The sequence below is a fragment of the Micromys minutus genome (assembly GCF_963924665.1).
Source record: "Micromys minutus genome assembly, chromosome: 16".
Lineage (NCBI taxonomy): Eukaryota > Metazoa > Chordata > Mammalia > Rodentia > Muridae > Micromys > Micromys minutus.
The window spans coordinates 17,035,930-17,086,497 of record NC_137985.1 but is presented as its reverse complement, the minus strand read 5'-3'; the positions used below and the strand labels follow the sequence as shown (position 1 = coordinate 17,086,497).

General features: G+C 50.4%; 4 protein-coding genes across 4 annotated transcripts; all 4 read right to left on the bottom strand.

The window, feature by feature from the left end:
- Positions 1 to 5,955: 5,955 nt before the first annotated feature.
- ICAM5 (intercellular adhesion molecule 5) lies at positions 5,956 to 12,488 on the bottom strand (the record flags this gene model as incomplete). Its single annotated transcript, XM_080930253.1, has 11 exons — positions 5,956 to 6,218; positions 6,981 to 7,244; positions 7,737 to 7,976; positions 8,067 to 8,345; positions 8,422 to 8,664; positions 9,201 to 9,449; positions 9,546 to 9,800; positions 10,011 to 10,298; positions 10,806 to 11,126; positions 11,265 to 11,534; positions 12,407 to 12,488. 11 exons carry the CDS (start codon positions 12,486 to 12,488, stop codon positions 5,956 to 5,958), a joined length of 2,754 nt encoding a protein of 917 aa, XP_080786379.1.
- A 1,686-nt stretch (positions 12,489 to 14,174) lies between these two features.
- Positions 14,175 to 15,233, bottom strand: ICAM4 (intercellular adhesion molecule 4 (Landsteiner-Wiener blood group); the record flags this gene model as incomplete). Its single annotated transcript, XM_080930186.1, has 3 exons — positions 14,175 to 14,293; positions 14,446 to 14,751; positions 14,864 to 15,233. 3 exons carry the CDS (start codon positions 15,231 to 15,233, stop codon positions 14,175 to 14,177), a joined length of 795 nt encoding a protein of 264 aa, XP_080786312.1.
- A 667-nt stretch (positions 15,234 to 15,900) lies between these two features.
- ICAM1 (intercellular adhesion molecule 1) lies at positions 15,901 to 27,258 on the bottom strand. Its single transcript, XM_080930256.1, has 7 exons — positions 27,156 to 27,258; positions 24,538 to 24,804; positions 18,815 to 19,129; positions 18,041 to 18,328; positions 17,380 to 17,637; positions 17,048 to 17,296; positions 15,901 to 16,957 (listed from the first exon to the last, which is right to left on the bottom strand). Exons 1-7 carry the CDS (start codon positions 27,220 to 27,222, stop codon positions 16,776 to 16,778), a joined length of 1,626 nt encoding a protein of 541 aa, XP_080786382.1. The 5' UTR covers positions 27,223 to 27,258; the 3' UTR covers positions 15,901 to 16,775.
- Positions 27,259 to 33,724: 6,466 nt separating this feature from the next.
- Positions 33,725 to 38,097, bottom strand: MRPL4 (mitochondrial ribosomal protein L4). The gene is made up of 9 exons (XM_080930268.1): positions 37,951 to 38,097; positions 37,807 to 37,873; positions 37,521 to 37,671; positions 36,463 to 36,514; positions 35,599 to 35,716; positions 34,920 to 35,026; positions 34,719 to 34,828; positions 34,558 to 34,634; positions 33,725 to 34,055 (listed from the first exon to the last, which is right to left on the bottom strand). The coding sequence occupies exons 1-9, from the start codon at positions 38,005 to 38,007 to the stop codon at positions 33,910 to 33,912; spliced, it is 885 nt and encodes a 294-aa protein (XP_080786394.1). The 5' UTR covers positions 38,008 to 38,097; the 3' UTR covers positions 33,725 to 33,909.
- Between the last annotated feature and the right edge of the window lie 12,471 nt (positions 38,098 to 50,568).

Sequence of the window (50,568 nt, the reverse complement as noted above, 5' to 3'; positions counted from 1 at the left end):
AAGGCAACGGTGGTGCATGCTTTCCTGTGGACCAGGAGCCCTAGCCTTGTCTTTCCCTTGATGATACAGTAGGGCACCTCCATCTTTCCACACAGGGCAGGTAGGAAAACCACCAGCTCAATGGCGTCTACATCATGGGCAATCACCACCAGCTGAGCCTTCTTGTTCTCCACCAAGGTGGTGACTGTATTGACTCCTGCTCGGAGGACAGGTGGTCCCTTAGTTGGGACATCACCTTTGCCAGCAGCTTTTTTCTCAACACGAGCCAGTAGCCTTTGCTTCTACTCTTGCTTTGCCTCTGGCCCGTATTGTGGGCTGAGTAGCTGTTTGTCCAGGGCCTGGGTAAACAGGTTAATGTCAGGAGATACTTTGAGCCGCTTATAGAGGATGGCTTCTTGCTTCTGCAGCCTGATGTACCGTGGCCATTTGATGACGCGTGTGCAATCTCTTTGGGGCTGGATGTCCTGCCCAATGAGGCAGTTCTTGGGCCTTTTTTCAAACAAAGGATTGGCCACTTTTGTGGCCTCCTGTTTCTTGATGAGGACAGGGCCCAGGGCCACCCTCTTCCCCTTGGCCTTCTTTCCTTTGGACATCTTGCTCGGCTGGAGGAGAAAACTTAAGAATGATTTATTTATTTTATATTATTTATTTACTGGATATGAGTGCACTGTAGCTGTCTTCAGACACACCAGAATATGGAATCATCTTATTACAGATGGTTGTGAGCCACCATGTGGTTGCTGGGAACGGAACTCAGGACCTCTGGAAGAGCAGTCAGTGCTCTTAATCATTGAACCATCTTTCCAGCCCAGAACACTCAGTTTTTTAAACATAATACTTTTATTGATTATTTGGGAATTTTACATAATGCACCCAGATCACCTTTACTTTCCAGTCCTCCCAGATCCATTCTCCACCCCAACTCTTATGCCCCCTTCCAAAAAAAGATTTTAAAACCTAAAGACAAAACAAAAACCAGTCCAAGTTGTGTTGTTCATATTGTAATTGAGCATGGCCCGACTCCCAGTGGCCAGCCCTTAACAAAGTGTGGGGAACCCAGTAGCCTGCTTTCGTGAGAGCTCTGCGTCAGCATCCTTATCACAGTTGTAAAGAGTTCCCTTTGATCGCTTCCTTTCTAGGTTGTTACTTTGTTGGGGTCGGAGGAGGCTGTCACAGACGCCTTCTATGTTCCTCTTTCTCAGCTGAGTCCACCCAGCCTCTGGCATCAGCACGTGCCACAAGCCTCAGCATGGTCTGTGGTGGCAGCATAAGCCACAGACCCCACCATGGTCCCTGGCAGCAGCACAGGCCACAGCCATCAGTACGGCCTCAGGGGGCAGCACAGGCCACACACACGTCAACATAACCTCTTGGTTGTAGCTCAGGCCTCAGACATCGACACGACTCAGCCTCTCTTCCCCTTGGATGCACTGCTTGCTCTGTTCCTCCATCCTTCCCACCTCTCCGTAGCAAAGTAGCATTGGAAACTGCAGACTGTCACTTGGGGAGTACACACACACACACACATGTATGTATGTATATATTTGCCCACACAGCTCTACATGCAAATATTTAATGCTACAAGTCACTGGTCTGGCTTGGAAGCACCATAAATACCAAACCATTGCCAAGACTTCTTCAATCATAAGCATGCTTCAGGTTTGGTGGTAATGACATGCTCTCAGATGTGGTTTTGCAACACAAGCTCCTCTTAAAGGTCCAGCAGCCTATAGATGGAGTGTGGGTTGAGGTTAGCTGACTTGAAGGGCTAGCTCTGGGCCCAGACAGCTGCTGAGTTGGTCAGGCTCTTCCAGGCCCCCTCAGTGACAGGCAGAAGACCCTCCTTTAACCTGGGCTACACCTTCTACCGACTCTAGAAAGGATATGGAAGTTCTCTTTTTCTGGCTTGTCCTTGTTCTTGTTAGCGAGTCCTTTTCTTCACTGGCATTAGAGCCTCCTTCTTCTGAAACATACTGCAGATCAGAGGAGACATGCAGACTGGTAGACTGAACAACTCCTAGATTCTTGTATCTTCTGTTGTTAGACAGACATTGTTGGACCATCTAGACCATAGCCTGTGAACCATTCTAATAATCTTTATAAGTGTGTGTTGTAATATGTCATATTTAGGTATATATACTTCATATATACAATATATCATTTATAAGTATACATACATACACGCATATAAGTTATAAGTTAGTTAGTTACAAGGTGACATTCCAAGCCACCGTCCCACAACAAATGGTGGGTTACAAAGAGGCCCTTGAGGAAGCTCTCTGAACGTCTGTTGTTACCTGTCCTCAGCAAGCCTCAGGTGATACCAGAGGTTCACAACTAAGATGGTACTAAAGTGAAATGTCAGCGAGCTCTGGTACTGCGCTTGCTCCACAGAGCAAGGTTGGCTACAAAGCGAGACGGGAGGCGCCAACTTAACCAGCTCCTGTAACCCTCAGTCCTTCTCTCTGAGATGTTACGGTTCCATATCCCAGAGCTCTTCCCTGCTTGACCTACTCGGGGACAAAAGTGACCCTGCTTTCACCCCGCGCACCCGGCCTGCTGGCTCCGTGGGTCAGACAGGCCCTGGGCTGACACTATGGCTGTAGCCTCTCTACTCACCACAGCCTGCTGTTCTGGAGTTTGTGGCTGGGCAAACCACCTCCACCTCTAACATAACCCTTGCTGGAGAGGAATGTACCCTCCCTGGTCTGGGGGATAATCACCAGCCCTGCGACAGGCTGGATTGTTTCCCCCAGTATTGTTCTATCACAGGTCTTCTGGGAACAGTTCCCTAGGCTTTACAGCGTTCTAGAAGCTCCTCAGCACACAGTTTTTGGCTTCCATGTATTTTTCCCCAGAAGTTCCAGTTGGATGGGCATGGTGGCACAGGCCTTTAATCCCAGCACTGTGAAAGCAGAGAGGCACTTGGAGTTCAAAGTCAGCCTGGTCTATACAGCAAGTTCCAGGACAGCCAGGATTACACAGAGAAACCTGTCTCAAAAAAAAAAAAAAAAAAAAAACCAAACAAGCAAACAAGCCAACAGAAACTGCCATGGACAGTGGGACTTTGTGAGGAAGTTTGCAGTGGTAGATGGGGTGGGGGAGGGCCCAGCAGAGGCTCACACTTTGCCTGTGCTGTCTTGCTTCTGTCCCTGGCATAGCTTTGCTGTCTCCTGCTCTGCTTCCTGTTCTCATCTTTGCTCATTAAATGTTTGCATCTGAACAACCAATGGAGGTAGGAGCTGCCTAGACCCAGTTCCCTCGCCGGGGCTGTGTGTTCCTGCTTTTCAGGGAGCAGAAAATGAGGAGGAGGCTTCAGGGAGAAGGCCCAGCTGTTCTCTCCTTCTGCCTCTGCTCTCAGAGGGTGAGGGGGATGGTGCTGCACTGTGGGGGTTGCAGCTGATCCCCTTGTTTATCTACAGTGACTTGTGAGAGGCAGTGTGGAAAGGCAAGTGGGGGGGATAGGTGAGACACTGTGGACACAGGAAGGAGAAAGTGTTTACACTGGAGCAGAGGCTCACTCTTCAAGTGGGGGAACACCCCCAAAGCTAAAACCCATTGCTGTGTCTGTGTGCATGTGTGTGTGCATGTGTGTGCATGTGTGTGTGCATGTGTGTGCATGTGTGTGTGCATGTGTGTGTGCATGTGTGTGCATGTGTGTGCATGTGTGTGTGCATGTGTGTGCATGTGTGTGCATGTGTGTGTGCATGTGTGTGCATGTGTGTGTTTCTGTGAGTGTGAAAGCCAGAAACTAACTTCAGGTGTTCTTCCTTGACTTTCTACCATGTTATACAAATTGTGGCCATTTTTTTAATTAAACTGTTTTGAGGGAGGTGTGTGCAGTTACAACATTTAATTGAGGATGGCTTCCGAGGGCGGGAGCATGGCAGCGTTCAGGCAGACATAGTTCAGGAGCAGCTGAGAGTTCTACAACTTCATCCAAGGGCAGACAGGAGAAGACTGGCTTCCAGGCAGCTAGGACAAGGGTCTTAAAGCCCACACCCCAAAGTGACACATTTCCTCCAACAAGGCCACCCCTCCTAATAGTGCCATTCTGTGGGCCATTAGAATTTAGAGGACAATCTTCAGAGTCAGTTTTCTCTTTCCACCATGGAGGTCCTGGGACTGAACTTTCATCATTGGGCTGTTGTCCAGCACTTTTCCCTCCATCCCCACCAGGATCTCCAGTGATCTGGACCTTAGACTGGCAGGACAGTAAAGCCACAGGAATCTTTTGTCTTCACCTCCTAAGGCTGCGACATCCTTTGGGGGGGTGTGAGTTTTGCAGTATGTGGGGGGGGGGGTCAAAGCACACCTCTGTGCCCTGTGCTCTCTCCACTCTCCTCTGGTTTCTAGGGACCAATCTGAAGTTGGCAGACTTTTTTTTTTTTTTTAAAGATTTATTTATTTTATTTATGTGAGTACACTGTCGCTGTCTTCAGACACACCAGAAGGGGGCATCAGATCCCATTACAGATGGTTGTGAGCCACCATGTGGTTGCTGGGAATTGAACTCAGGACCTTTGAAAGTGCAGTCAGTGCTCTAACCACTGAGCCATCTCTCCAGCCTGAAGTTGGCACACTTGAACAGCAAGTACCTCTACCCTCGGAGCTCTATTTTTATGTCAGCGTGGGGGGCTGAAGTCAGATCCTATGGTGATCACTTTGCCAACTGAGCTCCTATAACAATCTGTTGGTTCACTTTTCAGGTAGAGAGCTCTTATCTCAGACTGGCCCCAACTGAACACTCACCCAAGGATTAGTTTCAATGTTTGAGCCTCCCTTCTCTGTCTAGAGTGCCAGAAAAGCAAGGTTTCTTTATCCCAGAAACCCACTGACTACTAGGAAAGGGGAGAAGATGGCTGTGCTCATGCTGGCTAAGGGACCTTGCTCTTGCTCTGTCTATAACCAGGCCACAGAGAACCACCTTTATTCCCACCTTGGAGGATTAAGCATAAAGGGCAGTCACTGGGCAGAAGAAATGAGTGGTAGGGAGGTGTGGTGGTTTGAATATGCTTGGCCTATGGAGTGATACGATTAGGAGGTGTGGCCTTGTTGGAGTGGGTGTGTCACTCTGGTGTGGGACCCTTCTCCTGGCTGTCTGGAAGCCAGTCTTCTGTCTGCCTTTGGATGAAGATGTGGAACTCTCAGCTCCTCCTGCACCATGCCTTTCTGGATGCTGCCATGCTCCTGCCTTGAGGATAATGGACTGAACCGCTGAACCTGTCAGCCAGCCCCAATTCAATGTTGTTCTTATAAGAGTTGCCTTGGTCATGGTGTCTGTTCACAGCAGTGGAACCCTAGATAACACAGAAAGGAAAAGAAGCTAGTCTCCACCCTGCCCAAGGGTCCTCTAATTGCAGGAAGCTGTATAGTACCAGGAGGTTCCACCCCAGCTCCCGCCCTCCTATATCCTGGCATATAGATGGCTTGGAGCACATGGGAAACACGGGAGTTCACAATACTAGAAGAAAGGAAGTGCTTTGAATGAAGAACATTTGTTTTCATGACAGGGTTTCTCTGTGTAGTCCTGACTGTTCTGGGCTCGTGCTGTAGTCTAGGCTGTACAGGGACTCAGACATCTGCCTGCCTCTGCCTCCTGAGCTACACAAAGAAACCCTGCTTTGGGGAAAAGAAAGAAAGAAAGAAAGAAAGAGATACAGGCATCTTTATTCCACCGAAGATGATGACCCTTGCTCTCAGCAGATCTGCTGTAGAGCTATATGTAAATCTCCAGGAGAAACACACACACACACACACACACACACTACCTTGAGATTGAGATTCAACCCCCATCACTGCATATTACAGAGACCTAGACTCCTTTATAAAAACTTTATTGAAGGGAATGGGTAGAAAATGGGGACGATGCCCCTGGAGTTGAATAAATAGAGAGCGAACAATACATACGTCCACCCCTGTGCTTTCGAGGCCCCGGGGGAGCTGGGTACAGGCTCAGGAAGATGTCAGCTGGATGGCAAAAACCTCACCATCTGCAGGTGACTCGGCAGTGCCGGGGGTCTCCGCTCCGCCTTCTGCACCCGGTGTCCCGCCCGCGCCATTGAGACACACCGCCTCGCCTGAGCTCTCAGCCTCCTGGACGTTGTACTCGCCTTTCTTGCAAGCGGTGGATTGCACGTAGAAGGCCAGGCCGGCCCCTGCGGCCAGCAGCGCCGCGCCCCCTGCCGCACCGCCCACAGCGACCCACAGCCATGGACCTGTAGGCGCAGACCCTCGCCAGCTTGGGCAAGCCTCCTCCTGTCTCCCTTGAGCCCTCCATGCGCCTGTTATTGCAGCCCAATGGAAGAAGAGGCCCCAGAAAAGCCTCTCCCTCCTCAGGGGACCCCCAAAATACCAATATATACCCCCATTTGGCCATGCGATTATTATGAGCCCTTCACGACCCCCCATTATACCCTCTAATGGGAGGAAGTTCCTCCTATCTTCCTAAGGAGACAGCTTGGAGGGACCAGCTCTGCCCTCCTCTAGCTCTGACAAACCCCAGCCCCAGGACAGTCATGAATTGGGGCCAACATCAGTATCTCTGACCCCAGCTCCCCACAGTAACATGGTTAAGAGTGAACTGGATCAAGTGTTTCTTAAATCCTAGCACCCACTCTAAACACACACACACACACACACACACACACGCACGCGCACGCACGCATGCGCACACACGCGCAAACACACACACAGTCTATCCTAAGAGGTCCTTTCTCCCTTCTTAAGTTCAGGATCAACTCCATCTCCCAGGTGCTGGGACAAAAGATGAGCAGCATTGCCCTGGTTTATGCCCATCCTGGAAGCCTCCACTTCTCTAATCTGTCCCAAACAACCCTACCCATCAGGCCCTTCTTGGCCTCTACATTTGGCCCCCTTTAGTCTTGCATACAGAGAGGCTTAGTGGGGGGGTGTCAGTCACCCCAAGGCCTAGGTGCATGTCCCTCGCCCCACCTCTACCCCAGGAGCCCGTCACTCACCGGCCACGCGCACCGTGATGCGCCGTGCGTGGCGCCCATGCGCGTTGGTGGCTGCACACTCATACTCGCCGCCATGGCTGCCCATGGCGCCCGCCACGCTCAGCGTGCTGTTGTTGCTGGAGAGGCCGAGGTTGAGAGCCCCCGGCGGCGCGCGCCAGCTGATCTGGGCTGGAGGCCAGGCCTCTGCACGGCAGGTCAGAGTGAAGTTACCGCCTGGCCTCACGCTTGGGGGCGAGGCTGCGAGCTCAGCCACCACGGGCCGGTCTGCAGGGAGATGAAGATGAAGATGCTGCTTAGCTCTGGGGCGTTAATCAAACACCCAAGAAGGCTTGAGAACAGTTCTCTAGGGATTGGTGGGCAAAGCTGCTGCCTCCCAAGACACCACCTACCCGCTGTGAAAACAAAAGTGTTTGTTTCTTACTGGGGGTTGGGGGATAGACAGAGAAACCTTTGAATTTCCATAGGTTTGCGTTTGCTTCCCTCTCCCACGGCTGAGGTGGGACAGAGAGACAGGGAACCTATGTAATCTTGGGGGGCCTGTAGCCCCTTGGTTTGCCAAGCTGTCCTGGACAGAGAGAAGGCTATCCTGGAACAGAGATCTGCCTGTCTCTGCCTCCCAAAGTGTTAAAATTAAAGAGTATTGGGAATAGAATAATCAGCCTAGTGAGTGCTGATTGAGCACTACCCACTGGACGACCAGCCCTCAAGGCACTTTTCTAGCGGCCTGAGTCTTCATTCAATGCTGTCCTCACTCACATTCTACACCCACAGTGACCGTCCGTGAATCCGTGCCATGCGCGTTGGTGGCCACACAGCGGTAGGTCCCCGCATCCTCTCGGGACACCTGTAGCCTCTCCAGCCTGGCCGCACCTTCCCTAGAGCAGCGTACTCGTGGAGAGGGGCGGCCCCTGGCACTGCAGGCCAGCGCTGTAGTCTCTGCTCCTTCCAGCCATGTCTGGTGACTCGGGCAACTGGATTCATCCATCTGTGGCGGCGCTGCAGATCAGCCACCATAAGGAGGGGCGTCAGAGAAGGAAAGGATCCTGGGACACCCGGTACTTTCCGCCCACCTGGGCCCCTGCTCACACTCCGCGCTCACGACGACTGTTTTGACCGTGGAGCCGTGCCTGTTGGTGGCGTTGCAGAGGTAAATACCCGGTGGCAGGTTATCAGGGATCACAGAGTTTCTGGGACCAGAGTGTGAGGACACCAGGGGCAACACTACCCCTTCGCTTGCCCCTTCCGAGCCCACGCACTCCACACGTGGTTCTGGCTTCCCATCAACTTCACAGGAAAACAGCTTTCCGGATCCCTCTACCCAGGTCCAGTTGCTGGGGCAGCCCAACTCCTCAAAACTGGGACCATCTAGGAAGCAGGGAAATAGGAGTTCACACTGAGGACAGAGGAGTGAACCTCTCCCTCCGTAGTCACCCCTACTCACATTCCACCGTGACAGCCACATTTTTGGCCGCTGATCCTCTGGCGTTGATGGCTTCGCAACGGTAAGTGCCAGCATGCTCCCGGGCCACGTGCAGCGGCCCTTCCATGACTTCCTCCTTTCCAGAGCGCACACAGCTCACATTAGGTGGTGGGACCCCATGTGCCACACAGCCAAGAGATGCTTCTGTTCCCTCCAGCCAAGTAATTTGTTCTGGGCAGCCTACACTGTCCAGCGCTGGGGCATCTGGAATGGATTCTGGTTTAGTTTGTTTGCTTGCTTGCTTGTTTATTTTGAGACAGGATTTCTCTGTGTAGACCAGGCTGGCCTCGAACTCACAGAGATCTCCCTGCCTTTGCCTACGGAGTGTTGAGATTAAAGCCATGCAGTACCGCTGTTCTGAGCCTGCAGGAGACTTCTCACTCCGGAGCAAACCATTTTATTTATTTATTTGTTTGTTTGTTTGTTTGTTTACTCTGTGATATGTGTGTGGGCATTCTCTCCTCCCTCCTCCACATGGGTTCTAGAGATAATTGCAGGTGGTCAGGCCCCTTTCCTGAGGTCTCAAGCACAAAGCACTCATTGCACTTCCCAGGCACACTCTTGACTGCCTGCTTTTGCCAAACTGCCCAGACACCACCACCATGTTTCGGACCACCATACCACTTCCCTTCCATGTCTTCCCGATCCCTGCAGAACCCAGGCTTCCTTCCCTTTACAGGCCAGTCTCCCCGAACTCTGTGAACGGAAAGAGATGAGCATGCACACCTCTCCCTACTCACATTCCACGGTCAGGATCACATCCTTGACCGCCTGGCCTTGCCCATTGACTGCTGTACATCGGTAAGTGCCTGAGAGGGCGCGGGTCACTGGACCCAACAGGCCCAGCGCTAGCACCGCCCCACCGTCAGGCCTTGCACAGTGCACGGAGGGCTCAGGGTTTCCACGGGCCTCGCAGTGGAGGGTCTGCTCTGGACCCTCTGGCCAGGTCCAGCTCCTGGGGCAATCCAAGTCATCCAGCTGAGGTGCGTCTGCGGGCATGAGGCAGAGGAGATACGATAAGGCTAAAGATGGGGCCGGTAATAGGGTCCTTGGAGGTCACAGAGATAGGGTAAATATCCACTCACACAGGACACGAAGCTCGGAGCTCTGGTTCTTTCTTAGAGTTTCCCCGTCCACATCGAGGGCAGCGTCGCAGAAGAAGCCCCGCTTGTCGTCATTCTTTGTGACATTTAACTGGAGCTCAGCGGGCTGTCCTGGGACTGCAGCAGGAATTCCCTCTAAGGTGACAAGGGCTCGAGTCCCTGCCCAGCAGCTTACGGTCACCATCTGTCCCTCAGGGGCTTCTGGCTCACTCAGCGTCAGAAGAGGAGCCGGGAAGCCTGGGGGGCGGAGAATTGGGTGGAGTTCACTCCCCACTCAGGAAGCTCAACCCAATCTATTCCTTCCCAGCTTCTGTCCGCCCCTCCCTGGAGCTCTCCCGCTCTGCTAGCTCTGGTGTGGAGGTCCCGCCCACTATGTAGGTTCCGCCTCTGTGAGACTCTGGTCTCAGCCCCAGCCATTCATTGAAGGCCCTCCTGAATTCCCCTTACTGTAGACAGTCAGGTTTTCCTGGGTCTCCCTGCTTTCGCCCCCGAGGGTCACGATGCATATCAGCTGTTTGGTGCCTTCCTGTTCTGCGCTTGCTGTAGCTGTGGCTGTGGCCACAAGGCTGTCCCCATCGAGGGTCACATTAGGATGAAGCTTCTGATCTCCCAGAGAGAGGTAAACCCCGGCTTCTGGAGCAGGAAACAGTCCGTCCAAAGTGCAAGTCACTGGCCTTTCTGAGCCCACTTCTAAGAATCGGGGAGCAATGAGGCTCGGTGGAAGTTGAGGCATGACTGGGGTAGATAAAGAACAGAGCTTGAGTTTATGAACTAAGCATTCAGTGTTGACCAACAAATCTGCATGCATTGTTTGGTTTCATCCTAAAAATACAGAAGGGTGGGCGAGATGGCTCCGCAAGTATAGGCGCTTGTCGCTAAGCCTGATGACTTGATTCGACCCTCAGGACCCACATGATGAAAAGAACGCCTATTTAATCCTTTAACTTCCACACGTGTGTGGTATGTGCATTAAAGCACATACACACATTCTTTTTCTCTCAATAAGTAAACTCGTAAAGAAAAAAAAAAACCTACAGAAGAAAGCACTTAAGCTACGACTTGTGTTGAAGTAAGGACGAGTTGCTAAACCTTTAGGGATTTAACTATGCAGCCCTGGCTATGTAGACCAGGCTGGACTTTAAATTCCGCCTTAGTTCCGCTTGGGCTGAGACTTAGGGCCTACACCACTACGCCTGGCTTCCCTAAACTTCTTTAAACCTGTCAGTTAGGGTCCACACTCACCAAACGTGCGGAGCTGTCTGGGGGCCGAGCTGTTTGCAAACAGTCCCAAGCCGTGTGGCCGCAGGTCAAGCTCCGCGAGGCATGAAAAATTGACCCTGTGGTCCTCCCTGCGCGCCAGGACCGTGGCAGTGAGCATCGCACCCCGCGCTCGGGGTGGCTCGCCTACGAAACTACGGCGAATCAGCTCCTGGGCACCTCGCAGCAGGGTCAATGTGAGGCTCGCTCGGGGTCCTGCTCCCGGGACCCTGCAGCTCAAGGTGAAGTTCTCGCCAACGGGCTGCCAAGGAGGTAGTGGCATCAGCTCTACCCGATCAGGTCGCTCTGCAAGGGACCAAAACCTCGGCTCTAGAGAGCAGTAGAACTTTCAGGACAAGCCTTGGAAGGAGGATCAGAGGACGGGCGGGCGGAGCTTAATGGGGAGGTCCAGAGACCCAAGGGGCGTGCCCACCCAGAACTCACGGAAAGTTCGGATGAGCCCACGCGCTTGGAGTGTACGGCGCGCGCAGCGGAAGAAGCAGACCGGCTGGGTCTCGGGCTCTCGGATGTCCACCAGCTGCCGAGCCAGCCAACGCAGACCCCTCTGGGTCCCGTTTCGGCGTAGCGAGGTCTCCAGGCCACCGCGCTCCGGCCGCGGACAGTTAGTGCTGCAGTTGAGCCACAGCGAGCCCCCGCGCTCCACGAGCGCCACGCGGGGCTGAAGGTCCGCCCAGAAAGGTTCTAGCGCGACCGCTGCCCGGGAAAACGCGGGCTCAGCCTAAGGATCCCATCTCTGAAATCTTAGCGACCCCCATATCCCAAACCAGGGGTGTCTGTAAGGACGAGGAGAGACCTCCGCCAAGAAACAGCACGGAAGTCCCGCATCCCACTCAAGATTCGGGACTGACGCACTCTTAGAGTGGCGTCTCTGGAAGCCTTGCTCTCTAAGGCAGAGATGGTAAACGGTGCTGGGATGGGGTCTCAGATGCACACGTCAATAGTAAGGAGGAGGAGACTCCAGTTGGGTGGGGGGGATGGGGAACCAAGTCACGCTTAAGACCCTGACAGGTTGTCAGGAAATGGGGGAGAGACACCGAGGCTTGGGGAGAAAGCAAAGTAGAAATGAGACTGAGTCAAAGGCTTAAAGGAGATTGTCCCCAAACTTGAGTAACTTGGACGAAAAGACACAAAGCTGGACTCCGGGAAGGAACTGCAGGGAAAGCCCTAGAAAGCCGGTTGCCAGGGCTCCAGGTGGAGGGGGAACAGAGCCTCTGAGTTATGACAGTTGAGGAGATGGGGTCTTTGAGGATCATGAATAGGGATGATGCCAGTCTGTGAACCATAGGGCACGACAGAGCAGGAGAGGACAGGAGAGCCACAGCGTCTCCTGAGCCAGGTTAGGTGCAAAACCCCGAATCCAGAAAAGGTGCTGGGTTCAGATCTGAAAGATCGAGGTGTGTTGGGGTGGAGGAAGGACGGGGAGAAGCCCCGAGCTCCAGGTGGTGGCAGAAGCGTGGGAAGCTAGAAGAGGGCGGAGCCTGGAGGGGACACCCGGGCCGCCCTCTCTGGTCCTTCAATTCCGCCCCCGCCTTATCCACCTGGCTCCGCGGGCGGGCTCTTCTTACCTGAGATGCCTAGGATCCCCAGGCCCAGGGCAGCCCAGAGGCCGAAGAGCGCTCGGCGCAGCCCTGGCGAAGGCCCCGGCATTGCCGCCGCTGCCAGGGAGGGGAGAACGCAGAAGGCGAGGGGAACGCGAGTGATGGAAAGCCGGGCTGGGAGGACCGCGCAGCGCAGCGGGTGGAGTGTGGGGGTGGCAGAATTGCGCCCAGGGATTGGTTTAAACGTTGGTAACTTGGTTTCCAAGGAGGGGGCGGTGACAGAGGCGGTGGTGGGGGGCGAGCTGACAGGAGGCGAGCGCTCACTGGGCTGCTCCCGGCCTTAGTGCAGGCGGGCTAGCCAGGCAAGAGCGGTCCCCCTTGGGGGAGGGGTCTACGTAGAGGTCGGCCTAATGGTCTAAGGCCTTCAGGGGGCGACCACGCTCTCCCGCGTCATCACTGGCGAAGGAAGGGAGGGATGCTGAGAGGCCCTGCCCAAACACCCACCAACCTAGGTATAGAGTCTGAGATAACGCGCTAATCAACGCCACGCCTATCCTCGGCCCCTCCCACCAGCGCCCCTTGAGCAAGGGTGGATGGTGGGGTTTCTTGTATTAGCTTGGGGAGTCGTAGTATGCAGGAAAGGTGGTTCTAAGAGGAGAATGTGAGGATGCCTTCCTTAACTGGTGTTTCGCTTTGACCTCCAGCTGGCTGAGTATGCGAGCCACGCCCCTAAGACCTCCTCCGCGCACGCGGCGAAGGAAGAGGGGATCTAGTGCCAGCGAGACTCGGACACGTGTGCGTGTGCGCAGCGTTCGCAGGCGTCTAAATTAGAGTCGTCTCCGGCACCCGATCTTTATTTACCCAGAGTGCAGCGGGAATGTGTCTACAACGATATCTGCTGTGAGCCTATTCTCTCTCTCAGCAGAGCATCTGCTCGCTCCTCGCCAGGAGCGCCGCCGCCTCTGCTGGGTAACCAGTGAGAGATTTTGCAATTCAAGCTGGACCAAAAGATCAACTGGGGACACTTTTTACCTCGCATTTGACCTCAAGCTTTGACACCTCTCCCCACATGTATACCTCACTCGGAGGCAACAAACACGAAGACAGGATGCAAGTCTGTGACAGCTCACGTGTCCTGAGCAATCATTTCTAACTTGTTGCTAGGCTAGATTTCCTATCTGGGTACCTGATCTGCTTCCTCTACTACTTGTAGGAAGCCCCGCCCACTACAGTGTTGTCCCCTCCCCCCACTAATGATAACCCTGGAGAACTAGGTCTAGCTCCACCCGCTGGCCTCCGCTAGTAATGCACCGGATCTGTAGTGGAAAAGAAGGTAGGAGAAGGGAAACTTAGCTTCCAATCAGAGCTCCGGCCTGTATCAGCGGAGCCAATCAGGAAAAGCCATACCAAGAGTTAGCCCTCTCCTAATCGAGAGCTGGAGGGGAGGTCAGTTGGTCTTTCTGCCCGCACAGATAAACCTAACAAAACTCTACGCAGAAGAACTCGAGTTCTAAGACCTCATGCCGGCCTTGAAAGACAAACTTCAGGTGCCTTGAGACACACGAGGTGTTATTGCCTCCAGTACCGGAGTTTTAAAACAAAGGCCAGGCAAACGTACAAATTCACCCCTACATAAGGAATTTGGAAAAAGTAGAGTACCTTAAAAAGAAAAACCACTTCCTTCAAGAACCATAAGGCAGAGACCGAGGAGGAAGACTTTATTGTTCCAGCAAAAGTCTCTGAATTCATTACTCTGGGGTTCTTTTCTTCTCTCTGTCAGGCATCGAAAACCGATTTATAATTGAGTCTGCAAGGCCAGGTACTTGCGCAGGTAGACAACCCCCACAGCCAGGAGGATCCCCACCAGGGTTGCGATGGAGGTAGAGGCCAAGGCTATGGAGGCGGGACTTAAAGCTGTGGGCAGGAGTGAAAATCAGGAACGAGAAGGTCTGAGGACCGCCAAGCAGGACCGCCAAGCGCGGAGCCCACGTCTGGTCTGCAGGTCCTCTTGGCGTGGCCACATCCCCTCTCCCGCACCAATCCCCCGGGGTTGCAGGGTGCCTCACCGAGGACCGTCAACATAACAGGTGCAGAGCTGCTGCGCACCACGAGCCCGTCGAGATTGAGGCGCGCGTGGCAGGTGAGTGGTTGCCAGAGGTCGTTGAGTCCGGCCCGCATCACGTAGGTCAACGTGACATTAGCCAAATCTGAGCCGGTGAAGCGCTCCAGACTTTCATGATAAACCACCCGGCCACCTTTCCTCAGGCTCACCACCATGAACCCCACTGGGAACACGTGTGTCACATAGCATCGCAGAGTGTACTTGTGGCCCACTAAGACCGGAGGCTCCAAGATCACGCTTCTGGGCCGTTCTAAGGCAAAGGGATAAGGCCTACAGGCATCCTCTAAAGCAACTGCCAACTACCCGCTTCCTCCACCCCTCTCCCCTCACCCCAGCCCGTCCTGAGCCCCAGTCTCCCTCACTGTAAGCAGTGATCCTGGCGGTGGCCTCTCGGGTTTCTCCTGCGCAGGTGACGACGCAGCGCACCTCGGAATTCCAGGCCCTCACATCCAGTAGCTGGTAAGATACCCAGCCGGATCCATTGATTATATTTCCCTGCCGCAGTTGAGTGCGCAGGCTGGAATGCACCGGCAGGGGGCAGTTGTGGCTGCAGTTAAGCCACACTGAGCCCCCGGGAGGGACGGCCAACAGCTCCGGACTAAGACGCACCAAGAAAGGTGTTGAGGTCACGGAAGGCGTGGGAGGGCTTTGCATCCACTCATGCTGAGGGCTCCCACCCCTCGAATAGGCAGCCACCAGCAACAGCGACAGGAGCAGAAGGGCAGACTCCATGGCACAAAGACCGCGCTGAAGTGCGGGCTGTACGCCAGGGAGCTTAGGCTGACTCCAGGAGATAAGAAGGCACCCTGGCCACACCCCAGAAAGGCCCTGATGAAGATACCAGCCTTCCCTCCCATCAGACCCTACAATCAACCAAAAGCCATTGCACCGTTCTGAACCTGCTTTTTCGTTTTTACTTAAGTCCCAAGAGGTCATTAAAGATTTTAAAAATAAAATGACCCGTTGGTGGTAGAGCATGCCTTTAATCCCAGCACTACCAGGCAGGCAGATCTCTGTGAGTTCGAGGCCATTCTGACCCACACAGGGAAACCCTATCTTGAAAAACAAATCGAAACTAGGTTTTACTAAGCGTAGTAGTGGCTTAGTCGTTTAATCCCAGCATTCAGGAGACAGGCTGGCTATCTCTGTGAAGTCAAGGCCAGCCCATTCCACATGGCAGGCTTCAGGGCAGCCAGGACTACACAGGGAGCCTAACTTAAAAAAAAAATAAAAACGAATGGGGGAGAAACAACCTGGTCCACAGACTCAGTTAGGGTTAACAGGCAACCCTTTGAGGAAGCGTGGGAGTCATGAATGCTTTGGGCTTTGGCTAACTCATATGATGTCTGTATTCAAACTCACAAGACACTCGGGCCAACATAACACTTTATTGATTCAAAGGAAAGGCGTCTGTACTGGGAGGGGTGCCTACCCTTCCACAACAGTTTGCAGGACCCTTCTAAGTGGTTGGAACATTTTCTTGCAGGCTTTCTCTCTGAGGTGGAACCGGGTGGGGACATGCAGGGATTGTCCATAATGTCATGAGCATGAGACTCCATTGTTCAGCTGCTAAGGATGAGCATTCATATTTAGGCATGGTGGCTGACTTTGGGAACAAAGGTAGGAATGTATGTGGGTGGGGAGGGTTGGTGCTGGGAGACCCCAGGGTGTGGAAGAGGCAGAGATCCCCAGAGGTCCCCCAGCAGAGAACTGCTGCTAGTCCACATAGTATTTTTGTGACTCGTAGGGAAAAAAGAAAAAAGTGGCCCTTTTGAGAAAAGCATCCTGACCAGTGGAGAAACCCCAGACCCACATGATCTTTCCCCAGACTCCTCAGGCAATAACTTACATGTTCACCTGCTCCCTGCTCTAGTACCTGTACAGGGCACTCAATAAATAGCTGGTAAACTATGAACTAATTAATAAATACATCAAGAAGAGTTAGGGACAATGTGCCAGCTTTCCTGTGTCAGAGGAGGTATGGCCTTATGTTTCCACTTTTGCCTGTGTCTCCTGGGTATCACATCTTCCTTAGGCAGGGGCCCCTCCTGGGGCAATAGAGAACCAAGTCAGCCTTTCTTGGCTATAGGTGTGTCCAGGTCACACGTGCTCACAGTCTTGCTCCGCCCACCGAATCCTCTTAGCCCGGAGGCTACAAGTGCATCCCCCCCTCCCAGGCCACCTACCCATCCTGTGACAGCCCGAGGTGGGTGAGGGTAAATGCCAGCTACGTTCTGTTGCCCTGTAGGGGGCTCAGGCTGGTACCCAGCTGCCTCAGTGAGGCGGGGCTTGTGCCTTGAGTCTCATGGCCTCCTCCTGAGCCTTCTGTAACTTGTATATCCTGATCTTCCTCTGGTGGTTATAAATGTAAATGGCCGCGCCCACTGCGCCCACGATGCCCGCAGTGACCAGTATCGGCAACAGAATGGTTATGGCCCAGTTACTCGGACGGTGGGCTGCGTGGTAGAGACAGAAGGGAACGGTGAGAGTTGAGGCCCTGGCATCTAGCCCACCCCTCACCCAGCTCTATAGCCTGGAATACTCACTCAGCACTGTCAGGTACACGTTCCTGGTGACATTCCCATGGGAGCTAATGGCACGGCACTCGTAGGTTCCGTTCATCTCCCGTTTGACAGACTTCACCTCCCCAATGGGCAGCAGGGCACCATCTGCTTTCCGGCTGCAGGTCAGCTTAGGGGATGGGTTCCCCGAGGCTTGGCATTTCAGAGTCTGCTGAGACCCCTCTTGCCAGGTCCAGTTCCCCAAGCAGTTCCTCTCGTCCAGGTGAGGACCATCTGGACAAACAGTGTAAGAGGCACAGATCAGGGAAAGCTCAGAGGGCACGTGAGGCATTTGGGACTATCACTACCCTACTCACACAGCACGTGGAGTTCTAGGGTCTGGTTTTTAAGCAGGTACGTCCCCTCCATCTCCAGGGCTGCCGAGCAAAAGAAGCGTCGTTTATGATCCTCTGGACTGGCCTTCAGTGTGAACTGGACCTGCGGGGTGGGTGGCCCACGCGGAGCACCGCTCAGAAGCACCACTTGCGCCCCACCGTGGGCTTCACACTTCACAGTCACTTGGCTCCCTTCTGAGACCTCCAGCTGGCTCAGGGTCAGGACTGGGGCTGAAAAGTCTGGGGACAGAACACACCGTGAGCTCCGCCCAGTGCAAGCCCCGCCCTTGGCCACTCAGCCTCAGGTAAGGATGGACCCCTAGTGTCAGCCCCTATCTCCTACGTTGGCCATCCAGGAACTGGGCCTAGCTTTTGAAAGGCCTAGTCCAACACTTTTTGAAACAGGGTCTTACTATGTAGCCCTGGCTGGCCTGGAACTCATAAGGACCCTGCCTACCTCTGCCACCCCTGTGCTGGGATAAAAGCAGTGCCAGTCCTTACTCCTGAATGAGCTACCAAGTTAGGCCACTCCTCTGAAAGGCCCACCTATGGTGACAGTCCCCCTTGTGCTTGTCAGTCCTTCCCCTTTTCTACTCCTTCTTTGGTGTCAGAGGTCTCTGGACTAAACCCAGCCCCTTCTTACTGTAGATTATCAAGGCCCTCTCCGTCTCCAGAATCTGATCCGCCAGCTTCAGAACGCAGCGCAGGAGCAGGGTTCCATCCAACTTCTCAGTCACATCCACTAAGGCAGTGGTTGACACAAAGTCTCTGCCGTTTGTGCTCCTCTGGTCCAGCATCTGGCCTCCCAGCTCCAGGTATATCTGAGCTTCAGAGGCAGGAAACAGGCCTTCCAAGGAGCACAACATCCTCTGCCGGGTGCCCACCTCCAGGAAGTCAGGGGTGTCGAGCTTGGGGATGGTAGTCGGAAGATCTTGGGAGAGAAGACAGGCGTGAGCAATGGAGTTCCAGGGTCTGGTTTTGACACCTACTGCCCAGCCACCCAGGGCCGCAGAGCAAAAGAAGTGTCTTTTGTGATCCTCAGGGCTGACATTCGGTGTGAGCTGGACCTGTGGGGCCCATCCACACTCCACCCCCCTTTTTCTTCTGATTCATGTACTTGCTGTATATATCTATCTATCTATCTATATATATATGTGTGTGTGTGTGTGTGTGTGTGTGTGTGTGTGTGTGTCTCACTTGTGGAAGTTAAAGGACAACTTTCAGGAGTCTTTCTCCTCTGGAAGCTGGGACTTGAACTCAGGCCATCAGGCTTGGATGCAAGCCCCTTTCTTTACACTAAGCCATCTCACCATCCCCCAATCTCCCACTATTAAGATCTTTCTCTTCTCAGCACCATTGCCGGGGTTGGCTACCTCCCAAAAACACATGTGCCCACTGTGCAGAAATAGGGCCTCACCAAAAGTCTGGAGATGCTTGACTGTGGAGACATTCGAGAACAGTGCCAGCCCTTGTGGTCTGAGGTCCAGTTCTGTGAGGCATGAAAAACTGGCTCTATGGTCACCTCTGCTAGCCAGCACCGTGAATGTGATCTCCTTGGGGTCCTTGGGGTCCCCACCCACTAGCTGGCGGCTCAGCGTCTCTTCCCCACGGAGCAGCACCATCCAGAGCTGGGTCCGAGGTGCTCCACCTTCCACACGGCAGTGCATGGTAAGATTCTTTCCCACCTGCTGCCAGTCAGGCAGACGGTCCAACTCCACACGCTCCGGGAACGCTGCAGGAAAATGGGGTTTGGGGATCCTGTAAGCTGGACTGCTGCAGACAGACCCACACCTGCCTGAAGACTTCAGTCTCCCCCAAACATACCCTGACACCTAAGCAGCGAGGAATGCAGAGAGCTTTGGGGAAAGCTAAGGAGGAGGTCTGGAGTGTTTGCATAAGGATTGTTAACCATTCCCAGCAGCAATATCTGAGAGGTGGAAATCTATCATCAGGAATACATATATCTGGGTGTACTAACGGTTGAGAGGGTGGTGGCCCAGTTTTAGAGGCCTACCAGACAGGAGGCCCTGGGTTACATCCCCAGTCTCACAAATAATATTAAATTAAAACGGGTCAGTGAGATGCTCAGTGGGTCCACGTGCTTGACACATAACCTGAGTACCCAAATTCAATCCCTGCATCCCAGGCTGCGCAGTAGTGGCACTGGAGAGGCAGAGGCAGGTGGATCTCTGTGAGTTTGAGGCCAGCCTGGTCTACAGAGTTCCAGGTCAGCCACAGCTACACAGAGAAACCCTGTCTGGGAAAAGAGACAATCCCTGGATCCCAAGTCAAGGTGGATAAAGAGCATTACTCCACAGAGTGGTCCTCTGCCCTCCATATGTTCATCTGACACACATCATACACACACAATAGAAATAAGAAATAATAAAAAATAATAAGAGACGAGAATGGCGGCACAGCCTGTAATCCCAGCCACAGCAGAGCGACAAGTCTGAGGCTAGCCGAGACTAAGTGAACTGAGGTATGAAAAACTAAACCACACTCGTGTCAAAACTTTCTATAAGACTAATTGATTAAATCTTCCTAATTACGAAAAGTTGGGATGTGTAGATCCAGGTCCAGTCCTGTGCGTTTGTGAGACAGTAGTTACTGGAGACCCTGTCCCCAAATGAAAAAGAGTTAAGGCTGTACCTCCGTGGTGGTAAAACCCTGCATAGAATCAACCAGTGAGGGGCTGAGGGGTGTGGTTCAGTAGTGGAACCCCAGGGTGATCATAAAGCTTCAGCCCTTCTTTTTTCTTCCTTTCCTATATTTTCCCTTTTCTTCCCCATTTTCTTTTGTTTATTTGGTTTGGTTTGGGTTTAGTTTTGTTTGTTTGTTTGTTTTTTTGTCATTTGAGGCAGGACCTCACATACTATAGTTAGCTTAGCTTCAAGCCTGTGCCTTAACCTACCCAGGAGTTACGATTACAAGCCTACAGCATCACCACAGAGTCTTCAATAAGATGAAGACATTGTAAATTAGGTAATATATGTCTTTAATCCCAACACTCAGAGGGCATAGGCAGGCAGATCTCTGTGAGTTGAAGGCTAGCCTGGTCTCCACATCAAGCTACTTAGAAAGTCAGTATCCAAAACAAACAAACAAAGTCAGATACTACAATTCTACAAATACAGTGTACAGTGGTATACCTGCACTCAGGTTTAATCTCAGCACTAGGAGGCAGAGGCAGGGGGAATTCTGTGAGTTGGAGGCTAGCCTATTCTACAGAGTTCTAGGTCAGCTAGGGATACATAGTGAGAATCCAGTCCTAAAACAGACCAACCAAAGGTTAAGGTTGCCCTCAGCTACCCATGAAGAAGGCTAACCTGCATTATGTCAGACACAGTCTCAAGGAGATGTGGACTGGGAAATGATTCAGAAGAAAAGGGTGTTTGACACCCGAGCATGATGACCTGAATTCAATCTGGGGGATCCATATAATGGAAGAGAAAATAGTTCCCACAAGTTGACCTCTAAGGGCTGGTCTGGTGGCTTAGGCATCAAGAGCACTAACAGGTCTTACAGTAGGTCACACGGTGGCATCTAGTGCTCCCTTCCGGCCACCTCAGCCACGGGTGAGGCAAAACTACTTGCAGGCAAAACATTCATGCACATAAAATAAAAACACTATTTTATAAACATTAACCTCTGAGCCCGGCAATGGAGGCACACACCTTTAGTCCCAGCACTTGGGAGGCATAGGTAGTTGGGTCTCTTCGAGACTCAGGCTAGCCTGGTCTAAAAAGCAAGTTCCGGGGCAATCAGTCCATAGTGCAAAACCAGGGGCAGAACCTGCTTCACTGTGTTCAAACACTGGCACACAGGGAAGGCCATGGCACTTGGTCTTACTTCTTGACACTGAACTCTCCAAATCCTGGTTTCCCCATTCTTCAAATATTTGTCTGCCCTTCCCATCTTGGATGCTGCAATCACAAGCAGCAAGCTCAGGCAGGCTTCTGCTGTATTCGATTGCTTCCAGTAATCCAACCTCCTGCCATGCAGAAGCCAGGACCACTCCCACACCCACCAAGGTGCCTGGCTCCCCAAGGAGAAAGCTCTTGACAGCAACCATGCTGACACCCATGCATTCACACCAAGCAGGGTGGTAGTTTCCTGCTCCAGCCTTGCTCCAGGCTGTCCCCTCTGCCCAGAATACCCCTACCAACTTGGGTTTTGGGGTTCTTGTTTGTTATCCATACCCCACTCCACCCACCCCAGGCTGATCTGGAATTCATTATGTAGACCAGACTAGTCTTGAGCTCTGGCTCCCAAGTCCTAGAATTATAAACATGCAACCACCACACCAGGCTACCAGGCTGAGGTTCACTGTATTGATAGTATAGAAATTAAGTCACAGTTGAACAGCCGAAGTGACAGTCAGAAATGCAGCAAAGCCAGAATTCCAGCCCCAGCCTTGGGTCTCTAAGATCAGACATCCTAGAAAAGCTCTTCAAAGGGACTTCCCAAGCCCACAAGGAATACTTGGGGACTTCCCTCCCTCCAGGGCAGCAGCACCGGTACATACAACTGCATCCTCCAAACCACAAGCTAAGCTGAGATTTCCTAAAGGCTTCTGTCCAGAGACCACTAAGATTGATGGCCTTTAGGCTTCCTTGTATCATATCATGGCGTGACATGGTCAACAAGTCAACCAAGATGTCAAAAGCCCAGTGGTCACCAGTTCCTCGGGCACTAATTCCAAAGCCAAAGCCAGCTGGGTATAACCTCTCTTGGAATTCCCCAGTGAGGGGATGGGGGCATGGTTCAGGGGAAGAGCCCCTTTCTAGGACACCCAGAGGAGTTGGGTGGAAGGTTGGCAATTAGTGCTAGCCTAACACATGAGGCCCTGGGTTCTATGTATACACGGCCTCCCTCATCCTGATCCTGCTCACAAAGACAGAAACTATCAAAGCACTCCACTCCTTCCCAGCATGTGTTTCCTTTTAAGGTATAACATTCCTGCAGGTAGGAAGGACCTGCTACATTCTTTCATACAGCTGTACACTATTCCATGGTATGCCCAAACCAAACTTTATCTTGATGTCTCTTGGGTTCTCTATCTTTGAGTGGTTTGCAAATGTTTGGTCTTCAAATACAGCTGCAGTGTGACTTAGGGGTTGAGATCAACAGCAGAGTACATACCTGGCCAAGTACAAAACCCTGACAGTCCCATCCTTAGCCCCAAGGAGCAGAGCAGCCCTAGATCCTGACATTGTGTGACAGGGCCATGCACCAGTGATTTCTAAGACTGGAACTTGGTGGTTGCAGGGCACACACACACACACACACACACACACACACACACACACACCATTATCTAATCCAGGCATGGAAGCACACATCTATAATCTGGGTGCTTGGGAGGTGGGTGCCTGAAGAGCAAGATGTCAAAGCCAACTTACCTTAAAAAATAAACAGGGGGTTAGAAAGGTGGCTCAGCAGTTAAGAGCACTGGCTGCTATCGCAAAGGACAGGGATTCAGTCCCCAGGACCCACTCACATGGTGGCTCACTGGAAGATTTCTGACCTCCACATGTGGGAACAACACACACACAGACACACACCCTCTTTAAAAAAAGAAGAGGGCCAGCAGGCTGGGTGGTAGTAGCACACACCTTTTATCCCAGTATTTGGGAACCCAAGGTAGGCAGACAGAGCCCAGCCTGGTCAACAGAAAAAGTTCCAGGACAGTCAGGGCAACATGAAGAAACCCTGTCTTGAAAAATTAACAAACAACAAAAAAAGAAACAAAATGAAAACCCAGACCCAATAAACAATAAACAGGACCAGCAAGATGGTTCAGAGAGAGAAGGCACTTTCCACCGAGCATGCTGACCTAAATTCTTGTTCTCTAGGACACACCTGGAGGAAGAAAAATGACTCCTGCAAGTTGTCCTATGATCCTGGCTCATTTGCATACACGAAGGGTCTCACTGTGTAGCCCTGGCTGGCCTGGAACTCTGTAGACCAGGCTGGCTTTCAACTCACAAATATCCTCCTGCCTCGGCCTCCCAGGTACTGAGATTTAAAATGTGCACCATTAAAAAGATAATAAACTGAAAATTTAAAAGTGCAATCTAAATTCCAGGGCTATTTCTGACTCTTGTCTCCAGAGTCCTGCTGGCCCACAATCCTTGCTCTTGAGAGCTGTTATCCAGTCCTTAGAGGAAACAGGACATTAGTCAGGTATTGAGGTGAGTAACATGCTACACTTGCCTAAATCTTACCACTTCTGCTTCTTGGGATGCCATGCATTGTAGACAGTGATTCTTTGTAATATGAAACTGAAGCTCCACTACTGATACCAAGCAAGGTCTATCTGCCTGCCTGCCTGCCTGTCTCTGTCTGTCTCTCTGTCTCTCTTTCTCTCTCTCACATGTCCCATGTAGTCCAGGCTACCCCAAATTAGGTATCCAGGGATGACTGTGAACTCCAAGAGCCTTGTTCTTTCTACTCTTGAGTCCTGGGATAGCAGGAGTTTTTAAGGGTCAGAGGCTGGTCTGGTCTACAGCTCAGTGTCAGAGTCCTTGCCTTGAAATCACTAAATCCTTGGTTCAATCCCCACAACCAGGTAAGCCAGGTATGGGGTATCAGCCTATAATCCCAGCACCATGAAGTTCATCAGTTCAAAGCCATCCTCAGCTATGTAGTGTGAGTCCAAGGCCAGATACAAGAGATCCTATCTTTAAACCAACAGACAAAGACTGGGGCCAGAGACAAAGACTTGGTTCAGCAATTAAAAGCACTGGCTGTTCTTCCAGAGAATTCAGATTTAACTATGAGCACCCACATGGCAGTTCACAACTGTTTATAACTCCAGTTCCAGGGGACCTGACAGCCTCACACATGAAGATAAAACACCAATGCACATAAAATAAAAAAAAATAAATTCTTTTTTAAAAACCCCAAATATTAGACACAATTAATAATAGAGTACGGTTACACTAACCAAAACAGAACAATCCAGGCATCAAACTGTGGCATTCTAGCAGGTTCTAGATTCCTATGGTACACTCTGCTGGTAGAGGTTGAAAGAGCTCTCTAAGTGACTGTGGGACTTTCCAAGGCTGCCTCCCGGTGCCGGTTATCATGTCCCTGTGGGTCTCCCTACTCCCAGCTCCTGGCCTCACCACTCACAGTACACAGTGATGGTAGCAGAAGCCGAGGACTGCCTGATGCCACAGTTCTCAAAGCACAGCGGATGGCTGTCTTCCCGAATGTCGCTCAGCTCAAAGACCTTCCATCTGTGTCCGCTCTCGAGCTCCTCCTTCGACCACTGAGTCTCCAAGCCCAGGTTGGAGCTCTCGTTGCAAGAGGAAGAGGAAGAGCAGTTCAACTTCACGGACCCACCCTGAGGCAGGAAGGCCTCCCTGGGATAGATGGACACCTGTGCTTCACCAGGCCCTGGAACAAAAGGGAGAGATGAGAGGCAGCCGGTTTATCTGTGTGACTTCAGGGCCAGGTGCTGCCCTTGCAGCCAGGCAGAATTCTGCACCCTACAAAGGAGGCGACTGTGCCTGAGCACACAGGTGACAAATTAAGGGTGTTGAGGGATTAGGCTCAATGGGCAGAACTAAGTGCCTAGCATTCCATCCTCTCAGCACCCAGAAACTGGGTGTGGCACACGCCTGTGATTCCAGCACTCAGGGGGATGGGGGTTGAGTATGATCCTTGATTATAGATGGAGTCCAAGAGCAGCTTTGGATACAGGAACCCAAGTTTTCAGGCATTCTAACAAAGCACTCTGCCCACTGAGTCCAGCGCCAGCCCGACCTCGGATGGTGGTTGGGTTGTTTGTTGTTGGTGGTTGGGTTGTTGTTACTGTTCTGATTTTCCTTTCTTGTTTGGGTTTTTTTTTTTTTTTTTTTTTTTTTGAGGTAGGGTAGCTTATGTAGCCCTGGCTGTCCTGGAACTCACTCTGTAGACCAGGCTAGCCTCATAAAGATATGCCTACCTCTACCTCCCAAGTACTGGTACTAAAGGTCTGTGCCGCCACGTCAGGGGTTGTTAATAAGAGTTTTGGTTTAACCAGAACAGAATAGGATATAACAAAAGAAAAAAAAAAAAAAAAAAAAGCCAATTCCAGACAGAAGGAACAGAGTGCAAAGGTGTGGTCAGGGTGGCAGGCTGGATGGTCAGCAAGAAGTGAGGTGAGAAAATCCTCTGGGTGGTGATGGACACATTAAAAATGTGTCCCCAGTGCCAGATGTGGTGGTGGCACATGCCTTTAATCCCAGCACTCAGATGGCAGGAGAATCATGAGTCTGCTGCTAGCCTGATCTAAACAGTGAGTTTTAGCTACACAGTGTCTCTTGAGACACTGTTTTGTTTGTTCCGTGGTTTTTTGTTCTTGTTTTTTTTGGCGGGTGTTATCCCTCAGTCCTGGGGTGTGTGGCTCAGAAGCAGAGCACTTCACTAACTAATTTAAAGACCTGAGGCCCACCTCCAAAGCAAGCACTTGGGAGGTTGAGTGCACCTGGTAGACCAGCATGGCCTACATGGTTTCTATGTGAGAACATTAAAAAGGAGCCAACAAGAGGCTGAGCAGGTAGAAGGCTTTCGAGCAAGCCTATCGCCTGCCCTCAGCCCTCAGAGCCCCTGCAGTGGGAGGAGGGAAGCGGCCCTGTGAGCTACCTTCTGAGCTCCATGCTGTGGCACAAGCACGTGTGCAATAAGTAGATAAAGTGTAATCAATTAATTAAATTAAAACATCCACGGGGGGCACGACACACCTTTAATCCCAACATTGGGGAGGCAGAGGCAGACAGATCTCTGAGATCCAGGCCAACCTGGTCTACAGAGCAATTCCTAGGTCAGCCAGGGCTACACAGAGAAATCCTGTCTCGAAAAAACAAAACAAAACAAAACAAAAAAAAAAAAAAAGCCGAGTTGTCTACTCTCCTCAATCACCCTGGAATTATTCGGGTTCCTTGGAAAGCCCTGAGGCGAAGATGAAGTGACCCAGCCAGGAGTAACGGATCCTAGGAATCCAGGTCAGGAGCCAGCTGTCAGCTGCAGAACAGCTTCCTCTCTAGGAGAGCAGGCTCCGCCCCCAGGCTGCAGCAAGGTGGGGAGTCCTAACTACCTCTGGCTCCAGGGTACACCAACCCCGGAATTCCCCAGCGCAGAAACAGCCTGGACTTCCCCGGGGTGAGGATGGGGAGCGGGTGTTTGTGGGGGAGGGAACCGGACCTCTAGATCCAGCTTGGTATGGGGGCAGCCCTTCAGACCATCTGTTCCCTCCCTAGGCCATACTCTGACTGCCCCATGACAAGGACTGTGACCACAGTTCCCACTGCACAGACCAAGAGCCCAGGTGCTAAACGTACACGTTTATAGGAAAGTGGAGGGTCTTGAGCCTGTAACCCGAAGAGCCGCGAGGCCACGAGGACTAAGAGTTCAAGGCCAGCCTAGGCTAACGTGTCAAGGCTTCATTTTCAAAACAGGAAAGAAAGGGAGGGGAAGAGAGAAGAGAAGAGAGAGAGGAAGGGAGGAAGAGAAAGAGGGACGACGGGGAGAGAGAGTGAGAGAGAGAGACTGTGTTCTGTAGCCCACCCATAAGCGATGCTATGCGGGATTCGAACTCCGGGCTGTTAGTTTTCAACCCTTGGCTCCCAATCCCACTTCCCGTTAACAGATGGAATTCATGTGATGTTCCGCTGACCGGGGAGCAGGGCTTTCCACCGCGGTCTACCTGGAGTTCGGAGACCTGCCCTCCAAAGTAACCCCACTTTGTGATAAGAAGCCACACTCACCAGGAATCACAACGGCGACCACGGCCAGGAGCAGAGATAGCGTGAGCCTGGCACGGGTTGAAGCCATTACAGAGCCAGGGCAAAGTACAGGCAGCAGCAGAGCAGGGCACGAACTCTGGGTGCAGGCTGAGGCGGCGCCTCTTTTATAGCCTCTGACCACGGGGGGCTGAGGGGCGGTGCTGTCGGGGCCACTTTCCCGGAAACCTCGCGCCTTCCCCTCCGGAACGAGGGCTTCGGTATTTCCGGATGGAGATGTGCCCTGGCTACGTAGGGTGATCCAGCCTCGCTGGCCCCTGAGATCCAGGAATTTCCAAACTGAAGTAATGACATGTGGGGGGCGGGGTGTGTGAGGGGAAGTGGTGAGAGGCCAGAAGGTGAGTCCCTGAGAGAAGCCCCCGGGCTCCAGGAGTCACGCCTCCAGGTTAATTGGTTAGATAGTGTCTTGTCCTCCGCGACGTCTGGACGGCCATCCCCTCGAAAGGGTAAACTGAGGCTCGGCATTTCGCAGGGATCCGAAATCAAGTCCTGATTGCCCAACTACTGCAAGTCTCTTTAACCCACCAGATAAGCCCTTGCTAGGGATAAGGATTCCCCGGAATCGTTTGGGGACGCCATCCATTCAGAGGTGCCCCTCTCCCCAGTGCCATGCCCCACCCACTTGATACAAGAGATTTTCGGAGCAGCAATCCAAGCAGGCCCGGACAGATCCTCCGTGAGAAAGTCCTGCCTGAGAGGCACCACGCAGTCACGTCCCTCCTCCCACACACGAGTGCTCCTGCCCCCGCGGCTTCGCTTCCCCTTTTCTGCTTTGACTGCTGGGGCGTCTTGACAGCTCCCCAAAAAGGAAGGAAGAAGTCTGATTCTGTGGCATGGAGCCCTGAACCGCCCTTTGCTAGGCTGGATGAGAAACTGAGAACACTAAAGAGAGAGGCTCCTCTGAGAAGAGAGAGACCAGCCCCTAACCCCTCCCAACACGCCCTCTGGGTCTCCTCTCCTCCTCTTTCCTTTCCCTCCTTCCTCTCCCCGTCCCCCCACACCCCGCGCTAGTTCCTCTCCCTCCCCCTCTCATTTCTCCCCGCTCTGTCTCTTCTTGAGGTCAGGTGTCAAGAGCTCAAGGTGGCCTCAAACGCCCTGTACTGAGGATGACCTTGAACTCCGGACCCCCCACCTCGCTTCACCAGGCTTGCTTTCCGCAGGGAAATTGAGACAGACCCTTACTGCGAGGTTGGGCAAAGAGAGATCTCAAACCCTAGTCTTCCAAGACCCAGCGGCTTGCTTACTGGTCCTTGGATGCCTGAGGCTTCCTGTTTTAAGACACCTATTCAGTTGCTGTGGAGACCAGCCCTGGGACAGGAGGTCATGCTGCAGATGCGGAAGGGAGAGGTCGAGGGTGCACACGTGCTCTTCCTCAGAGCCCTCAGCTCCCAGGCCACTCCACACCCACGCCTGAAGCCTGGGTATTTCTAAGGAATTTCCACGGGGATGTTTTGATCTGGGGAGAAGGGACTGGGGAGGGGGCACTCAGTCTACTCCGGGACAATTATGGTGGAGTTTCAGAGTGACCTCAAGGGGATCTAGGAAACCCCTCGGAGTGGATTTATCTCAGGGTGTCAGTGGGATTCTTTTGGTCCCTACTTCACCAGTTTGAGCCTCCGTTGCCCTTAAGATCCCATGTCCCTTAGATCGTGACTGTTTAAAGCTGCACCTACTGTGTTGAGGGCACCATGGGTCCAAGATCTGAATATTGGAAAATCCTCTGGGACTCTCAATGGAGCAGTGACACACAGGACACAACTCTACTTCAACACAGAAGCTCGGCAGTGTACAGCAACCTGTAAGTGTACTCAGAAGATGGAGCAAGACCAGATGACTGACTGGGTGAGTTTAAGGCCAGCTCCACAAGAGCCATCATCTGGGGGCTGGAGAGACGGTTCAGCAGGTAAGAGCAAGTGCTTTTGCAGAGAACCCAGGTTCAATTCCCATAATCCTCACGGCAGCTCACAACTATCTGTGGCTCCAGCTCTTGGAGTCTGGTGTTTTCTTTTGGACACACACCCTCACACACAGTCTTACGGCTGGAGAGATGGCTCAGTGGTTGTATGTATATCCTGCTGTTGCAGAGGACTGAAATTATTTCCCAGCATCCATGCCAGACAGCAGACGTGCATGTGGCACACACACACACAAGCAATCTAAGTGTTCACATATAAAATAAAATTACTCTAATACAGTACGTTAGAAACAATCTTTCTGGGCCCCCTGCAGCTCAGTTAGTAGAGTGCCTGTTTAACAAGCACAAAGCCCAGGTGGAGGAAAGAGGATCAGGAACTCAAGGTTATCCTCTGCTACATGTTGAAGACCAGCATGGGCTACACATAAGGCCTCTCCAAGAAAACAAACAAACAAACAAAAGTATGGGATATTTATTATTTTGTGATTACCGGTAAAGTAGAAAACTAAAGCCAGGAATAGAGTTTTATGGTTAAAAAGAACAGTCGCTACTCTTCTGGAAGACCTGGGTCTGGATCCAGGACACCTAGAGGCTCACAATTACTTTTAACACAAGCTCCAGGGATCCTATATCCTATTCTGACTTCTTCAGACACCTGCATACATGGGGCACTCACTCACACACACACACTTTTTTTTTTTTTTAATTAAAAGAGGGTCTGGAGAGAGATGTCTCAGCGGTTAATACCAGCACTTGGGAGGCAGAGACAGGTGGATCTTTAGGTTTGAAGGCTAACCAAGGCTACACAGAGAAACCCTGTCAAGAAAGAAAGAAAGAGAGAGAGGAAGAAAGGATGGAGGGAGGGAGGAAAAGAAGAAAGGGAGAGAAAGAGGGAAGGAAGGAGAGAAGGAAGGGAGGGAAGAAGGGAGGGAAGAAAGAAGGAAGGAAGGAAGAGAGAGGAAGATCTGGAGGACTATTGTTTGTTCTGTTCCCAGCATGCACATGGTGGCTCACAACTCGAGTTATAGGGAATCTGGTGACGTTGTCTTCTAACCTACATAAATAGCAGGTATGCAGGCGAAATACTCATACACATACAATCTAGTGTTATAATATTTTATTTTATTTATGTTATGGGTATTTTACTTGTATGGATGTCTATGTAGCACATGTGTGCAGTGCCCGTGGAGGCCAGGAGAGGGCATCAGGTCCCCTGGAGTCACAGTTACAGGCAGTTGGGAACCACCATGTGAGTGATGGGGATTGAACCCTGGGCCTCAGGAAGAGCAGAAAGTTCTCTCTAGATAAATAAATAAACAAATAAAACATTTTCTCAAATAAAATTATTTAACTTAAATAGAAAGCACTGGGAAGAGCAAGGAGGTATCAGCACATGCCTTTAATCCCAGCATTCAGGAGGCAGACAGATCTCTGAGTTCAAGGCCAGCTTGATCCAAAACAGCAGGGGCTACACAGAGAAGCCCTGTCTCTGAAAGGGGCTTGTGGGGGAGAGGGGTTGCTGGAGAGAAAGTGCTTCAGTTAAGAGGACTGGTTGTTCTTCCAGAGGCTTTGTTCAATTCCCAGCAACCACACTTGATGGCTCACAACCATCTGTAGAGGGATCTGATACCCTCTTCTGGCCTGCAGGGGTGCAGGTGTACAGAGCAGTCACACACATAAACAAATTAAAACCCAAACAAAGGCTAGATGCTAACCTGGAATATATGAGACCTGGATGATCCACTGGCTATTGGACTTCCATTCTCAGGCTAGACCCACTGGAGCTGTTGAGGTTTGGGACCAGGGTCAAGGACAGTTCCTTGGTAGATCATTGCTGTGGTGGGGATGGGAAAGCACACTCTAGAGTTACATTCCTTTGCAGTTTCCTCCCGTGCCTCAGTCTGCAGGAAGGGCATGACTTCCTCCCTGGTGCCAAGTGGTCTCACAAGGACTGAGGGATTGTCTGCGGATCAAAACTTCAGCCTTAGTCCTTGAGTGACATTACCCTCGGCATTCTGAAGGGGACATCTTGCAGTTCTCTCCACCTGCTATGGTTTCCCACTCACCCCAACAGGGGCCTGCTCCTTTCTGGAGCCTGAGCTGCCTCGGTTTTTATTTATTTACTTTGAGACAGGCTCTTGGTCTGTAGCCTACGCTGGCCTGGAACTCCCCAGTCTTTGCTTCCAACACTCGAGATCTGAGATTGCAGGACTGCACACCACACCCTGCTTACATTTCCCCTAGTTTAATGAGTTAAAGATGAACATGCTGCCAGCCGAATGAGCCACGTGCCCAGCCCCAGCCCCACTGTCTTGTTTTTGAGACAAGGTTTCATGTAGTTCAGGCTAGATTCAGACTTATTACATAGCCCAGGTTGACCCGATCCTCCTGCCTCATCTTCCCCAAGTGCATTCAGCACCTCCCCTGGCTACATCCCAGTAACTTGAAAGTACATTCTAGACACAGTATCACTTTCCTAAGATGCCCTTTCCCTCCTCTAGTTGGCTGAGGGTCTCCAGGGACAAGTTCTGACTTTAAAAACAACAAAAAATGCATCGTGATGGGTCTGTTTCCTTCAAGTTCTAACGTAGGTGGAACTGCATGTGTGTCCTTTTAGGGTGGGACTGACTTTTTAGTACCTTTAGCTTCACAAGAGGCACAACCGACATGTAGTTAACAGCTAGCCACAGTGGGCTAGCATCAGCACAGCCATAACTTATCCCACTGGCTTCTTTGGTGGTTTTATATGTTGTTTCTGTTTCTCTTGTAGCCTGGCAGACCTAGAACATACTTGTAGACCAGGTTGACCTCAGAGATGTGCCTACCCCGAGTGCTGGGATTGAAAACCTGTGACTGGCTTGTTTCTGAGCAGAGGAAACAGGTTTATTAAGAAATGATGAGAAAGAACTGCCAAGGGCGAAGAATCCAAGACAGGAACATTTTTATTTAGAGCTTTCGAAATTGGATCTGTAATAGCCCAGCCTGACTTCAAGCTATGTAGCCACAGGTGACATTTTCAACCTTCCCTCCTGCTTCTGCCTCAAGTGCTGTGATGACAGGTCTGCACCACCATGCCTGCCTGGCTTTACTATGTAGCCCAGGCTATCCTTAGAATTGCAGTCCTCCAGCCTCGGCCTCCAAAGCACATGAGCCACTCAGGGCTTCTAGTTACAGTGTCAACACGTCCCGGGATATTTTCAGCGAAAGATGGCTGGCAGCTGTCTGTCTGGCTGTACTTACACCAACAGAAAGCCGTCCTCGTCAGCGTCAGTACTGGTTTAGAGACAGAGCTGGATGTTGTCTATGTGGAGCCCTGCCCGACTCTCTGGGGACTCACTTTCCCTCATTTTAAAACATGTTTTTGATTTCTTTGAGACAGTTTTCCTGTGTAGTCCTGGCTGTCCTATAACTCACTCTGTAGACCAGGCTGGCCTCAAATTTAGAGATCTACCTGCCTCTGCCTCCTGAGTGCTGGGATTAAAGGCACAGGCCACCACTACTCGGCTTAAATGACTTATTCTGAGTGCATTGGTGTTTTGCCTGTGTGAGGGTTTGATTCCCTGCAACTGGTGTTAGAGCTGCCATGTGGGTGCTGAATTGAACCTGTCTTTTGGAAGAGTCACCAGTGTTCTTAATCACTGAGCCATCTCTCCAGCTCACATATGTGTGTGTGTCTAAAATGAAAACCTCATTTTTCCTTTACAAATCTGTTTGTGAAAAAATACATACATATAAAACACGACAGACACAGCTGTGTATGCCTGTAATTTCTGTACTTGACAGATAACAGCCCCTGTAGAGAAACCCTCAAAGAGTGTCAGGGAGTGTAGCTCATGGTTTGAATGGCTCCATCCAGTACAACAGGAAAAAAAAATTTTTTTTCATGTAAGCCCTTTTAATTTTTAACTAACTTATTTTCTGTTCTCTGCCAACATGCCATGTCTGGGCACCATCTTTGTACTTGGTGACAGCAGAGGCTAGAAGAGCACCTGACTCTCCTGGACCTGAGCTGAGGATGGCAGTGAGCTGCCACGTGGCTGCTGAGACTCTAAATCTAGGTTTCCGGGAGAGCAGCCAGTGCCTTTCTCTGCCATCCACCTTTCCAGCTCCCAATAATACAGAATAATACAGCTGGGAGGTGGTGAAAGATGTCTCTAATTAATCCCAGCACTTGGGAGGCAGAGGCAGGTGGATCTCTGTGAGTTCCACGTCATCATGGTCTACAGAGGAAGTTCTGGGACAGCCAGGCTACACAGAGAAACCCTGTGTGGAAGAACACACACATAACTGCAACAACAAAATGAGAACACAGGGTGGTCTCTTTAAACAGCGTAGTGGTTTTATCATAAGAACACAAGACACTGGCTCTGATCCTGAAGGAAGCTGTACAGAAGGAAGCTGCCTGGCACCCAGGTGGCAGACCCTCCTAGAGGTCAGAGTACAGGCTGCTGGCTGGCACCTATGGAAGCTCCAACATCTCCAACAGGAGGGAGAAATTCCTCCTGGAGTTTGTACCAAAGCAGGTTGTGAGCCCTGGAGGAGACATCAGGAACACCTGGCACCGGATAAGCGCCTAAGAGCTGACAGGATCCCACAGCAGTGACCAGCTCCATCCCAAACTTGTGAAAAAAAGGGTTTATTTTGAATGCGACAAGAGTCCCAGGTGGGCACTCTTGGCTCTGCGTCATTGTCCCCTCCTGGCAACAAGGTCCAACAGCTTCCAGAAAATTGCTTCTTTTGCAGGATGTCTGGTGTGCTGACCTGCCCCCAAGTGAGGTAGTCCCCTAAGTGACCAGGGCAGGGTTAAGGGAAGTCACTGTAGGGCAAGCGGAAGGGGTAGAGTGGTGTATATCTTGAATCTTGCCAGAGTAGCTTGTCCTCCAGGAAGGCGATGGAAGGCAGGGTAAGGACCAGAGTCTGGTGTTTGAGCATGCTGTACACATTCAGGCCTGGGATGTGAGGGCATGGTCAGTGTGTGACAGCCCAAGCCCATCTTATCTGAAGCCTGGACCCTGGTCTTCCTCTGGGGTACCCTGCTAGTTTTCAGATGACCCCCACGCCACATTCCAATGAGGACCCCGCAGGTGGATAAGCACAGGACAGCTGGAGTCAGCGTGAGGGGAGGACAGAGGACAGATAGGCAGCCCGGCTCTCACACCGGTGCTCACCGTTGCCCTCTTCAGGCTGTATGTGGAACAGACTCACTGGGATGCTTTCAGAATCAGCTGGGGCGCTGAAGGCTGGAGGAGTGACTTTGGGTAGGGCACATGTCTAGCACATGAGGCCTGGGCTTTGGTTTCCACCCCAACCTCACAACTAAATGGTAAATTTGTCGATAAGTCATTCAGCCATGCTGTGACAGGACAGGGTTTGGTGTGTCTGTGATTGACAGTAGGATCTGTGCTAGTTTGCTCCAGGGGTTCTGGGGTAAAAACTGGACCCATCACTCACCAACGACGGGGATCAGGCTGAAGCTTTTGAGCCCTGAGGTGGCTGCCACGACATTCTTGGGCATCTCCTCATGTGTTCTGGAACAGATGGAGGCTGAGAGGTGAGCCTGGCAGGGCACAGGGGAAGTGTGGCCCCTTCCCCACCCTGCCCTGTGCCCTCACAAGTCTACAAGGAGCACGGAACTCCCCCAGAGGCGGTACTGGGCCAACTCTGTCAGGTACTGGGGGTCTGCAGTTGGTAGCTCCAGGGAATCCACAATGTGTAGATCATCCTGTGGAGAAAATCAGGACCCTGGGCTCTAGTGCAGAGCCCAGAAACCTCAGCCCCCAGCCATGTTCCCATGCAGCTGTACTGTATCATACCTGCATCAGCTTGACAGTCAAGGCCACCTTGAGGCCCAGTGCCCGAACTTTCATGGGCAACATGTAGTAGTAACTTGTAGGGCCCCGGGGACCATGGGCTACACCTCCTGCAGGGACAGTGATATGTGAGAAGGTGTTGGTCACTGCTGGTCTGGGATGTCAGAAATCTGCTTGATGACTGGCACAGGGCGTTTGTTGGAGTGGATGATGAACAGTGGGGGGGGGGGGCAGAGTGGGAGGAGCCAGAAGATCCCACTAGGCACCATGAGGCACCATGGGAGTGGGCAAGGAAAGACTACACAGGAGGAGGGTGGAGATGAACTGTAGACAGGCATGAAGGTACATTTATCCAACTCTAGGACAACAAACTGAAGTACAAAAAGTAAGTTCAAGACCAGCCTGGGATATACAGCAAGATCCACTCTCAAAAGAAAAAATAAATGAGCATTGAAAGGGAAGGTGGGGCTAGGGCTGTGGCTCAGTAGGCGGACTGCTTGCCTAGTGTGCAAAGACCTTGCGTTTCATCCCCAGAGCTGCATAAACCAGGTTGGTGGTGGTACAGGGCTCTCATGCCCCAGTGTGCTAATACACTGGGGATGCAGGTGCCCCCCTATGGCAGTGGTGGGCACCTGCGCAGCGAGGGACATCTCAAACTCCCTCCCCTTTGGGCCCCACTCACCTCCCCGCCATATGGGAGAACGGATGCTGCCATGCCGGGCACGGCCACTGCCTTTCTGCTGCCAGGGCTTGCGGCCACCACCACTCACCTCAGCCCTGGTCTTGGTCTTAGCATAGCTCTGTGGGTACAAAGAGGATGGGTTCAGGCAAATAGCAGTGAAGGTTGTCAAGGGGAAGTACGGGGAACTTAGGGACCAGAGTCCCCCACCTTGAGAAGCAGGGCTCTGCTGCCCAGTTCACAAGGGCTGATATTTCTAAGACCAAGGCCTCAGTCTATAGCTCAGGCTGACTCTGAATTTTATTACCCTCAACCTCTGCAGGGCAGTGATTGCAGGCATGGGCCATCGCTCCTGGCTTCTTGTTGACTCTTGAATGTTCTTGGCTCAAAACTCTGCTTGCACTGACTAAATGCTAATGCTAGGCTCTGTGAGATGCTGTCCCTATTAATCTCTACTGTAGCTGCACAGTCTTGAGAGCTAGTTGTCTCCCTACACGCAGAATAAGCTAAATGTTCCTTGGCTCAGCAGTAGAGCGCCTGTCTAGAATCTCTGGTGAGATCTGCTGACATAGCAACTGCCCAGTCATTGAGGCTCTGAGCTTACTACCCAGTACACATGCACTCAGTGCCTCTCTCCAGAGACTGCTCCCAAGGATGTGTACCCACTCTAACTACTGAGTCTCCAGGCAAGGGTCTGGCAGGTTGCAGCTTCTCTACCATAACACAGTGATGGGTGTTAAACTATGACCTAACAAGGGGCCTGACTGGAACAGGCAGACAAGGCTTGAGCAGGGTTGTTTCCAGAGAGCACACTCACAAGCCACTGAGCCCAGTAGGAAGCTCTGCCATGCTACTCAGGACACTCACGATTCTCTTGAAGTTCCTCTGCCAGATGGCAACCTGATGTAGAATGTCCAGCCTAGAGAAAGCGAAGGAAGACCTAAGAGGGACACCCCGGTTGAAACTCTCCCACATTTGCACCCCAATAAAGGAAACCTGGGTCTTCCTTTGGACATTCAGGACTCTCTGTCCTCTACTCTTCCCTGAACACAGGTGACACCACTTCAACTCAAGCTAGTTTATGTACCATGAAATCCAGCCAGGGTTGGTAGCTATGCCTATCATCTTGGTACTCAGGAGGCTGAGGCAGGAGGATGGAGAATTAAAGACCTACCTGCGGGCTGGAGAGATGGCCCAGTGGTTAAGAGCACTGACTGTTCTTCCAGAGGTCCTGAGTTCAATTCCCAGCAACCACATGGTGGCTCACAACCATCAGTAATGGGATCTGATGCTCTCTTATGGTATGTCTGAAGACAGTGACAGTGTACTCATATACATTAAATAATTCTTTAAAAATAGTATTTAGTATTTTTAAAAGAATTATTTACTCATCTTATGTATGAATACACTGTAGCTGTCTTCAGACACAACAGAAAAAGACATCGAATCCCATTACAGATGGTTGTGAGCCACCATGTGGTTGCTAGAAACTCAGGACCTCTGTCTGTAAAGCAAGCAGTCAGTGCTCCTAATCACTGAGCCATCTCTCTCTAGCCCAGTATTTAGTTTAGTTTGTTTTTTATTTATGGTGTCATGTAGCCCAGGCTGGCCTGGGACTTACTATGCAACCTTGACCATTAATTTCTTGATCCTCCTATTTCCAGTGCTTGGATTAGAGGTGTGGGTCACCATGACCGAGAATTTTCTGTGTGATTAAATCTACCTAATTATCACCCAACTTCTTGAGGTCTGACGAAACGGGGACCCAAGTACAAGGGAGCAAGGCAGAATGTAATAAACCAGGATGTCAGCAGGGATGTATCCTTCACCCTCCAACCCTGTAGTAGGGAAACTGATCACCCCTTTTGTCCTTTTGTCACATGGAGAAACCAGGGCAAGGTCCTCCCACTGCATCCCGCACTCACCGGGGCGCCGTTGCAAACACGTCCGGGTGCAGCTCCGCCAGGCCGATGCGCTCCTGCTCAAATCCTCTGAGAGACTCGACCCAAGCTTGCACCGGACGCCTATGCGCCGGGATTCGGAGCTCGCACTTTCGCAACACAGGATCTAGGAGACCTGACATGGGTGGGGATGGGGTGAAAAATGGGCGGTCAAGGGTCAGGATCAAAAAAAAAAAAAAAAAAAAAACAATACTTTCGGTGTCATCTTCCCCAACTCTTGTGTGTCAAAGTATGATCCCGGCCGTCTCACCTGCGCTATCTCTCGGCTCGGAAATCTCCGCAGGCCTCACCGCGTCTTCCGCTAGCGAGTTGATAACCTGGAAAATGACGGGCGGTGAGTTAGTGTTGCTCTCAACCTTTGACCTCCGAACTTGACCTCAGCTCAGTGCCCTACCCGGGAGCCAGAGGGTCGAAGCCAGGCCCGGGAAGCGGCCTGGAACAACCGCAGCATTTCGAATGGAATTTCGCGGCGCCAGGAGGTCGCGGCGTCTCCGGACGCTCTCGGCGACGGCTGATGACATCACGCGCGCCGGCTACGTCACGAAGGCGATTCCGCCGACCTCAGCGCCAGGTCCCGAAGCCTGAGGCTGAGGATGAGCTCCGTTTGACAGCAGGAAGCCCCGACACCGGAGAGCCAGGCCCCGGAAGCAAACCAATAAAGTTGCCTGATCCCAGAGACTCGTTCCTACTTTAGCCAATGAACCTCAAAAATAGATGGAGGGTCCGCCCATGCCTGGGCGGTACCTGGCTAATAAACGTTAATCTTTTGATTGACAGTGGAAAAGCCTCCTGCTACACTCCTTATTTTGCCTACGATTTTTTTCTGTCTAACTTCCTCTCCCTTTACCATTATTGATATGAATTGATTTTTGCCTTTTAGAGTCAGGGTCTTACTAGCCTAGAACTCACTATGTAACCCAGGGTGGCCTCGAACTCAGCCACCTGAATCTACCTCCCGAGTGCTGAGATTAAAGATGTGTGCAAGGCTGGGCCATGGTGGTGCTTATCTTTAATTGTAGCACTCGGAAGGCAAAGGCGCAAACACGGGAATTCAAGGCCTGCCAGGTCTACATAATGACTTTCTGGACAGTCAGAGTGAGACCCTGTCTGAAAAATTAAGACTAAAAATGTGTGCCATTATATGTGGCTTCTATTCTTCACTTTTAAATAGATGTCTTTTAATTTTTTTTACTTTTTATAAAGAATTTATTTTATACATATAAGTGCTCTATTTGCATATATTTCTGCACACCAGAAGACAGCGTCAGATCCCACTGTTGCTGTCTTCAGACACACCAGAATAGGGAATCAATCAGATCCCATTACAGACGGTTGTGAGCCACCATGCGGTTGCTGGGAATTGAACTCAGGGCCTCTGGAAGAGCAGTCAGCGCTCCTAACCAGGGAGCCATCTCTCCAGCCTCTATTTTAAGTTTCTTAATTTATTTCTGTGTTTTAGTGTGGACGTAAGAAGACAACTCGAGGGAATTGGTGCTTTCCTTTCACCTTGTGGATTGAACTCAGGCAAACCACCTAACCGGCTGAGCCATCTCAAAGGCTTTAAAAAAAAAAAAAAACAAGGCTTCTCTGTGTAGTCAAGGCTGACCTTGAGTTCAGAGTCTCTCTTTCTCAGCCTCTGGAGTGCTGGATTGCCAATTGCACCATTGCGCTTACATGCCCAGGTGAATCTAATTTTATATGTTCTTTTCTTCCCCTCTCCCTGGTGTGTGCTGGGGTCTGTCTTGCCTGGCATTGAACTCTGTGTAGTCAAGAGTAACCTTGAACTTCTGAGTCTCCTGCTCCACCCCCCCACCTCCAGAGTCATAGGATTATAAGTATGTGCCAGCATGCCAGTTTATTTAGTACTAAAGATCAAGAGGTTTGTGCAGTTTAGGTACTCCACCAGCTGAGCCATCTCTCCAGCCATTATGGGTTTTATTTATTGAGACAGAACTTCAGTATGTAACCCTGAAATCCCCCAGCCTTCTCTTTCCAAATGTGTTTGATTCTTTAACTGAAAGTCCTGCCAGAAAGCATTCAGTACTTCTTAGATTCTCCAGGGCTGGTTATGTCCCTCTGAAATCCCTCCCATCAACCCTGTGTCCCTTCTTTTACATCTAACCCAGGATCCTGCCCCTCCCATGACTTCAGGGACTATCCCAGGACAGGAAAAAAGTCACCTGATAACCAGATCCAGATGACCTCACTTAAGAACCTCTCCAAAGATCATAGGAGTTTATGGTTTGCCTCTGTTCCACACTCGACCTTCAGGGGGTGCTGAGCGCCTACACCTGGCTCACTGCCATCATCTCCACTATGAGGTCTGGACAGAACTTGGACACCAGTCTCTGAGCCAACCTCCTTTTCATCACCTGGATAATGGAAACATTGTGAGACTTTAGTACTTGAAGAACACAAAGGGTGGAATTCCTGGCAGAGATGAAAATTCAGTAACCAGCATTATGGATTCTCATATTGAAGGAGCTTTGTGATCAAAAAGGCAACAGAAGACCAAGGCAGGTGGATCTTGGTGAGTTCATGCCACCTTGGTCTACATAATGAGTTCCAGGCCAGTCAGGGCTACACAGTGCCATAACACACTGGTGGGGCAGACCTGAAGAATTTAATCATTGGGCTAAATGTGTGCATGTTTTTTTGTTGTTCTTTTTGCATTTATCATCAGTTTATGTATTTTCAGACTTGTCTCTGGTAGCCCAGGCTTGTCTGAAACTCACTATGTAGCTGAGAATGACCATGAACCCTGATCTTCCCGCCTCTGTCTTTCTCGTGCTGGCATGACTGTCTTATGGAATTGTTCATGTGGTACTGAGGCTGGAGTTCAGGGCCTCCTGCTTGTTATGCAAGCACCACTGAACCTCAGCCTCATTGATATATTTTATAAACATTTCTAGGCTATACTAGTAAATTTACTAATTAACTGTTAATCATAAGGTCCTTGGTTCTCTCCCCAGCACCACAAAGAAAAGCAGTTATTCTAACCAACAGTGGCTTTTGTAGGTGTGGTTGAGGGTGTGCATGGATGCCAAGCTGCACATGTGGAGAACTGATGACAAGGTGAGTTGTTGGTCCTTTCTTCCACCAGACAAGTTCCAGGGATCAAACTCAGGTTGTTAGACTTGGCAGCAGGCAGCTTTATCCAGTGAGCTATCTCATTGGCCCCAGAACCCAGTGTTGGGGGGGGTTGTTCTTACTGGTATTTGTCTGTTTTTTATTTATCTATCTTCATTCATTCATTCATTTGTATTGGGGGCACACTTGTGAACGTGAAGATCAAAAAACAACTTGGAGAATCGGTTCTCTCCTTCTAACATGGTGTCCTAGCTCTTAAAGTCAGATGTAAAACTCGGCAGTGAGCATCTTTACCTGTGGAGTCCTCTGAATCTAGGTTTCTGTATGTGCAAAAAGTGGATCTCACTATGTAGCTCTGGCTGGAACTCATTATGTAGACCAGGCTAATCTCATCCTCACAGAGATCCACTTGCCTCTGCCTCCTGAGTGCTGGGATTAAAGGCAGACACTACCATGCCTGCCTGTATCTAGCTTCTATTTTTCTCACAGATGAGAACATGTGATATGTTTCTATCTGTCTGGTCACTTACATATATCACCCACTATGTCTAACAACAGGGTTTTTACTCTTTTCATAGCTGAATAATATCCCATCAAGCATATATATATGTTCCTTCCTTTCCCTTCCCTTTCAGTGTCTTACTTTGTAAGCTGTGGTCTACTTAGAGACTTCTGCCTCTGCCCCTCAGGTGCTGGGATTCTTTGTTTTGTAGAGGGCATCCCTAATCCTTCTATTCTTAGTGTGTAAGTGGGTATGAGGGTGGGCAGGGCACCTATGTACAAAGGTTGAAGTGAATGCCCTGCTCAGTCCTCTCCACCTTTGTTTGGTTGTGGTTTTGTTTTGTTTTGAGGCAATATTTCTCTGTCCTGGAACCAGGAACTGCTCTGTAGAACCAGACTGGCTTTGAACCCCCTACTTCAGCCTCCTGAGTGCCAGGATAAAAGGCATGCACCACCACTGCCACTTTCTTTCTACCTTAGCTTTTGAGACATGGTTTCTCACTGAATCTGGAGCTCTTGAATTCAGCCAGACTGGCATGCTGGCTTCCCCAGCTCTGCGACTGCAAGCATTATCACTGTGACTGGCCCTTAGCATATGCTGGCCTCAGGGTTTAAGATGCTGCCTCTGGATTATTTTTTTTTTTTTTTTTTTTAGTACAGAATAGTTTATTCAGGTCATGGAGTGGGGAATTAAGAGGGTAGTAGAGGCAGAGAGAGGGAAGAGGAGAAGAGGAGTAAAGAAGCAGAGGCTGACCATGAGCCCATGGAGGGGGGTGGAGAAAGGGCAAGGGGGGAGAACAAGAGATCAAGAGCTTAACATTTTCAAAAAGATTTATTTATTTATTATATTTAAGTGCACTGTAGCTGTCTTCAGACACACCAGAAGAGGGCATCAGATCTCATTACAGATGATTGTGAGCCACCATGTGGTTGCTGGGATTTGAACTCAAGACCTCTGAAAGAACAGTCAGTGCTCTTTGCCACTGAGCCATTTCTCCAACTTAGAAAAATGCTTCTTTAAAAATGTTAAGCTCTGGGGATGAAAGGATGGCTCAGCAGTTAAGAGCTTTGACTGGTCTTCCAAGGGTCCTGAGTTCAAATCTGAGCAACCACATGATGGCTCACAACCATCTTTAATACCATCTGATGCCCTCTGCTGGTGTGTCTGAAGAGCTACAGTGCACCCACATACATAAAATAAATAAATAATTTTGTTAAAAAAACCATTTTCCCCTAAATTTTTATGTGTATACACATTCTGCCTGAATGTTATGCCTGAAGGCCAGAAGAGGGCACCAGATCCCATTACAGATAGCTATGAGCCACCATGCGGTTGCTGGGAACTGAACCTCTGAAGAATATCCAGTGCTCTTAACCTCCGAGCCATCTTGATAGCCCTTGACTGGGGCTCTTGATTGCATTGCTTTTGTATTACTCTCTGGCATAAAAGAGACCACAGGCCTCTACACCACACCCTATGCCCACATTTTCTTTATCCATTCATCTGGGGTTCAGTTGCTCTAGTGCACATAACTTAGTTGGCATAGTGCTTGTAGCTCTTTGGATGTGGTGCTTATTACTCGGTTGTCACAGTGCTTTATAGTTCAGCGGCCAGACTGCCTGCCTAGCGTGCATGAAGCTCTGGGTTCAGTGCCCAGCATTGCATTAACTAGCTGTGTTGATAGAAACTTGTTAATTCCAGAGGCAAAAGGAAGATGAACAGCTTGGCTACATAGTGAACATAGTGAATTCCAGGCTAGCTTTGGTCCCACGAGACCTTTTCTCACAGAAACAAAACAAAAACTGGGAATTAGCAGATGGCTCAGTGGGCAAAGGCACTTGCTACGAGCCTGAGCCTGACAACCCGAGTTCATCAGAACTCACATAAATGTGGAAAGAGAAAACCACTCTCACAAAGCTGTCTTCTGAATCGCTTAGTATACATGTACCTCTCTCGCCTCATGCACGCATATAATAATGTTAAGTGCATTTTGGGATGAGCAATAAAAATAGATGTGGACATTCAGAGCTCTCCTTGACACAGAAAATTAATAATCATCGCTTGCGTACCCAGTGTGGGATGGCAGGGTCATATGTTCATTTTATTTTTAGTGTTTTGAGGAACCTACCTTCTGTTTTCCATAGAAGCCTTGTTCATTTTCATTTTCCCCAGTGGTGAGTTCCCCTTTCTCCCCATCCTCAGCAGCTCCCCCGGCCTCTGGCCTCTTCCCCGAGGGTCCCTCTATCTAAGGACTGATATCTTCCTCTTGTGGCTTTGCTTTGCATCTGATTGTTCCCTTTCACATATAGTGTTTTTCTTGTGGCTTTTATCTCATTTTCATATATTCTTAGTTTCTCTGCATTGCTTTCCTTCCTGTGTAGACCAGGCAGGTCTCAAACTCACAGGGATCTGACCACCTCTGCCTCTGAAGTGCTAGGATTGAATATGTGTGCTGCCACACCTGGCTATTTTTATTTATTAATTATGTGTGTGTGTGTGCACATTTCTTCATACACAGGAGTATAGTGAGCGCGGAGCTTAGGAGAAGGTGAAGGAGCTCTAGAAACTGGAGTTATAGATGGATGTGAGACACCTAATACTGGGCCTGGGAACCAAGCTTGGATCCAACAAACTCTGGAAGAGCAGCAAGCATTCTTACTTCTTGAGCCCTCTCTCTTGAGCCCCACTATTTTTGATTCAAAGTTCTTTTAGACGCTAGAGAAATGAGTCAGCTGTTAAGAACACTAGCTGTTCTTCCAGAAGACCTGGGTTCCGTTCCCAGCACCTATGGTGGCTCACAACCATCTGTATCTCTAGTTCTGGAAGATATAGCACCCTCTTCTGACATCCAGGGACCTCATGAATATAGTACACAGACATACATGCAGGCAAAGCACTCACACACATGAAAGAAAAAGATCTAATTTTTGTATATATAACTTATTTCTATTTTATGTGTTTTGCCTACCTATATGTTTGTGTGAGGGTGTCAGATCCCCTGGAACCGGAGTTACAGATAGTTGTGAGCTGCCGTGTTGGTGCCGGGGAGAGCAGCCAGTGCTCTTAACCTCTGAGTTATCTCTCCAGCCCCCTAAAATTTTTTTGTTTGTTTGTTTGTTTCAAGACAGGGTTTCTTTTTTTTTCTTTTCTTTTCTTTTCTTTTTTATGTAGCCCTGGCTGTCCTGGAACTCCCTCTGTAGACCAGGCTAGCCTCTGCCTCTGCCTCACAAGTTCTGGGACTAAAGGTGGACGCCACTACTGCCTAGCTCTAAAAATAATTTTCAGAAGAAGCTTTTTAATGCTCCATTTCATGGAATTTCACTGGTTTTGTCTGTTTTATTCTCCATGTGTATGTAGTTATCCATTTGTCTGTTTCAGCAGGGTCTTATTTAGCTCAGGTTGGCCTTGAACTCCGAATTTTCCTGCCTCTGCTTCCCTAGTGCTGGGCTTTCAAGTGTGCACTAGCATGTCTTGTTCACACATCTGGTAAAGAACACTGCACAAATACAAAAGGACCTGCATGTAGTCATGCCAGCCTGTGGCCCCATCCCTGGGGAGACAGAGGCAGGAGGACTGCCTCAGGTTTGAGGCCAGCCTGGCATAGTTAATGAGTAGTCTGTCAGCCCCACTGCAGTATGAGAGTCTGTCTCACAAAACAGAAATGAGGGTAGGTAAGATGGCTCAGCAGGTACTGGTGCCAGCTACCAAGTCTGACGACCTGTGTTCAATCCCTCAGACTCACGTGGTGGAAAGGAAAGAACCAACTCTTGCAGGCTGTCCTCTGACCTCCACATGTGCACTGAGGTATGCATGCTGTGCCCCCCTACACAAATACAGGGCAGACACAAACAAAATATAAAGAACACGAGTTCAGCATGCACAGGGCCTTGGCCCATGGGTCTATCCCCAGCACTAGTGACAGAGTGAAATCTCTGTCTCTTCGACGGTGTGCTTGCTCTGTGACCACACCACAACGTACCACGGTCTCTTCCTAACTGCCATAGGAAATACCTGTGTGACTGAGCATAGCTTCGGGTGCACTTGTGTATTTAGAGGTATGCATGCGTGTCTGTGCACAGAGGCCAGAGGTTGACTTCTACTGTCTTCCTCAGTCACTCTCAGTTTACTTATTTATTTGAATATTTTTAAGATTTATTTATTTTATTTATGAGTACACTGTTGCTGTCTTCAGACAAACCAGAAGAGGGCATCAGATCCAATTACAGATGGTTGTGAGCCACCATGTTGTTTCTGGGAATTGAACTCAGGACCTCTGGAAGAGCAGTCAGTGCTCTTAACCACTGAGCCATCTCTCCAGCCCCCAGCTTATTTATTTTTGAGACAGAGTCTTATATGGAGCCCTGGCTGGCATGGAACTCACTATATAGACCAGGCTGGCCTGGAACTAAGAAATCTTGCCTCTGCCTCTCCAGTGCTGGGATTAAGGGCATGTGGTACCACACCCAGCTTCTGGTCTTGCTTGTGTGCCTTCTCCTGCATTCCCAAGTTTGTGAAAAATTAAAGGCATTACTCCATGTTTCACAGGTAGGCACTCTATACTTAACATAACACACGTGCATATATGAACCTTACAGTTTTACTACATTTTTTTATGTATGCAGATATGCAAGCCATAGCACACATGTGGAGGTCAGAGGTCACCTGTGGGAGTTGCTTCTCCTCCACTATGTGGTTCTCAGGCTTGTAGCTCAGCTCATCAAGCTTGTGGCAAGCCCGTTCTGCTCTTTGATTTTGAGAAAGGGTCTCATGTGGTCTACGCTGGCCTTCAAGGATTCACCTCATCCTCCTGCCTCTACCTCCCCAGTTCTTGGTTCACAGGTTCATTTGGTTGTTGTTGGCTTTTGTTTTTTGGAAATGGGATCAACTTGATCCCGGTTGGTCTTGAACTCATAGTAATCCTCCTGCCTCAGCTTCCTATACCCTAGGATGACAGGCCAGTCCACCAAGCCCAGTTCCTAGTTGATGTTTTCCAGGCAGATGGGCATGTTTGCCTGTGCTGGGGAAATCTTGCTTTTATGTCCCACAGAGGAATGTTAAGTAGTTATTTAATGACTTATCTGCCACCTGATGTGTCCTGCAGGGAATGGGGGTGAGGGGTCAGTGCAGTCTGGGGGCTCTTCAAAGAACTCCTGCCAGGGGACAGGGCTGTAGGGGGCCTTCCCTGGGTCATAATTGACAGCTACCTAGTAAGGATCTGTGTGAGGACTCCTCTCCTCCCTGGCAGTAGCGGGGATGGACCCTAGCAGATTTAGCTACTATCCCACTGGCTCCATTTCCAGCCCTCCCACCCCCTGTCCGTAATGAGGACTTTGACCTGAAGATAAAACCTATGTCTGGCTGAGGGAATAAACACAGCTGTAGAAGCTGGGGAGGGGGGAGGGGCTGGGGTGGTGACCCAGGCACTAAGAACACGTGTTCTGCCAGATGTAGACCTGAACTCGAATACCCAGCACCTACACCGAGAGCTGGGTGTGGCAGCTCACGCCTGTAACCCAAGCACTGCAGTGCAGAGATGAGTGGTCCCTAAGAGCTCCCTGGCAGGCAGCCGAGCAGAAATGGTTAGCTTCCCATTCGGTGAGAGAGTTTGTCTCAAGGAAATGGAGGACAGAGAGTGATGGAGGAGGGCATTCGATGTTCTTTTCTGGCCTCTGCAGGTGGGCACATGGGAGGGTACATGTGTATGTACATGTGTATATATATCTCAGATTACATACCACACACACGCACCATTCAAATAAATGTATGGAGAGGAGTACAATAAAGCCTGGGACTCTCCTAAAAGGCAAAAGGCCATGTTAATGGCAGTCAAAGGACAACTGTGGAGTTCATTCTTTCCTTCTACCATGTGAGTTCTGAGACTCTGACTCAGGTCATGCTTTGGCAACAAGCACCTTATACTGTTTTCACTGCCTCAAGAGTCTGGCTTTCTGTGGTCGTTTAGTAGATAAGGTACGAGTAAGTTATTTGGGTCTATGTACACTCATGTCTGTGTCCACAGCACACATGTGTGGCTATGAATGTGGTGGGCAGAAGACAGTATAGGATGTCATACTCCAGTCACCTCATGTTTGAGACACATTTGCTCATCGGCCTGAGACTTCACCGTGGAGGCTAGGCATGCAGGCCAGAGAGCTTCTAGTGACCTGCTTGTTACTGTCTCCCATCATGGAATTATCATGTGATTATAGACATGAGCCTCTGCACCCATCTTATAGGTAGATAGGTATGTGAATGCATTGTATGTATGTGTTTATCATGTGCATGCCTAATGCCATAGAAGGTCAGGAGAGGGCATCAGATACCCTGGAACTAGAATAAACTAGTGTTTATGAAGTAGTGTGTGCTATATGTGTGGTAATGTCATACAGTGTGTATATGTGTATGTGTGTGTGTGTGGTCTGTGGTGTGTGTGGTAGGTGGTGTGTGTGTGTGTGTGTGTGTGTGTGTGTGTGCGCCCGTGGATGTTGATATCCATGGTCCTTCTACCTTCTACCTAGAGGCAGGGTCTGTTAATCAGAGCCACAGTTCCTTGATAAGGATAGCTCTGGGGACGCTCATATTTCCAAGGTCTCTACACCCACTCCTCTTTTGTGTGGTTCCTAGGAATCCAAACTCAAGTCCTCAGTTTTGCTTGGCAATCAATCACTTTACTCACTGAGTCATCCAGGGCTTTCTAATCTAGGAAAGCTCCACTCACAAAGCCTCCCCTGCTGAGCCTCTCTCTCTCTCTCTCTCTCTCTCTCTCTCTCTCTCTCTCTCTCTCTCTCTCTCTCTCTCTCTCTCTCTCTCTTTCCTTTCTGCAGCCCCTGGCTCGGCCCTAGGGGCCTCCTCCCACTGTCTAGCGCCTGCTTTCCATGCTCAAGCCACGCCCACCTCTTCCAGGAACATTTCCACCGTAGTGTTTGCTCTGGTCAGGAGTTCTTTCCACCTGATCCGGTCCACTCTCAATCTCACTAATGGCCGGAACCTGGCCAACTTGGCCGAAGTCCCTTCCTGCCGCAGCTCTCATTGCTATCCCTGCTTAATTTCTCTCCAGGCTTCTCATTACATTTTAATCAATGATGTCTTGGAATTACTTTTTTAGTCGAGTTTTTTTTTGAGACAGTGGCTAATTCCTGGCTGTTCTGGAATTCTCTATGAGAATTCATATCATGCTTCTGCATCCTGAGTGCTAGGATTAAAGGTTTGTGTCACCACTGCTAGCTTTGTATCATTTTTTAAAAACTGTATTTATTTTGTGTATGTATGTAGGCGTCTTGGTACACAGATGGAGTTCAGAGACCAATTTGTGGAAACCAATTCTCTGGTTGTCAGATTTGGTGGTAAGTGTCTTCACCCACTGGGCCAGCTTGCTGATCCTGACTTTGTGTGTGTGTGTGTGTATGTGTGTGTATGTGTGTGTGTGACTTTGTGTGTGTGTTTTCCTCTATTGTTCTTTATCTTGGTTTGGTTCTGTTAGGTTTTGATCTTGTGTGTGTGTTCATTGGGTGTACAACACAACATGTGTGTGGACACAACACACGTGTTGCTTTCCCGTGTGTTCTGAGGATCCAAGCCTACAAGCTCTTCAGGCTTGCTAAGTAGACACTTTGCCAGTGAGCCATTGCCCTGACCCCATCTTATTTTTTCAACTAAGTCTCTCACTGAACTCGGAGAGCCTGTTTTCGGTTAGACAAGCTTGTCAACCAGCCTTGTTTGCCTGCTAAGTGCTGGGTGACAGGTGTGTACCACCACATGTGGATCAGGTTGGCAGACTTGTGCAACAAGTCTTTACCCATTGAGCTGTCTCTCCACCTTTCTTAGTCTTTTCATATCAAGGATGAAACTTGGGGCCTTATGAACACGAGGCTAGTGCTCAGCCATGAACATCATCCCCAGCCCCTCCCCCACCCCCTGCCAAGTTCCCACCCATTTTTACTTTTACTAGGTAGCTTAGAACTGCTAATCCTCTTGCCTTAGCCTCTGGAGTGCTGGATAACCACGTGTGTTGGTATGCCTGGTCTTTTACTGGTTCTTGTTTTTCTTTTGTTTTTCTGCCACTAGGAAATTATCCTCTCCAAGATGGGGGACATTGTTTCTTCCAAGACTGGGCCCAGTTGGTGGGTAAGACCTGGCATCCATCAAGAGCTCGGTACAAGATAAGGGCGGTAGTGGTACCTGTAGCCCTGTGACTGGGGGCATGAAGATGGGAGAATAAGGAATTCCAGGCCAGCCTTGGCTACCTAGTGAGTTTGAAGCCAGCCTGGGTTCTAGAGACATTGTCTCAAAACCAAAATAAGGATCAGTGACATGTCTTCATTGGTTGGGGAGCACACTGAGCAACTTGGTGGCCTGAGTTTGATCCCTGAGGGATCCTAGAGGGAAGGAGGAGAGAACCAGCTTTTAAGAGTTATCCTCTGAGCGCCGAACCTGTGCTGAGGCAGGCACACAGCACATAAATAAATATCCTCAGAAACCAATCAAAACGTGTCGCCTAAAAATACAAGGATGATAATGAAGGCCTGTGGCTGTGTCTCGGTTGGGAGGGTACTGGAACTGTTGGTACAAGCTCTGTGTTTCATCCTCAACTCTTAGGAACCGGATATTGTGTCACAGTCCTGTGGTCCCAGCACGTGGGTGGTGGAGGCAGGAAGATCAGGGGTTCCAAGCTGGCCTTGGCTATATATGATTTTTGTGTCCACTCTGGGCTACATGAGACCTTGTCTCAAAAATTTTGTAAATATGGCTAGGTGTGGTAATCCAGGCCTTTAATCCCAGCACTTGGAAGCCAGTGGCAGGTAGATCTCTGAATTTGAGGGCAGCCTGGTCTACATAGTAGGTTCAAGGTCAGCTGGGAATAAAATAAAATAAAACAAAGCATTAACTAGGACTGAGGCAATGCCTCTGTAGGTAAAATGCTTGATCCACAAGCAGGGCCTGAGTTTGGATGTCCAGAATTCACATTAAAAAGCCTAGTTTGGCAGTGATCGGAATCCTCAGGTTGGTACAGGGTGGAGGCAGGAAGATGCCTGGGTCTTAGTAGTTGGCCGGCCTAGCCGAGTGAATTGATAGATAAACTAACTGGAGATAGTCATAGACAGCCTCAAAGTTTGACCACTTGGGTCCAAGCCTGGTAGAGGGGAGGTGGGTTGAAGGCAGTCACAACCAGACCTGACCTGTGGGTAAAAGACTCAAAAGCAAGCAACATCTGTTGCTGTTGGCGTGGAGCCAGAGCCTACCTGGTTTCAGAGTGCCCGTCTGTGCTGGCTGTGGGCATCATAGCAATTTAGGGGTCCTAAATGGAAGATGAAGGGGAGCTCTCCTCCCAACGTTTGCCCTCTCTAAGCTCCCTGTATCCCTTCATTAAAACCAGATATCAGAGTTGAGACACTGGGGTGGTCACTAAGTGGGGGTGGGAGT

Excerpts from the sequence above, each read along its gene's own strand:
- ICAM1 (XM_080930256.1), bottom strand. The coding sequence starts at position 27,222 with ATGGCTTCAACCCGTGCCAGGCTCACGCTATCTCTGCTCCTGGCCGTG. Across the intron at positions 17,638-18,040 it reads GAGGGCCTTGATAATCTACA|ACTTTTCAGCCCCAGTCCTG; the intron begins GTAAGAAGGGGC and ends TTCTGTCCCCAG. Across the intron at positions 16,958-17,047 it reads CGTGTACCTGACAGTGCTGA|CCCACCGTCCGAGTAACTGG; the intron begins GTGAGTATTCCA and ends TCTACCACGCAG.
- MRPL4 (XM_080930268.1), bottom strand. The coding sequence starts at position 38,007 with ATGCTGCGGTTGTTCCAGGCCGCTTCCCGGGCCTGGCTTCGACCCTCT. Across the intron at positions 37,672-37,806 it reads CGAGCCGAGAGATAGCGCAG|GTCTCCTAGATCCTGTGTTG; the intron begins GTGAGACGGCCG and ends CACCCATGTCAG. Across the intron at positions 34,829-34,919 it reads TGACTGTCAAGCTGATGCAG|GATGATCTACACATTGTGGA; the intron begins GTATGATACAGT and ends TTTTCTCCACAG.